The 70,992-nt window shown below is 49.8% G+C and overlaps 1 protein-coding gene across 2 annotated transcripts; it reads right to left on the reverse strand.

Moving 5' to 3' along the window:
- Positions 1 to 566: 566 nt before the first annotated feature.
- Positions 567 to 43,571, reverse strand: FCGBP (Fc gamma binding protein). Of its 2 annotated transcripts, XM_047711832.1 has the most exons (20): positions 43,515 to 43,571; positions 40,653 to 41,876; positions 38,096 to 38,442; positions 34,325 to 34,895; positions 31,672 to 32,276; positions 28,975 to 29,542; positions 24,192 to 24,784; positions 21,209 to 21,794; positions 20,859 to 21,058; positions 18,329 to 18,470; positions 16,005 to 16,342; positions 14,479 to 15,052; positions 13,477 to 14,093; positions 12,498 to 13,041; positions 11,082 to 11,653; positions 10,270 to 10,843; positions 9,052 to 9,251; positions 4,353 to 4,736; positions 867 to 1,134; positions 567 to 742 (listed from the first exon to the last, which is right to left on the reverse strand). In XM_047711832.1, the coding sequence occupies exons 1-19, from the start codon at positions 43,567 to 43,569 to the stop codon at positions 904 to 906; spliced, it is 8,925 nt and encodes a 2,974-aa protein (XP_047567788.1). In that variant the 5' UTR covers positions 43,570 to 43,571; the 3' UTR covers positions 567 to 742; positions 867 to 903. The 2 variants fall into 2 exon arrangements, with proteins under 2 accessions (XP_047567788.1, XP_047567789.1); XM_047711833.1 differs by lacking the exon at positions 4,353 to 4,736.
- Positions 43,572 to 70,992: the final 27,421 nt, after the last annotated feature.

Raw genomic sequence — 70,992 nt, forward strand, 5'->3', positions numbered from 1 at the left:
ATGAACCAGGGAGAGGCCTCTCGCCAGACACTGAGTTCGCTGGTGCCTTGACCTTGGACTTCCCAGTCTCTGGAAAGGTGAGAAATAAATGTTTGCTCTTTATAAGGCATCCATTCTGTGGTATTTTGTTTTAGCAGCTGCACAGACTAAGACATACGAGGAAACTGAGTGACAGAGAAATTAACTTGTTGGACTATAAATGATAAAGCTGGAATCTATTCATCCATCTTTCTATTTTTGGCTCCTTCCCTCCATCCAATTGTTCATCTTCTCATCTACTCTTTTAATTATCCATGTCCCTATCTTCCCATTTCTCCACCCACCATCTGCCCATCTATGTCTCCTTCCTCCCTCCCTCCCTTTCTCCTCCCTTCTACCCACCCATAATCCTTCCATCCCTCCATCCATCCACCCACCCATCCATCCACCCACCCATCCATCCACCCATCCATCCATCCACCCATCCATCCATCTTTTCACCCCCAAATTTATTGTGCAGGCATCTGGCAGCTGCCATACAAGAAGGAAAGTCGGGGAGGAGGAGGCATGAGACAGACACACTGGCATGCAGCTTAGCCTGAGATATTTATTCAGTGCTCTTGCAGTTGGCCTTGGTGACTCATCAAAGGGATACAACAGTGTAGGGGCACACATGGACACTGTGCACCCCCCAATTATTGCAGTCTCCAGGAAGGTCAGGTCCTGAAGTCCTCATTCCCAGTAGATGACTGACCAGCTGTCACTGTAAGAGACAGACTCTTAGCATTTCCTCTTGCAGACTGAGCACTTACCCCGACTGCCCACTTCCCATGAGGACCCAGGTACCCCTGCCCCAAGTAGCCTGGTTTCCATGCTATATCCCTCACCATGGGGAGAAGTCCTGCATTCTCCAGATGTCCGATGTCATTTTCCGGAGTCATTCTCGTCATTGGTCTGGTCCCCGTCAAAGTTTCCACAGACCCCACATAGCTTCCCAGCATGGGCTTTGCTGACCATCACAGCCAGCTTCCCTTTGAGGTCAAGCCATACCTGGACCCCTGCCTTCTGGTTAACGCTCAAGGAGCCATCGGGATTCTTATGTATGGACACAGATGCTGATAACTCAGCTGGGAGGGCCACATGGATACCATTCACCTGGTGGTGGTAGGGGAAACAAGGTGAGACTAGAGCCACAAAAGAACTGGAGGGTTACCAGGAAGGAGCCTCCAAGCAGGAAAACAAGTTCAAGGAGCAAAAACAGAAACACGGGTGCCAAAGGAGACAAAGACATGGATAGAGGCATGGTATGGACAGATGCATACATAAGCTAGCTGGAGATTTGGACAGATGGTTAAAAGGAAAGACAGTTGACAGAGAGATGGGTCAATGGATAAGTAAGGATGCAAAAAACATCTCGAGGGCACCTGGGGTGGCGAGGAGCACTTTATACCAGAGAGATAAACACACAATCCAACCCCAGCATCATCCTTTCCGGTTCTCTTTTTCAAAATAAAGTATAGGACACACTTGTATGTGTCCTGTAAGTTACTGGTTCCCTAACAAAAGCAACTTCATGCTTTATTTTCTCAATGCTGATGTCTGAAGACAAGTAATGATCTAGAAAGTATCACAATCATGTGAGAAAATTACAGTTCCTCTGTCATAAGCTGTGGACTCAGTAACCTTGGGAATTGTATGAGATTTTTCCTTTAAATAACTGTTGTTTGTTTTCATTGATGAGTTAATCCTTCTAGAGCTAGACTCCCTAGAGAAACTTCTTTGAATTAAAGTTCTTTTTAAATAAATGATTTCTGTCTGTTCCTCTGTCAGTTGATTGGAAAGATAGGTAGATATTGCCTGGATAGATGGATGGATGGATGGATTGGTAGGTGGATGGTGGTTGGTTGGATGAGTGGATGGGTGGGTGTACACACTGGTGGGTGGATGGATGATGGGTGGGTGGATGCATGGATTGATGGATGGACAGATGGATGGATGGACTTGTAGGTGGATGGATGATGGATGGATGGATGGATGAGGGGATGGATGGGTGTATGGACTGGTTGTGGGAGGCCACGGTAAGGCTTGAGACGAGAACCAAACCAGACCCTTTCTCAGTGCTACTCGACTTTATCGACCTAAGCCTTTTGTTTGGCTATTCAGCCTTTAAAGGAGGCACAAGTCAGGGCCTGATTTGGTTCTCATCTCAAGCCTTACCGTGGCCTCCCACAACTGGTAGGTGAATGGATGATAGGTGGGTGGATAGAAGGAAAGAAGGAATGGAGGGAGGGAAAAAGGAGGGAGGGAGAAAGGGGAAAAAGGAAACAGGTAGAAAAATAGATGGCTGGAAGAAGGGAAAGAAAGAGAGAGATGCAGTGAAGGATAGCTGGAGGGGTGGATGCAGAGTTTTACCAGGCTTTAAGCTTTGGTCTGAATCATCTGTCACTCAGTGCATGGTCTGTTGTAGACGGAACAGGGCTGAATGTATTCACAAAAACAACCTTTTCCTGGGAATCCTCTTGGGTGGCCAGGCCCCATTCTGGGTACTGGGGACAAAGTGATGACCAAGATGGATGGGACCACTGCCCACCTAAGGATTATATTCTAGTGATGAAGAAAGGCAAGAAACACGAACAAATAATGGGTGACTACAGAAAGCGAGAAGTGTTTTGAAGGAAATCAAAGACCCCGATAGCATGGAGACCGGGATAGAGAGGAGGAACTTTTGTACGTGGCCAGGAAAGGCCTTTCTGGAGAAGCAGTGCTGGAACTGAGATCTGGAGGATGAGAAGGTGTCAACCTAGTCTGCCTGGGTGAAGAGGTTTGCAGCAGTAGGAACAGCACATGTGAAGGTCTGAAGCGAGAACAAGCCTGATTTACTGAAAGGTCGGCCTGGGCTATCATTAGCATAGCTAACGAGGGATGGAGTTACGGGAAACAGGGTTGGAAGCCAGCAGGAGTCAGATCACACAAAACCTTGTATGTAGGCCAATGAAGGGAGGTGGCTTGAGTTTGGAATGCTGCTCTAGGAAGCCACCGTAGAGTTTTCCACCTGATCTGATTCCCATTTCTCGAACATCTGTCTGCTCTGTAGAGAACTGTTTCTCTCAGTAGAAGGGCAAGGGGGAGGTCAAGAGTAGGGGTCTGTTAACCTGAATTATGGATCAAGGAGATGGCTTGAGAAAAGGAATGACTGGCTCAGATTATCGGAAAGAGAGAATGCAAACCTCCCTGCTTCCAGCAAGGCTGAGTCTTCGCCCATCTCCAAGCGGTGGTGGGGGTTTGCAGACCATCCACCAAGGGGTGTGTGTGTGTGTGTGGAGCATTGGCTGTCTCTCTCCACTGAACCTAGAAGACCCCAGTGGATGTCTCTGCAACCAGTAAAAGGCCACAGAACTAGGGACATGCTCATCTGGGAACTTTAGTGTAGCTTGTCATCCATGTTTGGGTCTTGGGCTCTCCCGTGTGGGCCATGAATGATTGGAACGTAAGTCAGCATCAGACCTCAGTTTGGCCAGATTCTCTCTGAGAAATCTGGAACGGGGGTGGCAAGAACCATGGGGTTTGGCAAACATAAATGTACGTGAGAGGAAGTCAAGGGGCAGAAGGGAGGGGGCACCATGGCTGGAACAGACTCATGGAGGCAGACAATGACAGCCTGAGTGGGGCCCAAGAAGCAAGCTGAGGGACAGGTGAGGGAGGGATCAGTGGCCGGCATCATCAGAGTCCAGGAGAAGTTCCTATTGAATACTGCACTTGGACATGATCATGGCCCCTTGTTACCCCTAGGACATTGTTTCCACCAACATGGTGGGGAATAGAGCCCGGTGCTGGTGGGTTCAAAGCCTGGATCTCTCCCAGGCACTCTGAATGCTTGGGGCTTCTTGGGCCCTAGTTTATCCTCTGTGTACAATGGAGATAATAGTCCCTGTCCTTGTGGGGAACCACAGAGAATGAAACTGATTTGGTGAATGGCAAGTCCAAAAGATAGAGGTACAAATCCAGATAATACCACTAGGGCACCTGGATCCAGCCATGCCTGAGGCTCTACCCCTGGATTTTCTAGTTCTAGGGGCCAAGAAATTCCTTTTTGCTCAAGGCAACCTGATTCGGATTTCTGCTGCTTACAACCAGTAGAGTTTCGATTAATGCTATGATCAAAACGACTGATTGGCTTGAGTGTGTTTTTGCTCCTCAAGAAAGCAGCCAGAACAGACTAAGTTTGAAATACTGAGACAAATACCAATCCAGAGACTGAACTACAGAGATCTGGATAAAGAAAACACATGGCAGACGGGCAGCCAGGATTGTAGGCGCACGGCAGCAGGAAGGACAAAAGCCCAAGGGAGACATGCCCCTGTGCCCAGGCTTACCCACACTCCGTTCTGTGAGCTCAGAGTCACCAGCCCATCCTTGAAGAAGATGTGAACCTGATTCACAGGTTCAACTTTGCCTTGGCAGGCCTGGACCACAGCCACCACACGGAACCACGGGATGGTGTCTGGTAGCCCCGGGCAGCGGGAAGACAGCTCGTAGATGCCCTGGGAGCGGAAAGCTCTGCGGGACCCATCGAAGGTGGTGAGGCTGGTATCCAGAGAGACAGAACAGAGACCCTGGGAGGCCCAGCAGTTCCGGGCCCCAGCCTGGACCTCACAGACACGGTCTGGCTCGCAGCTGGATGCCTTGCAAGTCAGGCCGGTGCTTTGGGAGCAGGAACAGCGCTGGTGGCAGTCTGAGCTCAGCAGTGAGGAGTTCATCTGTGCATAGAGAGAGGGGCCAGGTGGCCGGGGTGCGGTGGATGGCGCCCATGGCCACAATCTCCCAGACTCTCTGCAACCATACAGGGTGACTTGGCAGCAACTTCCACTGAGCCATGGAGTTTACTTCCCCTTCCCCTAGGAATCTGGGTTCACTTTAGCGCTACACTTTGGTTGTTATAAGGCAACAGAAGTAATGCCGCCCCAGGTTCAAGGTTGGACCCCATGAGACCTCACAGCTTTCTCTCTCTCTCTCTTTCCCTTCCTTCCTCCCTTCTCTCTCTCTTTCTTGGGTCCCTGGCCATAAGAACAAGCGTGGGCTAGTTTGCTGGAGGATCAGACCCCACGGAAGAGAGACACCAATCCCAGCTGCCACCACTGTATGCCAGCCAGCCCTCAGCAGACCCACCGCTGGGCTAGAGATGTATCATGAGCTCCAGAACAGCAGAGAAAGCACCCAGCTGAGTCCAGCCTGAACAGCGGACTCCCAGAATCATGAACTCAGCAAGTAGATGTTTTAGGCCACTATGTTTTGGGGTAATTTTGTAAACCAGTAAAAGCCAAATGATAGCAGGTAAGAAGAAAGCCTGGAGTCCTGACACCCACAGCCCAGAACACAGGGCCCTGGGAACCCAACTCCAGCAAATAACTTTTTTTCTCCTATCTGACTGGCTCCTCTCTTTTTCCTGCGTTTTCAAGTTCGTCCTCACCTCCCAGATCATCTCCCCAGTCCGTAACTGTTACTTTGCTCAGTGCGCAGCCCTTAGACCTTTTCCTTCTCTCTTTGGGTTCACTACCTGGTGATCTCATCAAATCTCAACAAAACTAAAAACAGTGTCTGATCCTCCTTTAGACTCTGGCCCAGGAGGGGCGGGTAATTGTTGTAGAGGATATCACTGGGACCACTGGTAAAACTCAAACGGAGTCTTTATATAGTATTGAGTCAGTGTTCACTTCCTGATTTTGAAATTAATCACATCATAATCATGTAAATGAATTTCCTTGTTCTTAGGAAAGCCAAGCCAAAGTACTAGGGGGTAAAGGAGCACTATGTCAGCATCACTCTCAAATAGTTCAGAAAACACATTCATATACCCTTATACGGAAGGATGATAGACCAAGCATAAGGGGGTACCGGGGGGGTGCTCAGTCAGTTCAGTGTCTGCCTTTGACTCAGGTCATGATCTCAGGGTCCTGGGATTGAGCCCCACATCGGGCTCCTTGCTCAGTGGGGACTCTGCTTCTCCCCCTTCCTCTGCCCCTCCCTTTCGCTCATTTTCTCTCTCCCTCTCTCTCTCAAATAAATAAATAAAATCTTAAAAAAAAAGCAAACATGCTAAAAGGTCAACAAGAACCTAAAGGAAAGGTATACAGGAGTTCTTCATATGATTTTTGCAAGTTTCCTTAAGTTTGAATTCTTAAAAAAAAGAAGTCTGAATAGAGAACCCAGAAATGAACCCTTAGCTCTGTGGTCAACTAATCTTTGACAAAGCAGGAAAGAATGTCCAGTGGAAAAATGACAGTCTCTTCAAAAAACAGTGTTGGGAAAATTGTGCAGCATCATGCAGAAGAATGAAACTGGACCATTTCCTTATACCACACACAAAAATAGACTCAAAATGGATGAAAGACCTCAGTGTTAGACAGGAATCCATCCAAATCCTAGAGAAGAACACAGGCAGCAACCTCTTCGACCTCAGCCGCAGCAAATTCTTGCTAGACATGTCTCCAAAGCCAAGGGAAACATAGGCGAAAATGAACTATTGGGACTTAAAGATAAAAAGCTTGTGCAGAGCAAAGGAAACAGTCAACAAAACCAAAAGACAACCAACAGAATGGGAGAAGATATTTGCAAATGGCATATCAGATAAAGGGCTAGTATCCGAAATCTACAAAGAACTTATCAAACTCAACATCCAAAGAAAAATAATCCAATCAAGAAATGGGCAGAACACATGAACAGACATTTCTGCAAAGAAGACATCCAGATGGCCAACAGACACATGAAAAAGTGCTCCACAGCACTCAACATCAGGGAAATACAAATCAAAATCACAATGAGACACCACCTCACACCAGTCAGAATGGCTAAGATCAACAAGTCAGGAAACGACAGATGTCGGTGAGGATGTGGAGAAAGGGGAACCCTTCTACACTGTTGGTGGGAATGCAAGCTGGTGCAGCCACTCTGGAAAACAGTATGGAGGTTCCTCAAAAAGTATGAAAATAGAGCTACCCTACAACCCAGCAATCGCACTACTGGGTATTTACCCTAAAGATACAAATATAGTGATCCTAAGGGGCATATGCTCCTCAATGTTTATAGTGGCAATGTCCACAATAGCCAAACCATGGAAAGAGCCTAGATGTCCATCAACAGATGGATGGATAAAGAAGATGTGGTGTGTGTACACACACACACACACACACACACACACACACACACACAATGGAATACTACATGGCCATCAAAAATGAAATCTTGCCATTTGTAATGGCATGGATGAAACTAGAGAATATTATGCTAAGTGAAATAAGTCAACCAGAGAAAGACAATTATCATATGATCTCACTGATATGTGGAATTTAAGAAACAAGGCAGAAGATCATAGGGGAAGAGAGGAAAAAATGAAACAAGACAAAACCAGAGAGGGAGACAAACCATAAGAGACTCTTAATCTTAGGAAAAAACTGAGGGCTGCTGGAGGGGAGGTTGCTGGAGGCTGGGAAGATGGGGTACTTGGATGACGGACACTGGGGAGGGTGTGTGTTGTAAGAGCACTGGGTATTATTTAAGACTGATCAATCACAGACCTGTACCCCTGAAACAAATAATATGTTATATGTTAAGTATTAAAAAATAAAAATAAAAGTCTGAAAACATTAAAAGAAATGAATGAATAGAACAAAAGAGCTAAATACCATCTCTATATGGGTGGCCCGCTCATCTGTATCTCCAGCCCAGACTTACTGGTGAATGTTAGACTCATAAATCCAAGAAACCTTCTAGCACAGGCAGACTGGTCAGGGCTGGGAAAGGGGAAGCACTGCAGTAATACCTAAACCAGCCTAGGGGATCAGGGAGGGCTTCCTGTAGGTGGTGACACCCAGAGGAAGGAGAAGTTTGGCATTTCCTCCCCCAGAAGTCTTGTACTTTCTGGCCTTCTAGCCTACCTTTCTGCCATTAATAAAATGATGGGGATAAATGAGGATGGGATGTGGTCGTTCATCTTTCCTTTATTTGATAAATATGATGAGGATGTAGAATGCCTAGTTGTTCAGAGGATGGGTCCGGACTGCTGGGGTGTAAATCCCAGCATCACCACTTGCTAAGGGACGGTCCTGGGCTGACTTCTCCTTGTCGCAATAGTGCCCATCTCATAGGAGTGTTATGATCACTAAATAAAGTAACACCTATAACAAACTTGAGACATCACAAGAGCGCCGAAAACATCAAGCACAAAAATAAATCTAATTCACTTTAAACTTCCATCAGGAGACGATTGCCAACTTGCCCACCTTCTGTGCTGTTGTAAATTGTCAGTATTTTTACTGTATGATGGAGGCAGAAGGTGAGGCCCGGGGCCCAGCAGTACCCTTCAGGCGCAATGGCACCCGATTGTCAAATACCTCTGGTGCCAGGATGATGATTAACCCCAAGGAGAAAATGAGGCTCAGAGAGGGGACTAGAGGAGGCCGAATAATGGGCCCCCAAATATGTCAGGCCCCGATTCCTGGAACCTGTCCATGTTACCTTATATGGAAAAAGGGTGTTTGTGGATGTGATGAATTAAGGATTTGGAGATGGGGAGCCTGTCCTGGATTATCTGGGTGGGACTTAAATGCAATCGCATGTATCCTTAGAAGAGGGAGGCACGTGGAGATTTTACGACACACACACAGAAGAGGAAGGGAAATGCGACACAGAAGAAAAAATTGGAGGTGACCACAGTTGAGGAATGCTTCATCCATCACAACCTGGGGCGGGAGCGGGGGAGGAAGCCATTCTCCGCCAGAGCCTCTGAAGGGCGCCATCCTGCCCACACCTTGATTTTGCCCCAGTGACCCTGATTTCCAATGCTGGGCTTCAGAACTCTGGGAGAACAGATTTCTCTGGTTCGTGAAGCCACCAAGTTTAAGGTCGTTTGTCTCAGCAGCCTCAGGAAACTCATACCAGGACTTTACTGGCACTGAGTCACCGAGCTGGGAAATGGAGGTGGCTCCTCTGTCCCCAACCTTGAGGGGGTCGGCACAGAAGCCTCGAGTCTCCCTTGAGCCCTTCCACCCTCCCTGCCCGCCACCAGCCCGCCCTCACCGGCAAGTAGTGGCCATTGTGGGCGCAGCCACAGTTCTGTATGGGGACGCAGGTGCCATGTGAGAGCAGGAAGCGGTCGTCACACTCGCAGCCCTCAAAGCAGCGGCTGGTGCAGCCTGTGAAGCCGGACAGAGCTGCACAGGAGCCCTGGCAGGAGCGCATGCAGGTGGAGTAGTGACTGTGGGCAGGGCACTGCAGTGCTGTACAGGAAAGAGGCAGGGTGGGTCAGGCTTGGGGGCGGGCGAGGCCCCCTGCCCCAACCCCCACACTGACTGTGGCCTCCCCGCAAACCAGGATCTCGGTTGGCAGTGCTGGGGATGCCAGCTGCCAAGACAGCCTTGGGCCCTGCCCTGTGGAGTTCATGTCAGAGGGACCAATAGTCCAATAGCATGGTCAGGGCTGCACTGGGGAAGCAGAGGCAGAGGGGTCCAGGGCTAGGATGGGGCAAACTCAGGGAGTTGCAAGGACCCAAGGCAAGCCTCTAGGATGAGGCCCTGGGCTCTGGCTGAGCAATTGGCCGATGGCAAGGCTGCCAGGAGATGCGGACTGGGGTCAGGGAAAGGGAGGATCAGGTTTGGGGTAAAATGCTGATGTCATATGGGAACACAGCAGGTGTGAGAGACCCTAAAAACACCCAGGGGAAAGTGTCCAGGAAGCTGCTGGACCCCTAAGACTGGCAGTCAGGAGATTGGTCGGGGCTGAAGACAGACAGTGTCTACTGTCAGCACTGAATACAAATCGAGGGTTACAGGGGTGGGTAATGGCTCTGGACATGGGTGCTGTCCTGAGAAGGATGAGCGAGACACGGCCCTACCCTGGGAGTCTGAAGGAAACATACTCCTAACTAGGGGTACCTGAGAGGTACCGTCCTGGCCTGGGGATCGGAGGGCATATGGTCCCATCCCGGGGCTCTAGGTGAGCCACAGACTCAGGCTTTATCATGTGAGCTGTGGACCTGCCTGACCTCCAGGGTCCCCACAGAAAGGGCTGAGGATGAACCCTGGGGAAGAACTGTGTCTGCGATTTCAGGACTGTGGGTCCCTGAAGTCTGAGAAGGGCTTCAGGGGGAAGGAGGGAGGCCAGCAGGTGTGCTGTGGGAGAAGCTGGGGGGAGCCTTCCAGAAGGAGGGACTGCTCTTGAGACACAGGACAGGAGTAGGTCAGGGGGGTGTCCTTGAGCGCAGTCTGGAGTCCTCCGAGGGGACCCCCAGACACTCACGGCAGAAGCTGCCTGTCCTCCATGTCTTCACGGTCCCACCGACTGCCTGGCATTCCGCCGTGTAGGCCTCCAGGCTGCGGCAGAGGAAGGTGGTGTTGCCTTTGTGGAAACACAGGTCGTACACGCACTGGCGGAAGTACTCAGAGGGGTTCAGTAATGCGTGGCAGGCCGCGAAAGGGCCCTGGGGGTCCCGGATCTGACCGCAGGCCTGGTTGCTCTCATATGGTGCTGTCTCCTCGGCCAAGCACACGGGGCAGCCGCTGGGCCCACAGCCCTCACCACAGCCCTGGGAGGAGCTGGGCGCCCGCCACCCCGCTCCAAAGGCATCCACGCTGGGGGCCTTAGCACCGTTGGGCAAGACGAAGTCGTCGGTCCAGTTGCTGTTGAAGTTCCCGCAGAGGCCACAGACCCGGCCACGGAAGGGGCTGGGGATGGATATGAGGACATGGGCATTGCCATCAAAGAGAACCCGCAGTGCTTTGGTCGTCTGCAAAATCACGTTCCGGCCCTCGGCGGTCACCCGCACGCGACCCACAGCCACAGGCAGGGCCACAGCCTCTTCGTCCACGGTGACCTAGGTGGAAAGGTCAGGGAGATCAGGGACTCACAGAACCACGGGTGGAGTGGTCCCCTCAGACTCCTGGGGTGGAACCATGCCCCTCGCAGGCCCTTTGGCGTGGGACCATGTCCCCTTCAGACCCTCAGATCTCTGTCCCCCTCACTTGCCTTGGGGCAGGGTCATAGCCCCCTCAGAACCCTCAGGGTGGGCCCTGTCCTGCTCAGATCCCCAGGGTAAGGCCATGTCCATTTACCTTTGGCCCCCGAGCCAGTCTCACAACCTGGCCAGCCACAGTCACCACCAGCTGATGGACATTGCCGGTCGCATCCTTCTCGAGCACAATGCTAAAGTCCTCATCCTCAGGCTGTGGGTGGCAGACTTTGGCCAAGATGTAGGAGCAGGAGCCATGTAGGTCATAGACACGGCCATCAAGGGTAATGTAGTGGAGGCCCCCATTGACCACACAGCGTCCACAGCCTGTAGGGTAGCAGGCCTGGACACCGTCCTCTACCCGGCACTCCTCGTAGGGCCTGCAGGCCGGGCCCCCCTGGCAAGTGACTTGGCCACTCGGCCCACACTCACAGCGCCGCTCACACTCAGGGCCTGGGTAGAAGGACTCGCCCAGCGGGTAGTAGCGGCCCTCGTGGAGGCATCCACACTGGCCCACAGGCACGCAGGTGTCACCGCTGAGCACGAAGCCGGCATCACAGACGCAGCCCTCACGGCAGCTCTGCACACAGCCCTCAGGTGCGGAGAGGCTCGGGCAGCTCACGGGGCAGGAGTCGCCGCAGAGCTTGTAGTGGCTGTTGGCAGGGCACTGGAGGGCTGTGGGGAGCAAGAGGGAATGAGCCAGGCAGCAGCAAGGGAGGGGCACAGGGAAGGCGCAGAGTGGGAGGACCTGCCCAGGTGAGTCTGAGTGGGGTGTGGGGCCAAATGTGTCTTGTGTGTCTGGTGGGAATCCACCAGGGTCTACCTGGCTTGTGGATGTCTGACCCGGGGCCTCTGACAGAGTCTCTCCGACAAGGTTGGTGTCAGCATGACTCTGACCATAGGTGTCTGATTGCATGAAGCTAACGGGATACATTTGACCAAGGCAATGTGTCTGAGGAGAACTGCCCTGGATGATCCCACCAAGAACCTGTATATGTCCATCTACTTGGGGCTATGTCAGGGTCATGATTCTACCTGGGAGTCTCTGCCCAAGTGCCTCTAGGCAGGAGAGTCCCCGTCTGAGGTTATCAGACCAATTCTGTCTGACCTTGTGTCTTTCAGGGTTTGAAACAGCCTAGGTGCATGGGACCAACTCCAGGGCTCTCTCACCAGGGGTACCGGACAGCCTCTACCTGACCAGCTGTATCTTGCTATGTAGCTTCTGCGGGCCCAGCCACCCCTGTCTGTCTGACTAGGATATCAGCACCTGAATCCCTGAGAGGATCCTGGACCCGAGGTTTCTGACCAGGTATATCTGAGTCTCTCCCATTGCAGTATGACCTGGGGCATCGCAGTGTGTGTACGCCAAGATCGTTTTTCAGACAGGAGCTATCTGGCTCAGGGGAGGCAAGGAGGTGCCTAACTCCATGGTGGAGGAGAAGGCTCTTATCTTAGAGGCCTGGAAAGGGGGAGGTAGGAAGACCCCCACTATGTAGACTATGCATGCATCAGTACTCACGACAGAAGTCCGGCCGCCTCCACTCGCCGATCTGGGCCCCCGCGGCCTGGCAGACTGCCACGTAGGCTGCCACAGCCGGGCAGAGGCCTCCCGGATGGCCCTGGGCCTGGCAGGCGTCCAGCAAGCAGGCCTGGAAGTACTTCTCCGGGGGCACGAGGGCGTGGCAAGGCGCCAGTGGGCCGTCGGCGGCTGAGATCACGCCACAGGCGTCCGGGCCGCCGAAGGCTTCCTGCTGCTCCGTTGTGCATGGCGGTGGGCATGGCCCCGGCACGCACTCCCCGCAGCCAGCCTCGCCTCCCACCTGCCAGCCATCTGGGTTCCCGTCCACAGCCTTCAGGTCGTCGGCGGGGTCCTGGTTGTAGTTCCCGCACAGGCCACAGAGGGCGCCCGCGTACGGCGACGGCACGCGCAGCCGCACGAAGCTGTTCCCGTCGAAAGCCAGAGAGAGCCCAGCGGCCGCGGTCACCACCACGTCGGCGCCGCTCACATAGGCGCTCAGGCGCGAGTCCAGCTGGTAGGGCAGCGCTACGAGCTTGCCGTCCACCTGCGGGCACGGGGTAGGGGTGGGGGGAGTGAACGGTGCGGGTACGGGTTCGAATTTTGGCTCCACTACCCACGGGGTTGGGGGTATAGGGTGGAAACTTGAGCCCGGGATCTACCCTTTGTAATAATAATGATGACAGCAGTAGTAGTAATAACAGGCCTCTGCAGACAGGAGGTTGCTGCTTCTTCACACAACGCTCTGAAGCAGGTACTTTCCTTACACCCATTTTATAGCGGGATAAACTAAGGCCAAACTAAAGGAATTATCCAGTGGGGAAGCCATTGCTCCAAGCCGTCCTGCCCCAAGGCCTATACTCCGACCCCTGCATCATTCCTTGCTAACCTATGCAAGGTAATCGGGGGAACAGCAAATTCCTGACTGTCCCAGACAACCCCAGGGCTGGCATGTGCTCCTGCCTGGCTCCAGGCCCCTCACCTGGAGCTGCCGGGGCCACTGGGCACTGAGAGTCAGGCTGTGTTTGTAGATGTGCAGGGTGACGCTGCGAGTGTAGCTGACCGCCTGGCTGCCCCGGTGCTCGTTGACCACAGTGACGGTGAAGTTCTCGGCTCCCGTGGGCAGTGCCTTGCAGGGCGCGCTCAGCAGGTACTCACAGTTGCCTTGGAAGTCGAATCGGTGCCCATCCAGGGTGACGTAATGGGGGTCACCCCAGGCCTGACACTCCGCTGTGCTGACAGGCTGGCAGCCATGCTGGCCCGAGGGCAGCAGGGCACACTGTTCCCCTAGCCCACACTTGGCAGGCTTGCAGACCAGCGAGCCACCCCCAGGCCCACAGCGGCACATCTGGGAGCAGGTGGCGTCAGCCCAAAACTCGCTGCCAGCTTCGTGGTAGGTGCCGTTGGCCCAGCAGCCGCAGCCACCATCCAGGGGAACACAGCGGTCAGCACTCCACACAAAGCCTGGGTCGCACTGGCAGCCCTCAGCACAGGGGCCATCACATGGCTTTGGCGTCGTGGGGGGGTTAGGGGATGGGCAGCTGTCCGGGCAGGCAGGGCCACAGAGCTCGTAGTGGCTGTTCTCAGGGCAGGAGATCTCTGTGGGTAGACGGAAGAGTGGGAGGGAGAGAAAGGGAGGGAATGGCATCAGGGGATGGAGTTAGAGGATTGGGAGGAGACAGAGGCAGACAGAGAGGGACAGACAGAGGGACTGAGGGGAACAGCAAGAGACACCGACAGACAGTGATAGGGACACAGAGAAAGACCCAAACAGAGACAAGGAGAGAGAGAATGAGAGATGGAGAGGCAGAGAGACAATCAAAGGGAGACACAGAGAGAGATAAGCACCAAGAAACCGAGAGACAAAAACAGAGAGGGAGAGTGAGAGACAAAACGACCCAGAAAGCCGAGTGAGACCCATCCAGTCTGGCAGAGACAGGACCCCTCCCCTACCCCAGTTCCGGCTCTGCTCCCGAACACTCACCACAGCCAGCCTGTTCCCTCCAGTCCTTAATAGCAATCCCGGCAGCCTGGCAGGCGGCAGCGTAGGCAGCCAGAGCCTGGCAAAGGATGTCGTGGGCCCCACCGCCTAGGCAGACATCCAGAACGCAGCCCTTGAAGAAGCTGTCGGGGGCCACGTGGTCATGGCAGGCGGCAAAGGGGCCTCCCGTGCCAGGGGCCAGGGGTCCACAGAAGCCAGGGCCCTTGTACTCCTCCACTCGGTCCTCGGGGCATGTTGGACAGTTCCCCTGACATTCATCCCAGCACAGCGGGTCCCAGCCTGGAACACGCCAGCTGCCGCCCCAGACGGGTATCGAGGGAGCCAGGGTGCCATTGGGGAAGACTCGGTCATTGCTGTGGTCTCGGTCCATGTTCCCGCAGAGCCCAAATACCTCGTCATGGTAGCTGCTAGGCAGCGTCACCTCCACTCGCCAATTCCAGTCGTAGCTGACCTGAAGCCCGAAGTCGGTGACCAGCAGCGCTTTTGATGCGCCCTGGGTCACCGAGATCCGGCCGCCTGCCACAGACACGGGCAGTGCTGTCAGCACACCGTTCACCTGGGGAGGAGGGGAAAGGAGGCAAACAGAGCTCACTCGAGGTGTGGAGGCTCCAGCTCTGGCCCCTGCCTCCCTCCCTCATCCCGCTGCGGCTGGCAGCTGCCAAGGCCTCCCTCACAACTGACTGACAGCTGTAGGTCATCTGACAAGCACTGTGGACATCGCTGGAGTCCAGGACCTGGAGAATGAAGCCTCCCTCTGCTGTTTTTCCTGGGTCTGTCGCTCGCTCTCAATCTCCCTCCCTTCCTCTCCTCTCTCTCTCTCTCTCTGTTGTCTCTCCCTCTCTCTACATCTAGACTTATTTCTCTTTCTGGCTCTTTCTCTCTCGGGGTTTCTCTTTCTCACTCTGTATCTTTCTCTCTCTCTCTCTCTTTCTGGGTCTTTCTCTGCATCTCTCTTATTCAGTGACTCCCTCTCTCCCTCATTCCCTGTGCAACCCTCTGTGTCTGGACATCTCTTCAAGTCACTCAACATTATTTATCAGGTGCCTACCCTGTCCCACACCTCTCCCTCTCCCGCTGCCATTCATCTGCAACCCCTTTACCATGAGCAGGAAGGGTGGCTCGTCTCCTCCTGGCCCTTGTCCCTCTCCCCATCTCCCTGAATTTCTCTCCATGTTGGAGGCTCTGGGCCTCTCGTTTATTCCCTCACAAACATTCACAGGCTCTCAGCCAGATCCCCTGTCCCAGATGAGGAAATGGAGGCCCACCAAGAAAAGTCACTCGCCCAACATTATGCAGCTCACAAGGACAGTCTGGATTTAAACCCAGGTCTCTCCAAAGGCAAACGCCGCCATCCCACATCAAAGCCCTTAGCAAAGGGCTAGGGCCACTTAATCCCCACAGAGAGGTGATAATTGCTGTAACTGCTGTTGCTGTTTTGTTTCCGCCCTTGGGGCAGAGAGAGCCTTCAGCTCCTAACCAAGCCTGGCAGGCTGTGCTGCCTGACTTACCCGGACTTTGCCGATCTCCCCTTTGTGGATGGAGATGTTGAAGCCGAGGACAGACACGGTGACAAGCTTCACATAGGACACGGCCGGGTTGCCCCGGTTCTCATTCTTGGTGGTGACGGTGAAGGGGGTCAGGCCCTGGGAGCTGCCCCCCTGGGGGCCGGCTGCGGCCAGCACGTAGTCGCAGGTACCTTGGAAGTCGAAGTTCCAGCCATCGAAGGAGTGGTAGTGTGGGTCGCCCCATAGCCAGCATGTGGCCTCATAGTTGGGCACACACACAGCCTGGCCATCCTTCTCCTGGCAGGTCTCCTGTGGCCGACACGTCACACCGTGGCATGGGTCTGGAGACAAGGAGAGAGGACATTCTGGGTCTGTCTGGCCTAAGGCCGCTCACTCCCCAGCATCTGCCTTGTGCTGGGGCTACTCTATGGTGCTGAGGGCTACTGCAGATGAGGAGGGATACCAGGGGCCTCCCAGCTGAGACCCACACCTGGCAGTTTGCTGTATGAGACCTGGGCCCCGGGGACCTTGCAGCCAAGACCCACACTCTAGGGCCCTTACATTGGAACCCAGCCCCATGGGGTCCTGTTGGCTGTGATACCAGCCCTGCAGGCATCCATGGAGGGCATCCACAGCCCCAGGGCTTTCTGTGTTCCAGACCTGTCCCCCGCCCCCCATTTCTCCATGTGCCCGAGCTCCTAGCCTTCTGGGGGCCACTCCCTCTGAGACTCTGTCCTGGAGGTTTCTGTGCTAAACCAAGGTACTAGAGGAACTTTCTGGTGAGAACTTAAATCCTCGGAGGACCTAACATTTGAGACCCTGCCCTGGGGGTCCCTGTATCTCCTTAGGGCCTGGGGATCCCTCTGTGTAAGACTCTGCCTCCCTGAGTTGGCTGCCTCTGAGACCTTGGCTTTGGTGATCTCATTTCTAAAGCCCCAGCTCTGAGGGTCTCTTTGTCTAAAAATCTGTCCCTAGGGCCACTGTATCTGTGACCCTAGTTTTTGAACCCCTGTGCCTAAGACTCTAACCTTAAAACTGCCTCCTCTCTGCGCCTGTGCCCGTGTTCAGTTTATCGTCTCTCAGCTCCAAATTCACCAACAAACAGTATGGGGCTTTGTCCGGAGAGAGCACTGGAGGGTCGTGGCAGGGGGCGGGGCTTCTGGTGGGGGGACAGGTCCATGGCTCCTGGAGAATCACTTAGGCTCTGGCCAGCAGCTTCTGCGGAGTTTTGCTAGTTTTGCCGGCAACCCAGCAGAATCTTCCTGCCTGCCGGTTCCAGCCTGCTCAACCTCTAAGCCAGTGGGCTCCAGCTGCAACTTCCAATGACATCCTGGTCTCCCTCCCTTCCCTGGGTGCTCTGCTTTAACCTGGGGGTGGGAGCAGGGGGCTGTTCCCAACATCTGCTCTTCTTGTGTTCATTCATATTCTTCTTAACCCCTGGTACTTGATTACAGGTAAATTCTGTCAATTAAATTCTGCATTGAAGCTACTCTGTGATTTCCGTCTCCGGATCCAACTCTGACTGCTATATCCCCATCCCTGGGGGTCCTGTTACCCTGCCCAGCAGCACTGAGAGTCTCAGTCCGTTCTGGAGGTCCCATTCTCTTGTCTTTGGGAGTAAGAAATTATGCTCTGCGCTTCACCCTAAGAAACCAGTCCTGGGGTCAGCGCTGAGACTTAAACTTAATTGGGCGGTGGCGGGGGGCGGGGTGTTGCATTGTCTGAGACTGTGTCCCTGTAAGTCCTGATCCTCCTTTTGAGGAGTGCCTTGTATCGAACACCCCAGCCTTGGTAGGGTCCCTGCCTGAGACCCCTACCTTGAAGGGGAGATGGTGTTAGGAGCCCTGAGCCTAATCTAGTGACTTTTCACAGCCGGGTGCCTGTTTTCATAAATATCAGAGTTTCACGAGATCCTCACCTCCTCGCTTACATAGTCTATGGCTGATTTCACGCCACGATGGCAGAGTTGGGTAGTTATGACTGAGGCCCTAAGGCCTTGCAGGTTTAAATATTTACCATCTGGCCTCTTAGGGAAAAAGTTTGCCCGTCCTTGCCTTATGCAGAGGGTCTCAGACACCTGCCCTAGGAAACGCAGCCCTGGGGAGTATATTCACACAGCCTGAATTCTACCATATGAGTCCCTACCTTCCATCCTGGGGGCCCTCTGCCCCTGACCCTAGAAATCCCAGCCCAGAGGTCCCCAGGTGGAGACCTCGATACTTGGTCCTCTGTGCCTCCCACGGTAAAAATGAGGGTTTCGACCACCCTCTGCTCTGGGGTCCCTGTCCTCCATTCCCAGCCACCCAGGGTCCGATGCAGCCCAGTACCTTTGGTGATGCAGCTCAGGACGCCTCCCGAGGGCTTGCACACCTGTCCTGGCTTGCAGCTGTGGGCCTGGCACACCACACCTTGCCCAGCGTGGCACACACACTGCTGCTGGCAGTTGTCAATCAGCATCATCTGGTTCGGCTGTGGGGACAGAGGGCAGCAGCCGTCAGGGCAGGAGCTGACACCGGCATGTCCGGTGTTCTGGACCCAGAGGGTTCAGAGAACACGAAAGGGATGTCTGTGACCCTGAGGCACTGCATGGCCTTGGGGTCCAATTCATTCATTCTTTCATTCATTCACTCATCCATGATTCCACAATGCCTTCTCAATGTCTGCTGTATGTGAGGAGCTTGGTACGTACCAATTAAGAGCAAAGTCTCTATAATGAGCACTGGGTATTATACAAGACTGATGAGTCCCTGACCTCTACCTCTGAAACCGATAATACATTATGTTAATTAATTGAATTTAAATTTTTTAAAAAAGAGCAAAGACTCTGGAGCAACTGCCTGGGTCTGAAGCCTGTTTCTGCTATTTCCAAACTGCATCAGTCTGTGCAAATTACTTAACCTCGGGGCGCCTGGGTGGCTCAGTTGGTTAAGCATCTGCATTCAGCTCAAGTCATGATCCCAGGATCCTGGGATCGGTCCCGTGCCGAGCTCCCTGACCAGCAGGGAGCCTGCTTCTCCCGCTGCCTCTGCCTCTGTTCATGCACTCACATGCTCTCTCTCTCTCAAATGAATAAAATTTTTTTTTAATTTAATTTTATTTTTTTAAAGATTTTATTTATTTATTTGTCAGAGAGAGTGAGCACAGGCAGACAGAGTGGCAGGCAGAGGCAGAGGGAGAAGCAGACTCCCTGCTGAGCAAGGAGCCCGATGTGAGACTCGATCCCAGGACGCTGGGATCATGACCTGAGCCGAAGGCAGCCGCTTAACCAACTGAGCTACACAGGCGTCCCATCAAATGAATAAAATCTTAAAAAAAAATTACTTAACCTCTTGATCACTTAATTTCCTCATCTAGAAGTTGCTGATAATAATAGCACCTGCCTATGGTAGTATGACTTAGTTTATAATACATATGAAGTATAGGGGAAAAGAAAAGGGAACTTTTTAAAAAAAAGGTTTTGTTTATTTATTTAACAGACAGAGACCACAAGTAGACAGAGAGACAGGCAGAGAGAGAGGGGGAAGCAGGCTCCCCGCTGAGCAGAGAGCCCGATGCAGGACTCGATCCCAGGACCCTGGGATCATGACCTGAGCTGAAGGCAGAGGCTTAACCCACTGAGCCACCCAGACGCCCTGGAAAAGGGAGTTTTTAAAAAACTCATCCCCTCTCTGCTTACTTGTGATTTCTCTCTGTCAAATAAATAAAATCTTAAAAAAAAAAAAAAAAGGGGGGCGCCTGGGTGGCTCAGTGGGTTAAGCCGCTGCCTTCGGCTCAGGTCATGATCCCAGGTCCTGGGTTCGAGCCCCACATCGGGCTTACTGCTCGGCGGGGAGCCTGCTTCCTCCTCTCTCTCTGCCTGCCTCTCTGCTTACTTGTGATTTCTCTCTGTCAAATAAATAAAATCTTTAAAAAAAAATAAAAAAAATAAAAAACTCATCCAAGTTGAAGAGGAAACAAGATGGGGGAAATGTGGTTATCACTAAAGCTGCGTGAAGGGTCTATGGAGATTTATCACACTGTTCTCTTGACTTTTGCATGTTTGAAAATTTTCATCACTGGGACGCCTGGGTGGCTCAGTTGGTTAAGCCGCTGCCTTCAGCTCAGGTCCTGATCCCAGGGTCCTGGGATCGAGTCCCACACCGGGCTCCTTGCTCAGCGGGGAGCCTGTTTCTCTCTCTGCCTCTACCTGCCACTCTGCCTGCTTGTGTTTTCTCTCTCTCTCTCTCTCTCTGACAAATAAATAAATAAATAAACAAACAAACAAATTAAAAAAAAAAAGAAAATTTTCATAACAAAAAGTTCGTCTTTTTGTGTAACACACCGAGCCTGTGCACGTAGCACCAAATGCCGTAACTGGTGCGTGGTAAGCAGCGTCTACTTGTTTGCTTTTGTTACCACTTTCCTTTGTATGAGGGGAAGAGCAGAGAGGGTGCCTGCCCTCGCAGAGCTCGTGGTCTTTTGAGCGAGACAGACTTCAGACAAACACACAGTCAAATCAAAGAAAGAGGAGTTAAGGGGGTGAGAGGGTGGGAGAGGGAAGCAGGGGGGTTACCTGCCATGTTACAGAGACAGCCTAGACCCGGGGGGCCAGGGGAGGGTTTGAAGCTGCAAGGTCCACGGCCATATTGAGAAAGGTCTTCCTGCTGCCATGGGGGAAGGTGGCCCAAGGGAGCCAGAGTGAGGGGACAGGGGCAGCAGGTGTGAGATGACCAATGGGACCACATTGGGGCTATGGGAAGGGGAAGGACTGGGTGGGAGAGACGTTCAGGAAGCCAGTGGACAGGCTGTGGGGTGATGGGCAGTGGAACGGCGTCCCACACGAGGCCCGGGCTCTGCCCGCCATCACTGGGGTCCTACCTCATAGTAGACACCATTGTGGTAGCAGCCACATTGCTGGATGGGCACGCAGGCCTGGCCGTTGCTGAGGAAGCCGGGGTCACACTGGCAGCCCTCAGCACATGTCTCTGGGCAGTGTGGGGGGGCGCTGAGTGCCGAGCATCCCAGGGAACAGGTGTCCGCGCAGACCTCGTAGTGGCTGTTGGGGGGGCACTTCATCGCTGCAAAGAGGGAGTTCTGGTCAGAACCCCCTCCCAGGGGCTCTGTGGGAGGGGGTGCAAGGCCCCATGTCTGTCCCTTCTGTGCCTCAGTGTCCCCTCCCGCTGCTCCTCCATCTCCCCCCACCACCCCCTTCTCTTCCCCTTACTCACGACAGAATGTCTCTGTCCTCCAGGGATCAATGTTGCCTCCAGCCGCCTGGCAAGCGCTCACATAGGCGTGGATGTTGCTGCAGAGAATGCTCTCGTTCCCACCACCCAGGCAAAGATCAAAGACACAATTTTCTAAGGGACCCTGGGGATCAACCAGCTTGTGGCAGGCGGCCAGAGGCCCGGTGGGGCTGGTGAGGAGCCCACAGAACCTCTCCTGCTTGTACTTCTCCGCCAGCTCGGGTGGGCACTGGGGGGAGCAATCCTCGCCAGGCTTGCAGGTGGGCGGCGGCAGGCAGGGGGAGCCTGGCACCGGCTCCTCCCAGGAGTTACCAAACTCATTTGAGTTGCCTGCCTGTGAGCCATCCGGCTTCTGGAAGTCGTCCTTGCCGTTGCCATTGTAGTTCCCGCACAGGCCGCGCAGCTGCTTGTAGTAGTTGCCTGGGACGGTGACCCGAACGTTGTACACGAGGTCATAAGCCACACGCAGGCCGAAATCCGTGCTGATCACGACGTCCGAGCCGTGCTGGGAGGCGCGGACCCGGCCCTGGTCCAGCACCACGGGCAGCCTCATGTCCACACCATTCACCTGGGAGGCAGCAGTTTCCATGCATTAGAGGGTGCACTTTGAGAGGGCAGACCCTAATTCGAGTCCCTGCCTGACATGGAGATCCATGTGACCTCCCCTCTCTGGGCCTTAGTTTCTGTATTTGTAAAATGTAAAATCACTGGGTCTTATAGTGGGTCGAATGGTGGTTCCCAAAGGATATGTCCACCTAGAACCCCAAAATATGATTTTATTTGGAATAAGAGTGTTTGCAGATCTTCTTAGGGTCATGTTCTCAAGATCATCCTGGATTCGGGTAGGCCTTATGCCCAGTGATGAGTTTCTTTATAGAATAATGAGAGCCAGAAAAGGAGACAGAAAGAAGAAAAGAGGCTACGTGAAGACAAAGCCAGGGGGGACACCTGGGCGGGACAGTAGACTGAGCCACTGATTCTTGGTCTCAGCCCTGGTCATGAGATGGAGCCCTGTGTCTTGCTCTGCACTCAGAGTGGCGTCTGCTTAAGATTCTCTCTCCCCCTCTCCCTCTGCCCCTCCTGCTCGTGCACACTCTCTCTAAAATAAATTAAAAAAAAAAAGGCAAACCCTGGGATGGGAGTGTCGTGGCTGCGAGCCAAGGAGCACCTGGAAAACACCAGAAGCTGAAAGAGGCGAGGAAGGAGCCTTCCCCAGAGCCTTCGGAGGGAGGGTAGCTCTTGCCAACACCTTGAGCTTGGACTTCTGGCCTCCACAACGGTGAGAACACAAATTTCTCTGGTTTTAAGCCACCACACTTGTGGTAACTTGTGCCAGCAGCCCCAGGACGCTGACACAGGTCTCCAAGGAGTAAGAAGCTTCCCAGCTACCCTTCCATTACCCCTTGCGGATCAATAACACGGTGATGGACTCCGGAGCCACCTGTCTGGGTTCCAGCGCCTTCCCCTTCCTGCAACTCCACCTGTGAGGTGCCTCTCTGCATTTGTTTCCTCATCTGCGGAGTGGGGTCCTTCCGGTTACTGTCAGGATTATTTAAACTGACATTTGGGAAGTGGTGAGAAATGTGTCTGGCACGGAATGGGTGTTCTGGCATCTGCTAGGATTTTGAGCTCTGATTGGGAAGTTTTTCTTTTCACAAGTAAGTGGGTGCTAAGGTTTTTCACATTAAGCATAAAGTTTTTCACTTTAAGTGGAATGTTAGGCTGATGGGAAATGAACTTCAACCCCCTGAGCCGAGAGCCAGTGATTTCAAGTTGAAGGCTGCTGGGCACCCAGTGAAGCCTTGGAGATCGACCCCTGAGTAACACACTCGCTCGTCCTTCCTGAATGCAGACCCGATGAGCATCAGAGGAGAAGGCAGGAGAATACGCTCCTCGCTGAAGCTCCTTAAAACACAGTCACCTGCCAGACTTCCCAAGCAGGGACCTCTGTGTCTCAGTTTCCTCATCTGTAAAGTGCGGGATATTGACGTTTCCACCTCATGGAGAAGCTGGCAACTTCAGTGAGATGTGAATGACAAGAACACTGACCACTCCTGTGTTCAGAGCGAACTCTGTGTAAGGTGCTGCCTGAGGAGCGTCTGCGAGCATCTAACTAACGCATGCCCAGGGCACAGTGGGCCCTGAAAAGTCAGTCTTCATTGGCAGCCTCACCATCAATCCTGCACGAGTACAATGGCCATGGGATCCCTGCGAAGACCCCTCCACTTTCCGTAAGAGACCAAATCCTTCTCAGAAAAGCACATGGTGTACCCAGGGTCAGGTGTGCTGTCTCCTGGCATGTCATCCTGGGTTCAAGTCGTGCCCTAGCTGGGGCACTCTGGGCCAGGGATGGGACCCCCCCCACACACAGAATAAAGCAAATCCTGGTACTTCCAGCTGCAAGGATGAAATGACACTGCGGATGTGAAGTGTTCAGCGGCCAACAAGATCAGGGGTCCGCCATGTGAGAACAACCGTTAGCTGCTGTTACTGTTGTTACAGCTGGTGAGGGGTGATGGGGTCACTCCCAGATCATCCTCTGGCCTCCAACTTTTCCCATCCCTGAACTTGCCCAGCCTCTGACTGCATCCTGTTGCTGTCCGGAAGACCAGGGGGCAGCTGGGGCAAGGACCAGCTGCAGGGAAGGTGCCCCGAAAGGGAGGAGGGGTGGAAAGAGATGTTTAGAGGCGATAGGCAGGAGCAGGGAGAGGAGAGACTGAGGAGCAGACAGATGGGGAAACTAAGCCACGTGGGGGCAGGTCTCAGGTCCCCAAGGCCTCCTGACTCCTCGGCTCCCCTCTTGGGGTTCTGACCGGTACCTCTCCACCTCAGGGGGATCTCGTGCCTCCCACATCCACTTGGAGCTCAGAGCCCCTGCCCCGAGGCTGAGTGCTGTGTGTGTCCCACCCACAGATCACCCTCCATCCCAGGCCCTCTCCCCTGCGTGCTCCGCCGCTGCTCTCACCGTGACCTTCCACTGATTCTGCTCCAGCCGCAGGGTGAAGTTCGCCACCTGGACGGTGATCACCCTGGTCACACTGACTCTCCCATTGCCCCAGGCCACGTTCTCCTGCAGGACGGTGAACTGCTGCAGCCCGGGCCGGGTCTGGTGGGTCTGAGACAGCACGTACACACAGGTACCCATGAAGTCGAAGCGGCGGCCGTCGAAGGTGGTGTAATGGGGGTCTCCCGCAGCTTGGCAGGTGGCAGAGCCCACGACCACGCAGCCCAGGAGGCCACCGGATGGCCGGCAGGCCTCCTGCGGGCCACAGGCGGAGGGCTCACAGGACACCAAGCCGCCCTCCTGGCATTGGCAAAGGGAATCACACCCGGGTCCGGGGTAGAAGGTCTGGCCTGGCGGGTGGTAGACTCCTTGGTGTGTGCAGCCACAGGAGGGCAGGGGCACACAGGACTCACCACTGAGTGCGAAGCCCTCGTCGCACACACAGCCCTCGTAGCAGTCGTAGCCACAGCCCCCAGGCACCGGGAGGTCCCCACAGGACAGCGGGCAGCCATGGGAACAGGTCTCATAATGGCTGTGGGGCGGGCAGCTCAGAGCTGCAGGGAGAGCAGTGGTGAGAACGTGAGCATCAAGAATCTGGGCTCCCAGGTGACACACACACAGCCACACCATTGCCCACACACTCACACGTATGCCGTCCTGCTGCAAGGAGCCCCTCTGTTCAGTGGGGCCCGGGACCCAGATTATATCACAATTCATCTGGGCCTGATAGCGAAGATTCTGTTGCAACCTGACTGTAGTTTGTGGTTATCTATAATGTCCTTAATATCATGTCTTAAACATGTAAGAGCATATACAGTGTATGCATATTTGTGATCTATGCAGTGCATTTGTGAACCCAGAAATTTTAGCCTCTTCATTCTATAGTAATGTAGTAGTAGTAGGAGTGATTCTGTAGTAATTTGAAGTCTTTGGCCTATGTTGTGGAGAAGAGGAAAAAAAATAATTCCTGTTCCTCTCCAAACACCAGTCACTCCAGATTATAAGACAGGTGGTTTCCTTGAAACAAAACGAAACAAAGACACCTGAGACTGAGCCCAGTAAAGCCTCTATGTGTGCTGAGATAATAGCCATGTGTGGTCATTTAAAGCCAAGTTAATTAAAACTCAATAAAATAGAAGATTTAGTTCCTTGGTCAGACTAGCCCCATGGCAAGTGCTCAATATGTCACCGGTGGTGACCACACCGGACAGCTCAGGGACAGCACATTGCCATCATCACCAAAGTTTGAGCACTGTTCTAGATCTAATAGCCAGCTTACAAGAGAATCCGGGGACAGAAGAACAAGTTAAATAACACTTTAAAAAAAGCAACTAGCCAAATCCAGGGAGTAGGAAATTCTGCAGGACCAATGACTTGATTTTTTTCCCAACAAATAAATGGCCCGAACAAAATGGATAGGGGGGCAGATATGAGATAAAGTAAACATAGCAAAGTGTAGATTGAAGAATCTAGACAGTAAGTATATGGGTATTCATTGTAAAATCCCTTCCATTTTTCTATACATTTGAACATTTTCACAATAATGTGTAAGGGGAGGTGAGGAAAGGGGCTATTGCAGGATGAAAGTTATTCAAGAAAAATCAACTCAGTGCCTTGTGTGCATCTGGTCTGGATTCGGATTCAAACAAACTAGGGGGAAAAAATTCACTTCTTTTAACACAATTGGGGAAATTTGAACCTAGGTTGGGTTTAAATGATGTCAGTGTTATTTTTGTTACTGGTAAGAACAGCACTGTGTCATGTTTCTTAAAAGCTCTGTCTGGGGGCGCCTGGGTGGCTCAGTGGGTTAAGCCGCTGCCTTCGGCTCAGGTCATGCTCTCAGGATCCTGGGTTCGAGCCCCGCATCGGGCTCTCTGCTCAGCAGGGAGCCTGCTTCCCCCTCTCTCTCTGCCTGCCTCTCTGCCTGCTTGTGATCTCTGTCTGTCGAATAAATAAATAAAATCTTAAAAAAAAAAAGCTCTCTCTGTTGGAGATGTTTACTGAAGTATTTATGGGAAAACTCATATGTCTAGAATTTGCTTGAAAATATTTCAGCAAAATTGGGGCGCCTGGGTGGCTCAGTGGGTTAAGCATCTGCCTTCGGCTCAGGCCATGATCCCAGGGTCCCATTTTCCCTCTGCCCCTCCCCCCGACTTGTGTTCTCTTTTGTGCTCTCTCTCAGATAAATAAATAATAAGTAAATAAAATCTTTAAAACATAAAATATTTCAGCAAAATTTAAAAAAACAAAACAAAAACCAAAGGGGTGTTGGAGGAACTGAGAATGGCACAACGCGCACAGTCATCAGAGCTGTGGCTGGGTGCACGGGGTAAGGTCCCACCCTAGGCGCCCCCTACCTGATGTCTGCGTCCTCATGACCCAGTCTTCTAAAACCGCCCCAAGTGGTACAAGGCTCAAGAGCGGTCTTAAGGAAATAAGAGATTCTCAGTTTCCACAAAGGCCACAGAATGAAGCAATTAACGGTACAAGTTGAGGAGCCAACCTGCCTGAATGCAGGTCATGCCAGCCTGCTGTGTGACCTCAAGCAGATGATTCCGTATCTCTCTGATTCCAAATGCTCACTTTGTAAACTATGAATAGGAAAGATCCCACCTCCCAGGGTGGTGGTCAGGAGGAAATGAGAAGAAGCCTTAGAAGCCCTCAGATGGGAGCTGCGCCATGGGAAGTGTGCCGCCCGAGTGTCACGCATAGCAATAGGAACCTTTCTTAAGATGACCGGGCTGAGAAACTGCCTCAGACCGAGATGCACCTCCCTTCCCCTTGTTCCTTCGGCGAGCGTACATCTCCCACTTTATGGAGGATAACTGTGCACTCCCTACCATCCCAAATCAATACAGTATGCCCCCCAGGGGCGTGGAAACCTCTGGGGACACAAAGGGACACTTCCAAATACTGCTGTGAAGTATGGGGACCAGGCACGATGAGTCCTCCCTGATAAGGGATCGGGACCAACGTCACTCTTGACAAGAAAGAAGGAGGGTCTGATGGAGCCATCTTCTCGGAGGACAGGAAGAGTTAAGTTTTACGGCATCTCTCTGTGTGCCTGACCTCCCTACAACTCAAAAGGAGTTCGGAGTGCAGCGACATTGCTGGGCGATAAGCTACCCACTTATTAGTATCCTATATAAGAAAATCAAAACCAGGGGCGCCTGGGTAGCTCAGTGGGTTAAAGCCTCTGCCTTCGGCTCAGGTCATGATCCCAGGGTGCTGGGATTGAGCCCCGCATCGGGCTCTCTGCTCAGCAGGGAGCCTGCTTCTTCCTCTCTCTCTGCCTGCCTCTCTGCCTGCTTGTGATCTCTGTCTGTCAAATAAATAAATAAAATCTTTACAAAAAATTAAAATAAAGAAAATCAAAACCAGAATTGAGGTTGAACCTGGTCTCACTCAACAGCAGATGTGAACTCTTTGTGGGGGGAAGTTGCATCCGTCTCACTAAGAGATGCTTTTCCAGGATATTCTACTCTTCATGTTGAATATTTTTATCAGTTGTGTACTAATGATACTTGCAATGATAAGACACTCCAACCTTTTTTTTTTAAACACTTAGAGTCTGATGGTCTCAGGAATTTCTGAAGATAATGAAATGCTGTTCACAGGGGTCTTAAATTTGTGGTGAAGAAATATGATGGGGATTGGGGAAGACTGAGGACAGCCACCCCTTCTTCCGGGCTTGGCCGTGGTCCTGGCTTTGGCTCATGGGATGATAGCAAATGGGATGCCAAGCAGAGGCCCTAAGTGCGCTTGCCTACTGGGGCCTGCCCACGCACACCGCTCTTTGGAACCTTGAGACCACTATGCGAAGAAGTCTGTGCCAATTGGCTGGAAGATAAGACCGAGTCAGCAGGGACAAGCAGTCCCAGCTAAGGTGCCCCAAACCAACCAGCCTGACAAACAGCAGATGTGTAAGGTCAAGCCATTCTGGACTCTCCAGCCCTCACAGAACCACCAGCAAGCCAGCAGAGAAAAACCCCGCTGGCCTAGACTAGGCGATAAGCCAAGCAGCCCGCAGAATCATGAGAAATAATAACTACGTGTTGTTTTAATCCACTTTTCGCTTTGGGGATGTTTGTTACACAGCAAGAACTAACTGGTGCAGTGATGAGGAAAGAGACTTTCATGTCTGTCAGCATATTACGTTAGGTTAGATGCTGCTGGAACTAAAAACCACTAGAAAGTCAGTTCAGGAGAGGAAACAAATTTTTTTTTCCTGTTTTCTTCCCCATGATATCCTCAGTGCCTGGGATATAGTAGGTGTTCAATAAATATTTGTTGAATGGATGAATGAATATAAGCTGAAGGAGAGGAAGTAATGGTGTGACATGTATGTATTTATCATGTGTATTTCAATGGACAGTGATGCGTACCCGCAGGCAGGTGCTGTAAATGAGTGGAGTGGGCCAGCTGGTGACCAAAAACACTGGAGAGGGACGAGTCTTCTTCTAGAGGTAGCACTGCTACTCATCTCTGAATGACAGCTGCCATAGAGGAATTAGACCCAGGGCCACCAGATATTCTGGTCATCTTACAAATATTTCCTGCATCTGTGACTTCCCGGGCATGTAACTGAATCTTCCTAAGCCTCTGTTTCCTCGCCTGTTAAATGGGTACAAACACAGTCTCTACCTCAGAAATACTTTTCTAAGAATTACATGAATTAATGCGATTTATATGTTAATGAATATTCATGAGGCCGAGCCCCCCTGCTGTCAGTCCCGGTACTCACGGCAAAACGTCTCACTCCTCCAGGGGTGCACGGTGGCCCCGGCGGCCTGGCACGCAGCAGTGTAGGTGGCTAGTGCCTCACATAATGGCGCAGACTGGCCTGGCAGTAGGCAGCGGTCATAGACACAGTCACGCAGAGCACCCTGCGGGTCCAGCTTGCTGTGGCACTCACGGAAGGGCCCCTTGGGGTCCGCAAGGATCCCACACTCCTTCTTGCTCTGCAGCTGCTGGGCCACCAGGGAGTCCAGGTTTGGACAGTTCCCTGGCTCAGTTGCTCCGCACCCTGGCCTCGTCTCCTCCTGCCAGCTGTTCCCAAAGGCCAGGGCATTGGCAGCTTGGCCTCCACCCCGCAGAGCCAGGTCATCATTGGGGTTCCCATTGAAGTTCCCGCAGAGCCCACACAGGGCCCCAGCATAGCTGCTGGGCACCTTGGCAATCACTCGGTGGTTCCAGTCGTAGGTGACAGTCAGGCCAAAGTCTGTGCGCACAACGGCATCTTGGCCCTGGCGGAAGACCTGCACCTGCCCATCTGCTGCCTGGAAAGGCAGGTGATAAAGGACACCATCCACCTGGACAGAGATGAAGGAGGTCCAAGGGGTCAGGGTATGCACGGCTGGGTGTCCCACCCTTTACTCACTTGGCCCCAACTATTCTGAACTCCTTGTTGTTCTCTTGAGCACATGATGCTTGGCTCCACCTCAGGACCTTTGCACTTGCTCTTCCCCCTGTCTGACGCACCAGCTACCTGCCTCCAACCTCCAGCTATCAGCTTAAACCCAAATCTCTAACCCATGACCTACAGGATCTGTCTCCCCATTACCTTCCCTGACCTTACCACCTCCCACTCCCCCTTCCTCACCCAGTCTGCTCCAGCCACACCGGCTTTCTTGTTATTCTTCTACTTCTCTCAGTTTTGTCCACCTCTACGGCCTTTTCATTTTGCCAAGAATATCACTCAACACTTGCCTCCTGGCTGCTTCCCCTTCATCCTTCAGGACATGGCACAAAGCCAGGCCCCTTCCCTACAAGGTCTAGTTTCACTTTGGCTCAGTCCACCTGCCACATCACTCACTCAGCCTCCTTGCTGTCTCCCTGAGCACACAGCACACCAAGTGCACTGCCACCTCATGGCCTTTGCACGTGCCATGCCCTCCTCCTAGGACCCCATGCAGCACTCTTTAGTTGGCCAATGCTACTTCAGTTGTTGGGTGTTAGCTTTGAGCCAAACCCCTTCTGGTGGCCCTAGGTGATCTGAGCCTCACTGCTCTCCAACTTCGTTCTCCAATACTGACCATCCCCACCCCCACAACTCATCTGGGTATTCTCACCTTCTCCTGGACTCAGCGAACTCAGCCTGGTCTCAGAGCCTTCACTGTGCCTTCTGCTAGACAGTGCTACCCTCCTCCACATCCCTATTCTTCGCCTGGTTGACTCCCCATCATCCTTTGTGTCTCAGCTTAAAATAGAACCCCTCTCCCCACCAGGCTCTGCTTGTCCCCACTTTTCTGACCTCCTCTCCTACCATCCTCTCTATCCCATCCCCCCAGCCTCATTCTCAAGTATAGCTGCACTGGTTCCATGCTCTTCTATAGTCTTCAAGCTCAGCTCAGTCCACCTTTTGCACCTGCTGCTCCCTGCACCTAGGAACCACCCCTCTTCGCCTGGTAGTCTCTCCCTTGTCTTTCAGATTTTGGGTGAAATCAAGACCTCCATCATAGTCATCCCCTACATCATCCCCTCCCTCCATTCCAGCCCCAGGGGCCTCCAGGCTGTTCCTCTGCCCCTCTTGTTTGTTCCTGCCTCAGGGCCTTTGCACTCGCTGTTCCTTCTGCTTGGAATACTCTTCCATCCACTTCTGTCTCTGCCTGTTCCATCTCTCTGCGCAGAAGTGGCAGCAGGGTGTAGTGGTTAAGAAAGTATGGGCTCAGGAGCCAAACGAGCTGGCTTCAAGTCATGGTTCTATCACTCACTAGCTGTGTGACCATGAATAGATAATTTAGCCGTTGCATGCCTCAGTTTCTCACCTAACAAGATTAGCTATTTCACAGAGTTTTAGAGATTGAGTTACTCTATGTCAAGCATTTAACACGTAGAAGTAACTTAGTATGTATTGGCGATGGCTATTCCAGACTCAGTTTAAATGTCATCTCAGAGAGGTGGGAATTTAAAAATGAATCATTATGCCCTCTGTTTATCTAGAAGTTTCTCTATGCCAGACACTCAGATTTATGGGCAAAATTTCCTTTACTCCAGGGTCATTCTGAAGATTCTGACCTAAGGCTTGTAAAGGGTTTAGCCGTGGTGCTTGGCCATGGAAATTTCCTTTATTTTCCATTTCTAATCCATCCTCTTCCTCCCCAGGACATGGGCCACTGCCCCAAAAATCTCAGTAATCATTTACTAGAGCTGTGAATCTTACAACACCACCTCTCGATTTTAATATTTTTTCTTTCTTTCTTTTTTTTTTTTTTTTTACAAAGAAAAATCAGTGGTTCTTGACTTCTGCTGGGTGGTGTACCCAAAAGACAAAACGAAAGCCTGGAGAGACAGTCACACATCCAAGGAGACGCAGCACCACCCCGCTTGGGGGCCCGGGGCTTAAGCACTGACCACAAGGTCTTCTAATCCACCCAGGGTTCAGAGCGCCTCCTCTCTAAGGGAGATTTCCTGCTCCTCCACCAGCCCCCGGTTCACTCACCAGCACTTGGCCAGGGGACTCCCGGCGCACGGTCACTTTCACGCCACGGGCCTCCACACGGACCGCGCGCGTATAGCTCACGGTCTGGCTGCCCCGGTGCTCGTTTTCCACCAGCACCCGGAAGGTGGGCAGCGCGGCGGCCTGGCCGCACGAGCCGACCAGCAGGTACGTGCAGGTCCCCATGAAGTCAAAGCGCCGGCCGTCAAAGCTCACGTAGTGCGGGTCCCCGGATGCCTGGCAGCTCCCGAAGCTGTCAGGGTAGCAACCCAGGAGGCCGTTCTGGATGCCGCAGTGCTCGCCCGTGGGGCAGCCCTGAGTGTCTTTGCAGCTCACCTGCTGGGTGGCGCCATTGCAAGTGCACTGCCGCTGGCACTGATCATCCGCCCACACCTGCTGGCCGGGAGCGAGCGGGCGGCCCTCGAAGGTGCAGCCGCACGACGAGGCCTCCACGCAGGCGCCGCCGCTGGCCACGAAGCCCGGGAGGCACAGGCAGCCCTCGGCACACGGGCGCCCGGAGCAGTTGGACGGCACCGCCTGGGAGTTGCAGGTGGGGGGGCAGGCAGGGGCGCACTGCTCATAGCGGCTGTTGGCAGGGCAGGACAGGGCTGCAGGAGAGACAGGGAGGAGAGAGACGGGGAGGGGGGTCAGGCCAGCGCTCAGCAGGACTTCCCTCTCCACACCCTACTCCTCCCTGGAGCTCTGCCCAGCACTTCCATCCCTCCAGGTCCTGGGGCCCCAAATCTCAGAGACATTGTTGACTCCTTTCCTCCTTCATTTTCACCGACAACCTGTCAGTAAATCCTGTGAGTTCCACAGTCAAAATCTATCCAGAATCCACCCCCTTCTCATGTCATCGTCCTCCTCCTTGCCCCCCCCGGTCAGGTGCCCCCAAAGCAGCCTTCTGCCTGGTCTCTCCCCCATTATCCCCCATTTGACCCTCACAGGCTGTTCCTCACATGCAGCCAGAGGGGCCCTGTGAGCACCAGTGATGTCCCTCTCCTGCTCAGAGCCTTCTTGTTGTGCCATCTCAGGGGAAAAGCTGAGTCCTCTTGGTGGCCCACCAAGCTCCCCATCATCTGCACCCATCGTGTCTCTCTTCATCTCCTCTTACTCTCCCTTTGGTTCACTTTGTCCTAGCCATACAGGCTTCCTCATGGGTCCTCACACTTCCACCTCAGGGCCTTTGCACTGGCTGTTCCCAGGGTCTGTACTGGCTGTTCCTCAGAAGGCAGTGCAGCATATGGTTAAAAGAAAGCTACTGGGGCCCAGATAGCCTGGGTTCAAACACCAGTCTCCCTTTTTTGCTGTGTGATTGTGAGCAAATGACTCCAATCACACTATGCCTCAGTTTCCTCATCAGTAACATGAGATAATAATAGTACTGACCTCACAGAGTTCTGAGGAGTCAATGAGTTCACCCATGCAGAAACAGCCCATAGTATCATTACTACTTAGCTGACTCCAGTGTCATCCTGCTCTCGACTCCTTTGTCACCTCCCCAGAAATGCCATCCCCGAGCACCCTCTTCAGGAGCCTCCTGTTTGCTGTTATACATGAACTTCATTTCTTTTGCTCTTTAAAGATGTTCCATAGTTTGCTGCTTACTGTCTGTCTCCCCTGCTAGGGTATAAATTCTGTGAGGGTGGGGGTCTGGTCAGCCTCAGTCCCCCACTGAACTGCCAGCACCACGGACAGGGTCTGGCCCATGGGAGATGCTCATTCTTTCAGAAATGCATGAGTGGATGAAAGGACTCACCAGTTCCTCCTTTGCACCAGGCATTGGGGGAACTCGGGAGGGTGGGTGTTTACTGGGCAGTGAGGACAGAGGAGTGACTAAACCAAGCCCCACGTGGTCTCAGTGTCTCCCCCAGACCTACTCCCCCTCTGGAATCCCCATCTCAAGCCCTAGGCCTAGACCTGGACACCTCCTCCTCCCTGTGCACTGGACTTTCTGTCTCCTAAAATTTTGGGGGGGAGCCTCTCAAGGGCAGGGACAGGTGTGTGCTGGGCCCCCATGGTGTCCATCATCAGCAGAGGGATGGGGCCCAATAGGGGCTCGGGGAATGCTTGTGGAATGAATGAATAAATGAATGAATGAATGATTAAGTGGACGGACACCTGACTAAGGAGCTTGGACTTCATCCAGAGGGCATCGAGGAGTCCTGGAAGGGCTGTGAACCAGGGGATGCTCCCATTTCTGCTTTGGGACTTGGAAGACTACCTCTTGTGCCGGCTTTTACACACGCTCCTCGCCCAGCCTGGAACCCACGTCCTGCTCCCCGCCTCTTTCTGTCTTGTTTCAGTTCCTCTTACAGGTTTCATATTGGACATTCCTTTCTCTAAGAAACCCTCCTCGACCCCCAGGCTGAGTCGAGAAGCTCTCCTGGTTGCCCATAGCCCCTAGACTTCCCTCCTCCTGTCCCTGTCCCTTCTGCCTGTGCCTGGAGGAGCCCAGCAGGGACCACCCTCATGGTCACTGTCTAGGATGTATCTGTCCCAACCTTAGGCTCACTGTGGGTACAGTCTCGCTATCTTGGCCCTCCCTGTGTCTCCTGCACGGTCCAGCTTCAGGCTGAACCCCAAGAAGTGCTCAGATGTGGAGCAGACGCAAGGAGTTCCCTGCCTCCCACCACATGCCAAGGGCATCACTCACGACAGTGGGCCAGCGGCCTCCAGTTCCCGACAGAGATGCCAAGCTCCTGGCAGGCCTGGGCATAGGCACTGAGGCTGCGGCACAGGCTGGCCCGGTCCCCGTTGACCACGCACAGGTCGTACACGCACTCCTCCAGGAAGGGTCGGGGGGGCAGGGCGCTGTGGCAGGCCGCAAATGGGCCATTGGCCTGGGTCAGCATGCCGCAGAGAGGGTTGCCCTCGTAGTGCTGGGCCTGGCCTGGGGTGCAGGAGGGACAGTTGTTCTGGCAGCCATCATCGCACAGGTAGTCCTCATCGTCCAGCTTCCAGCTATTGGCAAACTCCACGGGGTCATCTACCAGCTCCGAGTCGTAGGTGAGGAAGTCATCATCGGGATTGTTGTTGTAGTTGCCACACAGTCCACACACCTGGTTTTGGAAGCGCTCGGGCAGGCTCAGGGCCAGCTGGCAGTCCCAGTCGTAGGTGACCACCAGCCCGAAGTTCAGCTCCACTATGGCCCGGGTCCCACTCTGGTACACGCGCAGGCGGCCCTCGGCCAGGGAGATGGGCAGGCGCGAGCGCTGGTTGTCAATCTGCAGGGGGTGGGGGTGGGGAGGATGGGCTGTCAGATCCTGCGTGGTCTGGCCCTCACCCCTCAAACCCTCCGCACTCGCCTCCCCTGCCCCGGCTGCCCTGGGATTCCTTCTTCCTGTTGCTGCCACTGACCAAGCGTTGGGGTCTTTGCCCTCACCTCCCTGTGCCCTGAAATGTTCTTCCCCTGGACGCACCCGTGGCTCATTTCCTGACCTCTGTCCTCTTACAAAAGCTTTGCTCGGTTGTCACCATGGCAGTGAGGCCACTCCTGACCACTCTATTTTATGTGGCAAACCCGTCCCTACTCCCTATGCCCTCTCCCTGGTCTATTTTGCTTTCCTGTAGCTTCTAAGTTTCTAACATATCATTTGCAAATGTCTCATGTTTATCCTCTGCCTCACTCCAGAGACCGGCAGCCCCACAAAGACAGGGATTTTTGTCTGCTCTGCTCATGGCTTCACCTCCAATGCCTAGAAAAGTGCCTGGTAGAATTGCAAGTTCTCAGTGAGTGAGCAAAAGCGCTGATGTCTTAGATAAACATTCACCCGGCATTCCCTCTTGGCCTGGTCCTGGCTGGGCGACTCCAGGAGTGATGACCGAGACAACCCAGACCCTGCTCTCCTGGGGCTCCCAGTCCATTGAGGGAAACAGACCGCTCACTAGATCAGAGGGACAGGTCAGAAGGATCAGGACTGGGATGGAGGAAGCACAGGAGGGTCTGGGAGTCTGCGAGAAGAGTCAGACTCGATGTAGCAGATCAGGGGCGGCTTCCTGGAGGCAGGGACAGCTGTGCTGAGCTGCACTGTAAGGGATCAGTGAGGGAGAGCCACGAAAAACAAGGCAAAGGGTATTCCTTCGAGGATCTCCTGAGTGGAAGGAGAGTCTGGCTGGGAGATGAGGGGCGTGTCTCTCTGTCCCTTGGGCCCAGTTCCTTCTTTCTCAGCATTTCTTCTGAATTCTTTCTTCACATATGCTTGTTTTAGCCAAGAGGATGGGGTATGAGAAAAGGAATAATAGGCAGAGGGGACCATATGAACAAGGTCCAAAGGTAAGATAGATCTTCCTCTGGTCAGTGAGTCAGGAATGCCTCCGAGAGCCCTCCTGCGGTCCAGGCCTGTGCTGAGCAGTGCTGTGGGTACAGGGACCGAGATGCCTACAGGCTCCCAGCCCAGGGACGCTGTTCATCTCCATGTTTAAATGACACAAGTAATATTTGTTCATTGCAGAAAACTTATAAAATGTTCTTGAGCAAAAATGAGGAGAGAGAAATCACCCGTATTGTGGTGGACACACATGCACGCACACCACAGACACACCACACACACACACACACACACGTGCACGCACACAGGCAGGTACATTTATAAACTCTGCCAGGGCTTTTCCCACCTTTTAATTTATATATATTTTTCTTTTTAAATAGTGAGACCATGCTGAAGTCCCCACTTCATGAATCCCTCTTTTCTCCTAACAACAGTCCTGGGGACGGCCTATCATGATTCTCTCAGGAGCTCTAAACCCCTGTCAAGTGACTGACCTCTGTAAGGATCTGACAAAAGTAACCGTACCCGGCTCTCTCACAGCAGGGGCAAAATTCCGCACGTAATTTTGGGGGATTTGAAGTCCCTCTGAACTGGTGCTCAGTCCCTCTAGATTTCTAGAACACTTACTTTAATCCACTTGCTTATGAATCTCACAGATCCACCTGCACCCCCGCACGGCCAGGGGGTATAAGAACGCTCAGTGCTGTGCTATCATATCTGCCATTGCGAACAAAGCATCCATCCGTGGGAGATCGGAGCTCACTGAATGATGGGGCATCCATCCAACGCAGAGCCAGGCAGATATAAGGAACAACAAGAAAGCAAGCAGAGGCTCCCTTTATGTTGCTATGGAAACGGCTCCAGAAGCTACCATACAGAGTAAAAAGCAAAGTGCAGGACAGAGCAGATAGTATAGTACTCTTTGCTAAGAAAGGGGAGAGGGAAGAATGTAGGTTTCCCTTGCTTGTATTGGCATAAAGAAACCCTAGGTGGAACCTGAAGAAATCAGGAAAACTGGGGAGTGGGGGAGGAGTCGGGAAGGGAGAGAAAGCTGGTGAAGACAGGAGTGACAGCCAGACCTTTCCACGACATGCCCTGTTTGTTTTGAGCTCTGCTGATGCTTTACCTCTTAAAAAAAAAAAAAAAAAAAAAAAAAAAGAATTGCAGCAACATGGAAGAAATGAACAAGGACTGTGGAGAGCAAAGAATCTTCCTGCAAATGGCTTCTTCCACTGTGTGATTCCATTAACACGAAGTTCTTAAACAGGCAACACTAATCCATGGTGGAAAAAAATTAGAACTATGGTTGCCTCTAGGAGCAGGCTGGGATCGTCTGGGAAGGGGCATGAGAGAATGTTCTGAAATAACGAATAGATTCTTATCTTAATTGCATATTTGTCAAAACTCCATGACCTTAAGATTTATGGGTTTTATTATGTGTACATTTGATATCCAAAATAAACAAAAGAGTGTAAATATATGATATGAGACAGGATGGCAAAGAGGTTAAGAATAGTGACTCAGGAGTCAGCCTGCCTGTGTTCCCAGCTACACCTCTTACTAGCTCAGAGCCCTTGGTAAGTCGCTCATCTCTCTGGACCTCAGTCTCCTCACCTGAAAGTGTTAATAATAATAACGTCTCCCCCTGTAGATTGCTGTGAGCATTCCATGCATTACTACATGGAAAGCACTAAGAAACAAATCTAGCACATAGGAAGTGTTCCCTAAATTTAGTGTTTGGTCACTGAAGACATTCCCCATTGTTGGACAGTTTGTTTCCTTTATTATTTTTTTTTTCCTTTTGCTATCACAAACCACGTTGGCATAAGCTTTTCTTCCCATAACCATATCTCTGAGTATCCCTAAAATTTCTAGAAGTGGAATTGCTGGACGAAAGGGATGGCAGGCTCTGCCACCGATTTTCAAATTCCCCCTCTCAAGTCCCCACTCCCGTGGCCACAGCCCCTCCTTTGTACCCCTCACTCCATAGCCGAGGGCTTGGGTTTGGGGCCCGAACCCCAGGCCTTGCCTCCTCCTTCTGACTAGAGACTCATAGGTATTAAGTCCGAGCCCTGTGGACACTTACCCCAGCGAAGCCAACTTCCCCTCGGACCAGAGACTCATAGGTATTAAATCCGAACCCTGTGGACACTTACCCGAGCGAAGCCAACTTCCCCTCGGACCAGAGAGACTGTGTGGCTGTAGGCACGCACGTTGACCAAGCCCACATAGGAGACCCTGCGGCTGCCGCGATGCTCGTTCTTGGCTTCCACGCTGAAAGCAGGCAGGGTCTGGTCGTTGCTGCACAGCTCCGCCATCAAGTAAAGGCACGTGCCCATCATGTCGTAGCGCCGGCCATCAAAGGTGGTGTAATGGGGGTCACCTTGGGCGCGGCAGGTGGCCACGGGGACCGCCACGCACTTGGCCTGTTGATCCACCACCTGGCATTTCTGCTGGGGACTGCACTGCAGGTCTTGACAGGAGGGTTTCTGGGACAACACGGCTGCAGAGTGGAGGGAGGGGCGGCAACGGAGAAAGAGTCAGGGGTATCCTCACAGGTGGAAATCTTGGAGCTCTCCTGCTGTGCGGAGCTGGGGCAGTGGGCTCACAACTACCTAGTGGAGAAGTGGGAAAACTGAGGTCTGGAGGTCCCCCTGAGGAGATGGCTGCCCAGGCGTGACCCAACCCCAGGTGTTCTAATTCCCTGGTTTGACATGGCCCAGCCCAGAAGAACTGGAAGGTAGTGAAGAAAGCCGGGCAGGGATCACTATGGAAATGCTGATCTGTGGTTTTTCTCTCCCCGTATCCCCTTCCCATGCATTCCCACTTGGGTCAGAAGGCTAAGGTATCTTTTTTAAGGACAGAAAATGGAACTCTTGGAACTCTCTGCCTTCCTGGATCAGGCCACCTAGGTTAGAATCCTGGCTCTGCCGGTCCACTGGGCGGCACTGGACAAGTGATTTTAAACCTTCTATGCCTCAGTTTCCCCGTTTGCAACAAGGGGGTGATAACAGTACATTCTTCACGGGGATATTTGGGAGGAGGGCATTGTCAGACTTAACGAAGTTAAAATATAAGTAGGGTTTGGCCCAGGTGGTGAGTGTTACCTGCTATAATGAATCTCCTACCCCTTCTCCTGTTCTACTATTCAAGCCCGAAGTGGCTCTTGGAGGGTAGGTGGCTTGCATGCTCGTGGTTGGAGGGAGCATTTTTTGCCAGTGCTGGGGACTCTAATGTCTAGGGGACCCCTTGAAGCAAGGGGTCCATGTAGGAAGAAATAGCTCTTCCTCCCCTGCCTCCCAGTGTTTAAAACCTCTTTCTTGGGGTGCCTGGGTGGCTCAGTTGGTTAAGCGACTGCCTTCAGTTCAGGTCATGATCCTGGAGCCCGGGATGGAGTCCCACATCCAGATCCCTGCTCAGCAGGGGGTCTGCTTCTCCCTCTGCCCCTCCCCCTGCTCATGCTCTCTCTCTCTCTCTCTCTCAAATAAATAAAATCTTTTAAAAAATAAATAAAACCTCTTGCTTTCTGCCCGCTCATAATAACTTGCCAGATACCTCCTAAGGGCTTTACAAAACTTATTACTCCCTCACTCCAGTCCTGTGAAGGGATACAGTTATTATCCCTATTTTATAGACAGGGAAACGGAGGCCCACATAGGCAAGGTCACATGGCCAAGGTCACACAAAGCAGAGGTGAGATTTGAACCTGGGAAGTCTGGCTTTAGCATCTGTGTCCTCAAACACCACATTACACAGCCTGGAGGCAATTCCTCAGATGCACTGAGCCTAAGGTTACACACAGGGCAAGGTCCTAGAGACTATGTTAACACACACACACAACTAGAATGGTCTCTTGTATATTGAGAAAATCCCCGCCCCCACACGGCAGCCATTATTAGTTATCATACTTTTAGACCTCCTGTGTTGGTACATAAACATTCCTACAGGATGTGGGGGAGTGGTAGTTCGCCACTTGTATGGTTGCTAAAATAGCAACATATTTCAAAAAAACAAATAAAATATCAAAATACTTCCAAACTGTTTGCTAAGAATCTGCTGACCTGAGCCCACTCCTCCCCACAAAGATCCCTTCCTCTAGGCACCTTGGCTCTTTCCTAGGACTCTATCTCTAACTCTCCTCTCCCTGCAAAAAAACAACAGACAGAGGGTCACCTGGGTGGCTCAGTGGGTTAAAGCCTCTGCCTTTGGCTCAGGTCATGATCCCAGGATCCTGGGATAGAGCCCCAGATCGGGCCCTCTGCTCAGAGGGGAGCCTGCTTCCCCCCCCACCCCACCCCCGCCTCTTGGCCTACTTGTGATCTCTGTTTTTCTGCCAAATAAATAAATAAATAAATAAAATCTTAAAAAAACAAAACAAAAAAGAGACAGAGGGCTGAGGCCAGACACCTGTCAGACACTGTGGGGGCTTCTACATAGGACCCTGCTGCCGTGCTCTGGCGGGCATTGTTTCTGACTGCTGCAGACCTTGGATCACACTGGTTGCTAAATATTTAGTGGTTCCTGGAGGGGGTTGGGTAGGGAGGAGCCGGGAAGCCTTAGGGAGGGGGAGGATGCCAGAGAGGATGGAGGTGAGGTGGGGACAGCCACAGGGGAGCAGTTGGTGGGAAAAAGGAGAGGGTGAGAGAGCCAGCCAAAGGGTCATGGGTTAGACAGGGCTGGTCGGGGGGGAGGGGGGTCATTCCCATCACTCACTTCGGCCACAGGCACCTGCCGTCCCATAGCTTGCGGCCTGGAGCAGCCCAAAGGCGAGCAGCCCGAAGTTAGTAGTGGCCTCAATCATGTGGATCTCATCAGTGTGGCCAAGGTCCACCTCGGCATAGGAGAACTCACTGCCCGGCACAGATGTCCAGGAGAGCTTGGCCCCCATCTTCTGCCCTTCCAGGGTCAGCTCGTTAACCGCCTTTGTCTGTGTTACCACCAGAGCCACGCCCTCAGTGCCTGGCAAGTTCTTCACCACATAGGCTGGGCAGTAGGCTGCCACGTCTGGGACCAAGGCCAGGTAGGGGTCATAGGTTATTCTGTCCCTTGTGGCCCCTGTGCCAAACTGCAGGACCTGGATACCCACGTCTGCGGACAGGTAGAGCGGCCTCGATTGCCCAGTCTCAAACTCGGTCACGTCACCCGCCTGGAGCCCACGGGAGCCAGTGGTGCCTCCCTGATTGTAGCTCAGCTTCGTGGTCTTGCTGGCTACGACATAGACCAGATCGTAGCGGGCCTGGGAGGACAGCGAGGCCACCACGTAGCGGGTGCCCCAGGCAGACGTGGGGAGCAGCTGCTCCACCACGTGGTTGCAGTTCGTGTGTTTCTGGGCACAGCTGTGGCCGGAGAACACAGCCACGGGGCTGTTGGCTGTGATCCTCGACCCCGAGAGCTCAGATGTGCTCTGTATCTGGGCCACCTGGTACGGCTGCAGGGTCAAGGTTACGATACTGCCCGCTGGGTAGAACTTGTTCTGGAATGTTGTGGACCCCTTCAGCTTCATAGTGACCGAGGCCCCCGCTGCCCCCACCACCACGGCGAACTCCTTGACATTCTTGGATGAAACGCCAGGAGGTGTGACTGCAAAGTACTCAGTGCCCAGAACCCGGACAGGCCACAATCGGGTCAGCTCTGCTGTGTTGGGCTTTGTGTTTATGGCCTGCGCAGAGATCTCGCGGTCAGAGTGGATGGTCACCGCATGTTGGAAGACCTTACTGCCGACCATCTCAGCCTTGGAACTGACGCTGACCAGGACTGACTGTCCCGGGTTCACTGTGACATTCTGCTCGGTGCCATCTGCGTGGCAGTGAATGGAGACCGAGGCAGAGTGGTCCGACAGACTGGAGAGTTGGAGCTGGAGGGAGGCCCGGTGGTAGCCAGGCAGGTAGTTCTGCAGGAAGGCCGCAAGGAAGTCCACTGAGGTCCCTTGGGTCAACCCTGGGAGTGGGGCGGAGGGGGAGAGAACACAGTTGCAGGTCTGCTCACCTAGTCCTCTCCAGCAGAGAAGGAAGGCCTTGCACTGAGCCTAGATACCACATTGAAATACTGACTCGAGCTTTTTCTCCTCTTGCTTTCCTTTCTTCGTATTCGCCTACCAGCCCTTCTGGCTTTTGTGTTCTAAAAGCCTGAGCAGGGAGCGCCTGGGAGGCTCAGGTCATGATTTCAGAGTCGTGGGAGCGAGTCCCGCATTGGGCTCCCTGCTTAGTGGAGAGTCTGCTTCTCCCTCTCCCTCTTCTCTGTGCACTCTCTCTCTCTAAATAAATAAGTAAGTAGGTAAGTAAGTAAGTAAATAAAACAAAAGCCTGAACACTTCGGACCTGATGGGCCAGGCAAGTAATAAGAATGTGGGAAACCGTCTGGGTGGCCAGTGTGCAAACTAGAGTGTTCATATGCCAAGGAAAGCGGGTAGGGTTAGTCTGTTATTATGATGCTTTGTGGGCTCTTCCCCTCCCTTTTTTTATGCCAGATCTTAACCATTTTTCAGGAGAAATTGGCTATTTGAATTTCCATGTGAAATCTCCAACCCCAAATTGTTTTAAGTGCTATGGGGCTCCAATGGGCTGGATTCAGGTGCTGGTTTATAACTTTTGTCTTAATAAAAACATGGGGATGTAAAGGGGGTTAAAGGAAGAAGGAGGGTATGGGAGTGTGGACAATATGTCTCCCAGAAAGAGAGGACTGGGTGCTTTTCAACACCCCCAACTAGGAAGAGATTCTCCAGGGCTGGGAAGAGAAGGAGGGAGAGAGGGGGAGTTGGGGAAAGAGAGAGGGCAGGGGAGGTGATCTACAGGGTCTTGGAGAGAGTATGGGGTTATAGAAGGACTGTCTGCTGAATTAGGGAGCCTGGAAGGATGTCCCAGTGTCCTATGGGGCCAGAGCATCAGGAACAATGAAGGTTTCAAAAGGGATGAAGCAGGGGCGCCTGGGTGGCTCAGTGGGTTAAGCCGCTGCCTTCGGCTCAGGTCATGATCTCAGGGTCCTGGGATCGAGCCCCGCATCGGGCTCTCTGCTCATCAGGGAGCCTGCTTCCTCCTCTCTCTCTGCCTGCCTCTCTGCCTGCTTATGATCTCTGTCTGTCAAATAAATAAATAAATAAAATTTAAAAAAAAAAAAAAAGGGATGAAGCAAATGCTGATTGACGACTAGAAGGCTCTGAGGCCCCAACCTTCCCGGGGACCCTGGCTTCACCTGAGACTGCAGTCTGGGGCATAACCCTGGGGATTCAGGCACCAAGCTCCTCAAGAATAACTTGAGTGAAATTTTCCATCATCTCAGCAGGAGACTCAGAGTCAGAACTTCAGCTGAGTTACAGAAAATCGAGAAAGTGGTACTTCTTGAAGACTTAAATTGGGGGACTGTGGATTTTATCTGCTTCCTTCTAGGACAGAGAGAGAATGGGAGGATCCCACCACACTTCTCTGCAGACCCTAAGGGGCCTCACTCCCATCTTAGCTAGCCCAGGGTGGCACTGGGAGCTGGGGTTGTGGAGGGCATACAGACAGAGGGTGCTGACCACAGCAGGCAGAGTCCCCCAGACGAGAGCAAGGACGAGGACGGGGTCTCAGTCCAACTTACCACACAGGAGAGTTGCTCCTGTCCAGAGTGTCCACCAGCTCCACAGGGAACCCATATCTGCTGTGGGGAGAGAGAAAGGGTCATAGAAGGTTAGTCTGTCCCTCTGGCTGGGCACTGTTCCAGAGAGGACGGGGGCTACCTGGGCACCAAGGGAGGTGGGCTGGATCCAAGAGCCAGTGTGCGTGTGTATCGGGGAGTTACATGTCCAGGGGGTCTGGTGAGGGGCAGGGAGGGCAGGACAAGGCAAGGATGGGAAGTTAGGTGTCCAGTGGGTCCAGTGGGTTTGGAGTGGGGAAGCCTAGAGCCAGGGGCTAGAGCAGGGGACCTCATGTCCCACTTCTATAGGGGACCCCGGCCTCTCTCACCTGCAGGTCCCTGGAGCTGCAGGGCTAGCCCCTGGGCTGGGCTATATAGTGGAGTTTCATGGCTCCTCAGGCCACACCCCAGGCCACCTGCTAAGAAGATGGTGCCAACTTCCTGGAGGAGGCTGGTGATCCCAGGGCAGGTGGAATGGGGACCTTGAATGCCTGGGAAGGGTGGAGGGCAAGCCTGGACACCTAAGTCCTTAGAGGGGTGTGAGAACAGCTGGTGGCTGTGGCCTGGGAGCCTGCTAGAAACTTCAGAACTGGAAGGGTGGTGTCCCTGAGGGGGACAGCTGGGAAGCGGGTGCTGGGAGCCTGGGTACCCAGAGGGTGGGGTGTGGTGTAGGGGTGGAGTGTGGTATTTGGTCTTGCTTGCTGGTTCGATGGTTGGATGTCTTCCTTTGCCTCCTGCCAGGAACAATAGCAAAAGACCCATATCCGGGTCCTGGCTGCTCCCTAGTCCCCACAAGCTGATTCTTCCTGCTCCCCAGCCATCCACATCCTGTGTCCGGGCCCCACTGTGGTGTCTGGGGTGGGCAGCATCTGAGCCGCTGACCTAGGCCAGTGGGACACAATATGTCCACCTCAGTTCAGCAGGACCTGCTGGGAACCTTGTCTGAAAAACATGAACATCAAAATTAGCCTTACTGGGGACTGGAGGTGGGAGGCAGGCTTTTCTGGTGGGGACCTTCTGGTTGTGCCCCCATGGAGAGCAGGGCAGGAACTGGGGGCTGGAACAGAGTGTGAAGAAGGATGGAGGCCTCTGTTTCCTGGTTCCACGCAGACACTGGGTTCTACTTCCTGGAGGATTATTTGTTTTCTGGGAGGTCTTTTTGACCCAAGAAGGGACTGGCTCGGAGCACCGGGGGAGTTGTCATTTAAGCACCTGACTTCAGCTCAGGTCATGATCTCAGGGTCCTGGGATCAAGCCCCAGGGCTCCCTGCTCAATGGGGAGTCTGCTTCTCCCTCTCCTTCTACCCTTCTCCCCTGCTCATGCTGATTTTCTCTCTTCTCTCAAATAAATAAATAAAAATCAAAAAAGAAAGAAAAGAAAAGAAGATTAAAAGGTAAAAAAAAAAAAAAAAGTAAAGAAGGGACTGGATGAACAGGCTTTGGGGAACTCTGGGCCTCCCATCACCCCAGAATCTGGGGGGATGGGAGTCTAGGTGTCACATGGGGAGCCAAGGACGAGACTGCCTCGAGGTGGTGTGGCTCTGGGATCTTCCTGCAGAGGAGCTGGCCTGACCCATGCCCCCGTCTCCTCGCACCCAGTATTAGGACTCATTGTTTGTTGGGGAGTTTCCCTAGCAGCTGCAAGGCCTGGGCACCCTCTCGGACAACACCCCAGCAGCTGCTGCCCCCAGCACTCCCTCTCTTATCACCAAGGCCTGTGGGTGGCCAGGGTGGGTAGGGGCTCTGGCATCCCCCACTCAGGGAAGGTTTCCAGAGGGAGAGATAAAGTCTCAGAGTTGAATGGGACCCAAAGTCAACCAGGAAAATGAAGTGAGCAAATAGGAGGTGGGATGAAAGCCAGGGATGTCAAGAAGCAGGTATAGGGTGAGGGGTGGCTTACAGGAGTAGGAGCTTTGCGGGGAGCCGTGCCTGGCTCTCTGAGGAAACCAAGGACCAGGGTGAAGGGCTGCTGGGAGTCCTAGGAAGGAAGCAGCTATGGCAGACCAACGTGGCAAAATTTTCTAAACTGGATACCCCACTGTGGTCTGAGACAGAGAAATGAGGGGCAAGGGGGCAGAGAATTAGGGGGAACCTCAGGGGTGATCGTGCCCCTTCAATCTCTTCTAAGCCTTGAGGTGTCCCCTTGGCTGACCCCAGAGAAAAGTCTTTGCCTCCTCAAAATCCACTGTTGTCCTCTGCAGTCAGAGACCCTAGATATGGGGTGGTTGTGGGAAATCTCATATTTTGGATTAATATTTTGGATTTGACACTGCGTGGGACCTTCTTCTCACTCCTTTCAGGGCCCATGTGTGTGTGTGTGTATGTGTGTGTGTGTGTGTGTGTTGACACATGCTGTGGCTTACTCTATCACATCAACTCTGAGGACACCCTTATCTATTCTTGGAAATCCCACAGGAGAGAACATGCATGGACACTTCCTTATGGTCAGAAAAACACATCCATCCCACCCCTCAAATCCTCACTCAGAGTTCAAACAGGGGTCTTTTTGAACCTGAGCCTTCTGGCCTCTCCCTGCAGCGGAGTTGGCAGGGGGCAGCTCTGCACTCGTCATTCGTCTGGAGAGCCCTGGGACCCTCAGGCTTCTCTGGGCTTTACAAACCAAGGGCGCTGCTGGAGAGAAGTTACTCTCTGCAACTAAATGTAGATTAAAAAAAAAAAGATTTTATGTGTATATTAGAAAGACAGAACAAAAGCAGGGGAGAGGCAGGCAGTAGGAGAGGGAGAGGCAGGCTCCTTGGTGAGCAGGGACCCGAAGCTGGGGCTTGATTCCGGGACCTGGGGATCCTGACCTGAGCTGAAGGCAGCCCCTTAACCAACTGAGCCACCCAGGCGCCCTGATCAATGCAGATTTGCTGGCAATTTCTAACATCATTCCTTCAAACCTGGGTCCCACAAGGATTCCTGCCCCCGCAGGAATTCTTCCATCTCCCGTAAACTGCCACTGATCTCCCTTGATCTCATTCCTCCTCTGCTCAATACCCTTCCATGCTTCCCTGTCCTTGTGAACTCAAGCCCACACTCCTGGCGGAATTATCTCCATGCCCTGCACCTGCCACTTGGCCACCACCTGTGCCTTTCTTCCTCCTCGGAGCCCCCTCCTTGATACTTTGCTTGCTGACTCTGTGTCTGGAGTCCAGACCTCACTTTATTTCCCAAGAACCCAACGTAAGGCTAATTGACACTGACTGCTTGCTCCCTTGCTTAATGGAGATCCCCCCACCCTTTTCTCCACTCTTGAAATTCAGACTCTTACCTCATCCACAGTTCCCTGCCTCCCCACCAATCTCTCTTCCACCTGCCATACTCCGACCTCCGTTCTCACCAAAACTGTTCCTGCTGAGCCCTCTTATTTGCCACTTGGTTCCTGCTCCTTCTGTTACATTTGACACATTTTTCCTGGACAACGTCTAAGGCCTGGGCACCTGGCTGGCTCAGTTGATGGAGAATGTGACTCTTGACCTCGGGCTTGTGGGTTCAAGTCCCACATTAGGGGACTTAAAAATAAAATCTTTAGTGGGGTGCCTGGGCGGCTCAGTCAGTCAAGCATCTGCCTTCAGCTCAGGTTACCATCCCAGGGTCCTGGGATGGAGTCTGGCATCTGGCTCCCTGCTCAGCGGGGAGCCTGCTTCCTCCTCTCTCTCTGCCTGCCTGTCTGCCTGCTTGTGATCTCTGTCTGTCAAATAAATAAATAAATAAATCTTTAAAAAAAATTTAGTTCACACTCTAAACAAAAGGTCCATGGCTGAACTCTCAATTTCCAAGGGGAACACTTTATTTATTTATTTTTATTTTATTTTTTTAAAAGACTGTTTATTAATTTGACAGAGATCACAAGTAGCAGAGACACAGGCAGAGAGAGAGAGAGAGAGAGAGCAGGGAAGCAGGCTCTCTGCTGAGCAGAGAGCCCGATGCGGGGCTCGATCCCAGGACCCTGAGATCATGACCTGAGCCGAAGGCAGAGGCTTAACCCACTGAGCTACCCAGGCATACTGAACACTTTATTAATATTGTAAAAAATCTAACAGAAACAGAAAGAAGGGAAATCTGTGTATAGGTGGGGGCTATTGTAAGCATTAAAGGAGAATAAGACAGTTTCATCAACTCAGGTACTTAAAACATCCAACCTCATTAGCTAGGGCAGCCCCGGGGAGATGGCCAGGTTGGCATCCTGATGGAGAAGCTTGGGCAGATCACCCTTCCCTCATGTGAGACTTCCAACTGACCATCCCCATTAGGGCTGTATTTATAGGGCAAATGATGGGGTCTAAAGTTAAACATTTGTTTATCTACTTAAACATTCGTTTGCCTAAGTGCAGTTTGAAGTCAGCTGCATTTCTGTGTAATCATGTCTTTACATATTCAAGGAGCTGGGCTAGGTGTGTTTGCCTCCCCTCCCGGATTCCATTCTTGGGGGTCCAGCCCAGCCTGGAGCCAGAGGGGATTCAGGGCACAATTTATAGCTCTAGGTGTCCAGGCCAGAAGGGTCACTTCTGCCCTGGAGGCCAGCTAATGTCAACAAATCAGGCTCTCAAGGTCACTTACACAGCAGGAGTCCTGTACTTGTGGGCCAGAGTGGTGGGTTATGCAGGAAAAATCATGGAAACCTCCAGCCATACACTACAGTGCACGAATCATAAATGTATACAATTCATTGAATTATCTCAGAATGAATACACCCTCATAACCTTCACCCAGGTCAAGAAAGAGAACACTCCTAGTATCCCAGAGACTCTCTTCGTGGTTTTCCCTAATTACCACCCATTCCTTCCTTCCCACAGAGAGCCACTATTTTGGCTTCTAACATAACCGATTATTTAGTTTGCTTTAAAATCTTACCTAAATGGAGGGATGCCTGGGTGGTTCTGTCAGTTAGGTGTCTGTCTTTGGCTCAGGTCATGATCCTGGGGTCCAGGGCTCGAGCCCCACATCGGCTCCTTGATTAGCGGGGAGTCTGATTCTCCCTCTGTTTGTTCTCGCCCCCCTGCTTGTGCGCGCACTCTCTCTCCGTCAGATAAATAAGATACTTAAAAAAAAATATAAAATTTTACCTAAATAGAACCATATGTGTTTCTTTGTGACTCACTTCCTCCACTGCGTGCTAACCTTGAGCACAAAACCATAGTTCATTTTCACTGCCATATGGAACTCGTATAAAGATCCCCACATACTTACCCCATTCTACGGTTGATGGGCATTCGGACTGTTTCCTGCTTGGGCTTATAGATCCTATCTTTCAGTGCGCATGTGCACATCATTTCTGTTGGGGTATGCTGTGGGGTTTCTAAGGGTAGAATGGCTAGATCACTGGGCTCGGCTTTAGTAGATGTTCCCAAATGTGCTGCAATTTCAATTCCCATGGTCATGACCATGGTGCTGGCTCCACTGCAATACTTGATCTTGTGAGAGTAACAAAGTCGTGTTAGCCATGCTAGAAGTGTTGTGGTGTCGACTTGTGGTTTTATTTTGCATTTCCTGGATTATCAAGGAGGCTGAGTGCTTTTTGATAGATTTATTGGCCACTTGGATCTCTTGTTTTGATTTGTGATTTCAGTCATGTGCTTATTCAAGTCGCTTGCCAGTTTTTCTTTTGGTTTGTGTGAGGTTTTTTTGTATATTCTGGATACAAATCATTCCTTGGTTACCAGTTTTGTGGTTTCTGCAGAATTGATCCATTTCGTGTAAACTGTGAAATTTGTGACTGTAGAATTGTTCATATTACACTTGCATCCTTTTAATGGTTGTAGGGTTTGTGTTGATATATATCATCTTTCATTCTTGATATTAGTAATTTGGGGCTTCTCTGTTATGTTTGTCAACCTTGCTAGGTGTTTATTAATTTTATTGATCTTCTCAAATAACCAGATTTTTGTTTCATTGACTTTCTCTTATGATCCTCTTCTCAATTTTATTAATTTTTATTCTTTATTGTTTCTCTCCTTCTGATTGATTTGTGTTTATTTTGGTCTTTGGTTTTTTGGGTAGGAGCTTAGATTATTGGTCTGAGACATTCTTATTTTTCTTTTTTTTTTTTTAAATATTTTAGGGTGCCTGGGTGGCTCAGTGGGTTAAAGCCTCTGCCTTTGGCTCAGATCATGATCCCAGGGTCCTGGGATTGAGCCCCATGTAGGGCTCTCTGCTCAGCAGGGAGCCTCCTTCCTCCTCTCTCTCTGCCTGTCTCTCTACCTACTGTGATCTCTGTGTGTCAAAAGAATAAATAAAATATTTTTAAAAGATTTTATTTATTCATTTGACACAGAGAGAGAGAGAGAGAGAGAGAGAGAGAGAGCGCGTGCGTGCACAAGCAGGGGGAGGGGCAGAGAGAGAGGAAGAAGCAGACTCCCCACTGAGCAGGGAACAAGACACCAGCTGGATCTAGGATCCTGAGATCATGACCTGAGCTGAAGGCAGAGGGTTACCCCACTGAGCCACCCAGGCACCCCAACTTTCCTATTTTTCTGAGGTAAGTATTTTAGTGCTATAAATATGCTCTCCATCACTGCTTTAGCTGCATCCCATGAGTTGATATGTTCAAGAAAAATTTTTTTTTCTTGAGACTTCCTATTTGACCATGGGTTATTTAGAAGTAAGCTGTTTAATATCCATGCGACTGCAGGTTTTTCTCTTCTTTTTCTGTTGTTGATTTCTAGCTGATTCTGTTATGGTCAGAGAATATACTCTTGTATAATTTCAATTCTTTTCATTTTGTCCTGGTTTGTACTATTACCCAATAATGCAAATACTTTGCATTATTACCCAATCTATGTTTTCTTTTGGTAAATGTTCCATGGGTTCTTGGAAAGAATGTGCATACTGCTATGTTGGGTGGAGTGGTCTATAAGTGGCAATCAGATCCCATTGATTTGTGGTGTTATTCAGTTCTTCTGTATATTTGCTTATATTCTCTATAGTAGTTCTATGAATTAACAAGAGTAAGGTTTTGAATTCCCTAACTATAATTGCAGATTTGTTTATTTTGCCTTTCAAGTCTTTTCTTTTAATGATTTTATTTATTTATTTATTTATTTATAGCCCTCCAAGGTGGGGAGAGAGAGAGAGCGAGAATTTCGGGCAGACTCCTCACTGAACTTGGAGCCCCCATGTGGGGCTCATGTTCACAACCTTGAGATCATGACCTGAGTGGAAATTAATAGTTGGACGTTTAACTGACTGAGCCACCCAGGTGTCCCTGGCCTTTCTGTTCTATTAGGTTTTGTTTTGTGTATTTTGAATCCTATTGTTTGGTGAATATGGATTTAGGATTGCAATGTCCCTCTGATAGAAAGATGCTTTTATCATCATGTAATGTCTTGCCTTGTTCTTAGTAATTTTTCTTTGCTCTGAAGTCTACTTAATTTGATATTAATGTAGTAACTTTTGGCTTCTTTTTTTTTAAAGATTTTATTTATTTATTTGACACAGAGAGAGAGATCACAAGTAGGCAGAGAGGCAGGCAGAGAGAGAGGGGGAAGCAAGCTCCCTATTGATCAGAGAGCCCAATGTGGGGCTCAATCCCAGGACCCTGAGATCATGACCTAAGCTGAAGGCAGAGGCTTTAAACCACTGAGCCACTAAGGCACCCCTTTTTGGCTTCTTAAAGTTAATATTTTCACAACATGTCTTTTCCCATCCTTTTACCTTTATTCTGCCAATATTGTTGTATTTCAAGTGAGTTTTGGAAACAGTTTATACTTGAATTATGTTTTTTAAATTCCCTCCACCAGTCTTTGTTTTTGATTATGTGTATTTGATAATTTACCTCTAAACTGATTATTGATGCTTGGTCTCAAGTTTGACATTTTATTATTCATTTTCCATTTGTTCCTTCTGCTTCTCATTCCTCTATCTTTTTGTTTTTACATTTCTGTGGGTTACATGAGCATTATTTAGAGTTCTATTTTGATTTATATTCCTTTTGATGGTATTCTTTTGGATAATTATCTTACCATTTGATCTAGGTATTACAATACGAATATGCAACATGTCAATCTAACATCAATATTTTACCACTTTGAAGTGCTGAAGCTTTACTTCTATGTACGTCCATTTACTTCCCTCACTTAAAAAAATACAATTGTTTTAAGTATTTCTTCCATCTACATCGAGCATCACATCAGACCATGCCATAACTGTTTTGTTGTACTTAGAGATGGGTATGGAGAAATGAGTCTCTACCATCTTGTCTGGAACCAGAGTTGACCACTTCTTATTCTAGTAATTTATTTGTAGGTCCTTTTGGATTCTTTACATACATAACCACATTATTTACAGAGAATGAGTTTAACTCCTTCCTTTCTCATCTCTATGTCTTTTCTTTGGGCTTTCCAATACATGGAATAAAAGACATGATGGGGGGCATCCTGGTCTTACTCCTGAACACAAAGCAAAAGCTTTCAACATTTTGCTATTAAGGTATGATGCTTGCATAGGATTTTAGTAAGTACACATTATTGTCTTAAAGACGTTTTCTTCAATTTTTAGCTTCAACACAAATGGATGTATAGCTTTTTTTAAATGATTTTATTTATTTGACAGAGACACACACAGCAAGCGAGGGAACAGAAGCAGGGGGAGTGGGAGAGGGAGAAGCAGGCTTCCCACCAAGTAGGGAACCCAATATGGGGCTTGATCCCAGGATCCTGGGATCATGACCTGAGCCGAAGGCAGATGCTTAGCAACTGAGCCACCCAGGCACCCTGATGTATAGCTTTATTAAATGATTCTTCTGCATCTAGCTTAGTGATGTTAATATCCATTGTTGATCATTAACTAATCATTATCTAATTACTGATCATCCCGTTACATCGGAATTTCAGATAAATTAAGTTAATTTCCAGTGTAAGTATGTTCCATACAATCTGTTATAAATTTGTATGCCACATGCAATTTATTTGCTAACTCTGGCAAACTGCCTACAGCCATTATTTCATTAGGGGCTTTGCAAAAACAGGAATTTCTAATTTATTGTCTTTTCTTCATTAATTAGCTACTACCAGAGGAACATCTGTATACTTCTGTACTATGCAGAGAAACATTCCCACATTAATTCTTTGGGTACCCTGAGTGGCAGTTAATACAGAAAAAGCAACTTAAATGCTTCCATTTTCAGATTTAGATGGTTCTCTCTGAAGATAAACAAACATGGTGTGTATGTGTTTGATATTATGAATACATAGATTTTGAACATATTTGGTGTTTCAACCCATCGATCTTCCACCATCATGGCATGACAAGATTTTCCAGGCTCATCTTTGTACATTTCCTGACCAGATCCAGAATCAGCCATTTCTCAAAGAGCCTGGATCCCTACTGATGTGATGTGGGCCAGGGCGAACAGTCAAGAAAGATTCTTAAGATGTTTTCAGGGCAAAAGTTGCTTTTATTAAAGCAAGGGAACATGGCCCGTGGGAAGGAAGAGCTACACTAGGGTTGTGAGGAGTGACCGATTATATACTTTTAAGTTGGGAGGGTAGAAATAAAGGAAGTTTCCAAAAGAATAGTTATATGTTATAGAAGATTTACTTACAGGGGTGCCTGGTGGCTCAGTAGATTAAGCCTCTGCCTTCAGCTCAGGTCAGGATCTCAGGGTCCTTGGATCGAGCCCCACATTGGGCTCTCTGCTCAGCAGGGAGCCTGCTTTCCCCTCTCTCTCTGCCTGTCTCTTGCCTCCTTGTGATCTCTGTCTGTCAAATAAATAAATAAAAATCTTAAAAAAGAAAGAAGATTTACAGCATCCTGGAGGTCTTTCTATTGTCAAGCTAAGGCTCCTTTTTGTCTCTAGCAAAGCATCAACATTAACACAGTTGTGAACTCCTTGAAGATTGTCATACACTGCCTGTCTCAAGCACCAATTTGAGTGTTCATGTCAATTAGAAGCCCAGAAATAGTTCTGCGGTAATCCGGAATGCATACACAGTGTTGATTTTATGACAGCATAGGATCTACCTTGTGCATACCATTCTATTTTATAAAACTGTCTTACACAATTGTGTTACTTCAGTATTTAATAGGGAAATGCTATTTCAAGATTTACAGCTCTGTGAACTTAGTAAGACCTTCCATGTACCGAGCGATATCCCCCAGTCCTAAAGAGGGAGGAAAGATGGAAGCTAAGTGGTCATACCAATGAAACACAGAACATATCCATGGTTGTTTTAAACGTGGAAGGTTGGCTGGGTCGGTAATGGTTTTAATAATGCGTCTGTGCATCCAAGTAATATCCAGAGTACAGCAGGCTATCCAGCATGGGGGAAGCCATGGCCCCAGGGTAGAGCTGCACAGCCATTGGGCCCCGTTAGGAACCAGCCATCTAACTCTAGGCCTCCTTTCCAGTCAGTAGCAAACCAAATGGCGGCTTGAAGAACAATGATTTGTGAGCATATTTTTGATGGCAGCCATCATAACTGTAGTGTGCTATTCATGGCCATGTGTTGTTCTAACCTATCATGAAATATAGCAGTATGGGTCTGTAAGGGCCTGCCCCTCCCAGAGGAACTAGCTTGTGGACCCCGGAAGTAGGGGTGGGGCAGGCCGGGTGGAGACGTCCAATCAGTGGGGTGTAGGTATATCCACTGGGTAAATTGGGATTCAATTGGCTACCTGTGTAGGGGCGGGGCTCAACCACCCCCGTAAAGGTTGGTCTGCGAGGCTGGCAAGAGGGGAGAAGAAGGAGAGCTGTCAGAGGAAGAAGGAGCAGAAGAAGGAGCAGAAGAAGGAGCAGAAGAAGAAGAGTCGGCGGGAGCAGAAGAAGGAGAGTCGGCAGGAGCAGAAGAAAGAGAGCTGTAACATTGGGGGCTCGTCTGGGATCAAACAACCAGAACTGAACCAGCATCGGAATTTTTAGGAAAAGCCTCCGGAGGTATTGGGATCTTGGGTATTGGGATCCTATCTGTCTGTCTGGTTGGAACTCCAGTGTATAGCCAACCAGGGAGAAGCTGGACGCAGCCATGCTCCCCAGGGCTGGAGTGGATGCAGGGATGCCCCATCCCTCTGCTGATAGATCGATAGGGAGTTTGAGTCCCCCTGGGCGGTCGGGGCGTTCGAGTCCCCCTAGGCAGTTGGGAGATAAAGAAAGCCCCCACCAGTGGCAGGTTCTGGGTAAGAATCACTGGGTCTGCTGTTGTCTTTGCCTGGTTCTTTTGTTGTCTATTGTGTGGTTTGTTGTGTTTGTAGGGGACCAAGAAAGTCCCCACCAGCAGCAGGCTCTGGATGAGAATTGCTGGGTCTGTGGTTGTCTTTGCCTTGTTTTTTTGATGACTGTTGTGCTGTTTGTTGTATTTGGAAAAATGAGACAAACGGGGAGTAAGGGGCCTGTTGTGACACCCCTAGGTCTTGTTCTTGAGCATTTCAAGGATTTTCGAGGTAAAGCCATCCAGTCAGGTGACAAGGTTTATCCAGGAAAACTAAAAACACTCTGCCAATTAGAGTGGCCCACTTTCTCCACAGGGTGGCCGCCAGAAGGAACGTTTGCCTTGACTCAGATTTATTCCACACTGGGTGAGGTCTTTGATCTACATCAAGACCAAATACCGTATATTGTGGCCTGGCGATATCTGATAGAAGAGCCGCCATCATGGCTCCAAGTCCCACCTTCCCCCTGCTAATGAAACCATTTCTCTCCCTCTAAGGCAGGTCAGAGCACCAAAACCAGAACAGATAGATGAGGGGGATCCAGGGAAGAAGACCATTCTACCTCCATCGGATATAGAGGATGCAGAATTTCCCCCCTTTTATTTGTCCTCTAAATCTGACTCTCAGTCCCAAAATGCCTTTACCAGTCCACCTCATACACGGTCAGGGTTCACCTATGGGACCACCAAGTGGAGAGACAGTCCTGATCCTTCCCCTTTCCTCTATCCCCCTCAGCCTTCCTTTACCCCACTGGTACTATCCGTGCCAATGCTGCCTCTTCGTGAGGTTGCTCTACCAGATGGAAGAGGGTGGCCCTACCTAAGCTATATCCCTTTCTCCTCTTCTGATATCTATAACTGGAAGACCCAACACAAATCCTTTTCTGACCACCCTCAGGATTTAATTAGCCTCTTGGAGACTGTCTTTCTTACTCATCAACCTACCTGGGTAGATGTTCAACAGCTTCTTATGGCTCTCTTTAACGGGGAAGAACGGGATCGCATCATGCGAGAAACCCATAAGGTGATAAGCGAGAGACTTGGCAGGGACCTTGATCTCTGCCGAATGGAGGACTATTGCCTGAGGGAGCCCCCTGACTGGGATCCAAACTCTGATGAAGGTAAGGAGAGCTTACGTTTCTACCACCAGGCTCTACTGGGAGGCCTCCATGCAGCTGCAAGGAGACCCATAAATTTATCCAAAATTAGTATGGTGACTCAAGGTAAGAATGAGTCTCCAGGAGCTTTCCTAGAAAGGCTAATTGAAGCCTATAAAATGTATAGCCCAATCAATCCTGAGGTACCCGAAAATCAGAGGGCAATTAATCTTGCTTTTGCCAGTCAGTCAGCCCCAGGTATAAGGAGGAAACTTCAAAAAATCGAAGGATTTGAAGGGAAGAATCTGACTGAGTTTGTGGGAATAGCAGAAAAGGTGTTTAACAACAGGGATGCACAAGAGGATGAAAAACAGACAAAAAAACTGGTTAAGGTTTTGGCATTACATGAGGTGGAGAGGAGACAAATAGGGGATAGTAAATGGAAGGAAAAGCCTAAGCACAGAGAAGACAGGCAGGAAGACTTAGATTCAGATCAGTGTGCTTACTGTAAGGAAAAAGGACATTGGGCCAGGAAGTGCCCTAAAAAGAAGATAGCAATGCTTGCCACTAGAGACTGAAGGGGCCATGGTTTGGAGCCCCTCCCCGAACCTCGGGTAAAAATTAAAGTGGAGGGGAAATCAGTTGATTTTTTGGTGGACACAGGAGCCCAATTTTCATCATTACTTAAACCTATGGGAAAACTATCTGGAGAGGAAGTTTGGGTACAAGGAGCAAATGGCAAAGAGAGACATAAATGGACAACAGAAAGGACTTTAAATTTGGCCTCGGGAGTAGTTAAACATCGATTTTTGGTCCTCCCTAATGCCCCATATAACTTGATGGGAAGAGATCTCCTCCACAAGTTCAGAGCCGGCATTCAGTTCTCAGAAGGAGACATGATTGTAACCTTGAGACAACCTACTGTACAAGTGCTTATGGCAGCAGTAGGTGAATACCTCCTTTACGAGCCAGTCTCAAAACCAGAGGAGACAAAGGGGGGGAGCCTTCTCCAAATCCTACAGGACGAGTTTCCCGAGGTCTGGGCAGAAGGGAAGCCCCCTGGCTTGGCCAAAGAACAACCTCCAGTGGTGGTACAATTAAAGGCGACAGCTACGGCTATTCACATTTGGCAGTACCCCCTTTCCCAGGAAGCAAAGGAAGGGATCAGAAAACACATTAACTGCCTCCAAGGAGACGGGATCCTAGTTCCTTGCAAATCTCCATGGAACACACCTTTGCTGCCCGTCAAAAAGGCCGAGACTGGGGAGTACTGACCCGTTCAGGACTTGCAGGAAGTTAACAAATGGGTTGAAGATATCCACCCGACGGTGCCTAACCCCTATACCCTACTCTCCCTCCTGGGCCCCAAAAGAACTATATATACTGACTTAGATCTCAAGGATGCATTTTTCTGTATACCTTTAGCAAGGGAATCTCAGCCACTTATCTAGGCTTTGATCTCCACAAGGGAGTGCGTTCACTGTCTGAGTCCAGGAAACAGGTGGTCACCCGATACCCCCGCCCCACCACGTCCTGACAAGTGAGGGAGGCTGTGGATACCGTGGTTTGCAGAGGTTGCCCGGCCTCTCTATGAACTGACAAAAGGAGGGCTCACTATGATAGAGTGGACAGCTGAGGCAGAAGGAGCATTTCGGGAATTACCAACAGCCCTACTGAGTGCCCCATCATTGGCCATCCCAGGTGTTACCAAGCCCTTCCAATTGTATGTGGATGAAAAAGCAGGGGTGGCCAAAGGAGTTTTAACTCAGACTCTGGGACCTTGGTGAAGGCCAGTGGCCTATCTTATCAAGAAACTAGATCCAGTAGCAGCTGGGTTCCCCCCTTGCCTCTGCATAATTGCTGCAATGGCCCTCCTGGTCAAGGATGCGAGTAAATTGACTTTGGGTCAAAATCTTATCGTAACCACTACACACGCTATTGAGGGCCTCCTCCGGACTCCACCAGACTGATGGATGACGAATGCCCGAGTAATGGGGTATCAGGCCCTTCTCCTCAATGCACCAAAAATGACCTTCCGACCCTCAGTGGTGCTAAATCCAGCCACGCTGCTGCCAGAGGAGCTAGTTGACCATCCACACGACTGTGGGGAGGTCCTAACCCAAGTCACAGGAATAAGGCCGGATCTCAGAGACATTCCCTTCCCCGATGCCGAGATGACTCTGTTCACAGATGGGAGTAGCTACATGGCCAATGGAAAGAGGTATGCAGGGGCTACGGTGGTTTCTCCTGAGCAGGAACTCTGTCTGGACAGCAGCCCTGCCACATGGAACTTTGGTACAAAGAGCGTAACTGATTGCACTCACTAAGGCACTGCAGATGGCCAAAGGTAAAACTGCCAACATCTATACGTACAGCAGGTATGCCTTTGCTACTCTCCATATACATGGGGCTATTTATAAAGAAAGGGGCCTATTAACAGCAGAAGGAAAAGGAATTAAAAACAGAGGAGAAATATTGGCTCTCCTCCAGGCTATTTGGGACCCAAAAGAGGTGGCTGTTATGCATTGCCCGGGACACCAAAAGGGGACTGATCTGATTTCAAAAGGAAACCACTTAGCAGATCAAGCCGCAAAGCAAGCAGCTCGAGAAACAGTGCAAGAACTGGTTACACTCCCGGCTCCAGCCCTACCAGAAAAACCAAACTATTCAGAAGAAGATTTAAAGTGTTTGCAGAAATGGGTTAAATTGGACTATGAAGGGGACTGGGCTAAGACTAAAACAGGAAAAATAATTCTTCCTCAAAGACTAGGCAAGCAGTTCCAGGTTTCTAAATTCAGGCGTATGGTTCAGGATGTAGTTGATAGATGTGCTCAATGCCAGGCAGTTAATGTGGGAAGAACTAAGATGGGAAGAGGGAAAAGAGAAAGAGGTAAGGAACCAGGAATTTATTGGGAAATAGATTTTACGGAAATGAAACCCGGAAAATATGGGCACAAGTATATGTTGGTTTTTGTGGATACCTTTTCAGGCTGGGTGGAGGCTTTTCTTGCCAAACATGAGACAGCAGGAGTGGTAGCCAAAAAGATATTAGAAGAGATAATTCCTAGGTTTGGGCTGCCTCTTGCGATTGGGTCAGACAATGGCCCTGCATTTGTGGGTTCAGTCTCACAGGCATTGGCCAAGGCCGTGGGCATAAATTGGAAACTACATTGTGCCTATTGGCCCCAGAGTTCTGGGCAAGTAAAGAGAGAGAACCGGAATCTTAAAGAGACTATGACAAAACTAATTCTGGAGACTGGTGGTGGATGGGTAGATCTCCTTCCTTTTGCCCTCCTCAGGGCCCGACGTACACCCTATTTAAACAAGGTGACCCCCTTTGAAATAATGTTTGGGAGCCCCCCCCACTCTGTCCTCAGCTACAGGAGGTTGTCCTAGCAGAAATGACTGACCAGTCTGTACTTCAGTCACTGCAGGCATTACAGTCTGTCTTAAAAAAAGCCCACGCAGGGATCCGAACTGCCCACATTGGGACGGAGACGGTGGTGGAACCACATCCTTACCAACCCGGGGACTTGGTTTGGATATGTTGCTATCAAGTGGGGAACTTGGAGCCTTGATGGAAGGGACCATTTACTGTTATCCTAACGACCCCCACAGCAGTAAAAGTAGAAGGCATTAGGGCCTGGGTTCATGCGGGTCACGTTAAACAAGCCGAGAGTAGGGAAGCCCCCCAGAGATGGAAGCTGCAGCCAACAGACCCCACTGACCATGGACTAAAACTAAGACTAAAAAAACTGTAAGTTTATTGTTGCTGTACTAAAGAAAATTGGAGCGATAAAATGTTAGAACTAGCTGAAAAGTCAAGGATTTGACTAATCTCCAAAGAAAAGGGGGGAATGTAAGGGCCTGCCCCTCCCAGAGGAACTAGCTTGTGGACCCCGGAAGTAGGGGCAGGGCAGGCCGGTTGGAGACGTCCAATCAGTGGGGCATGGGTATATCCACTGGGTAAATTGAGATTCAATTGGCTACTTGTGTAGGGGCGGGGCTCAACCACCCCCATAAAGGTTGGTCTGTGAGGCTGGCGAGAGGGGAGAAGAAGGAGAGCTGTCAGAGGAAGAAGGAGCAGAGGAAGGAGCAGAAGAAGGAGAGTCGGCGGGAGCAGAAGAAAGAGAGCTGTAACAGCTCTTGTAAGAGCTGTGGGAGTTGTAACAGCTCTTGTCAGAGCTAGAAGAGCCACCAGCAGACCCGAGCCGTCAGCGGTCCCAAGCCGCCGGCGGCCCCAACGCCAGCAGCCCTGTCCACACACCGTGGCCTTGGCAGTGGCGCCGCGGGGAGCAGTGGAGCCACCAGCAGCCGAGCCGCCAGCAGACCCGAGCCGCCAGCGGTCCTGACGCCAGCAGTCCCGACGCCAGCGGTCCCAGCACGCCAGCGGTCCCGAGCCACCAGTGGTCCCGACGCCAGAGGTCCCAACACCAGTGGTCCCGATGCCAGCGGTCCCAGCATGTCAGCGGTCCCAGCATGCCAGCAGCCCCAAACCGCCAGCAGTCCCAGCACGCCAGCGGCCCCAGCACACCAGTGGCCCCAGCACGCCAGCGGTCCCGAGCCACCAGCGGTCCCGACGCCAGCGGTCCCAACACCAGTGGTCCCGATGCCAGCGGTCCCAGCATGTCAGCAGTCCCAGCACGCCAGCAGCCCCAAACCGCCAGTGGTCCCAGCACGCCAGCGGCCCCGACACCAGCAGCCCTGCCCACACACTGCGGTCCTCGGCTGTGGATATGGGGAACGGCCTAGACGCCAGCAACCTCTCCGCGAACGGCCTCGCCTCCAGGAGCGGCCTTGACACTCTGAGCCGCAGCCTCGCCGGAGCTGCGCCATTCCGGGGAGTGGCTTCGTCTGGGAAGAGGCTTCCTCGGTGAGCAGCCCTGCGAGAGGCAGCATCGTCGGGGAAGAGGCTTCCTCCAGAGTGGCCTCTTTTTGTGAGCAGCCTTGTCCGGGGAACAGCCCTGTCTGAGGAGCAACCTCATCAGCGACGGCCTCGTCCTGGGAGTGGCCTTGTCCGGAGTGGCCTCATCTGCAGAAAGGCCTCGCCGGAGCAGCCCCTGTCCTTGGAGCAGCCATTCTGGGGAGCAGCCCTCTCTGAGGAGCGACCTCATCAGCTGTGGCCTCGTCCTGGGAGTGGCCTTGTCCAGAGTGGCCTCATCTGCAGAAAGGCCTCGTCCAGAGCAGCCACGTTGGGAGCGGACTTGCCAGGGTCATCGTCGTCACCTTTTCGTAAGAGACAGCCCTGACCGGTCAGTTTGATTTTTGATGCTTGGCGTGAAATAAAGCTTTGTTTGATTTTCACTTTATATCAGTCTCATTCCTTTAATCACGGACCCTAACAGGGTCATGGATCATACCTAAGACATAGTTATAGAAGCAATGCCAGTTTGTGCCCTGAAATGGGGAGACCCACCAAGGCAGACCCGATGTGCTTGATATAGGCAGAATTCCACATCTCTAGCAAGCTGTTCGAGTTTGAAGTTCAGCATAATGCTGTGTCCATTTGTAAGAAGGAGTTGTCAGGGGAAAAGAGAATGAAAAGAAGGTACAGCTTTCATTGTGGTTTGAAGAGAAGTTTAGGTCTGCTGCAGGAGTGAGAAGGTGTATTAGCTGGCACAGTGGATTCCTGTGGGGAAGGTACAGGCTTAATTCTTGATAATGATGTGGGAAACAAAGGCAGAAGGAAATGCAGATAAAATTAAATTTCCTTATAACCTGCAGCTCGTTGACAAACACTAGAGGCAGGCAGTGTGTAATGTTCCTCCAGGAAGCTCCCACCTGTGTTAATGTTAATGCCTTGGTAGAGGGAAAACCAACCTGGGTTTGACAATAGCAGGACCTTCAGGGTACTTCTCTTACCTTTACTTATATATCCCGAAGTATCTAATCAGTTGCCCCTCACAATCCTGGGGCAGCAGATAGCAACAGGCAACAGCTTGTTCTGTCCACAGGTCCTGTCCCTGTGCTTTAATAAAATCACCTTTTTACACTAAAGAAATGTCAAGAATTCTTTCTTGGTCATTGGATCCCAACCTCACCAACATTCCAAAACTATAACAATAGGAGTCCAGGAGGAATGTCCTTCAAATTTTATGGTCACAGGAATACATGATAACCCAGTAGGGGCCCTTCTATTTTGTAGTTAAATCCCCTGCTGTGTGAGACTTCCAATCCTTTAAACAAACCATGTCTCCTTGGCTTATATGGGGTGGGTTGCTAATGACTGTCAGGTCAGGTTCAGGGAGGATACTGATGTGGAAATGTTGGGGTTCAGAGCCCATGGCCAAGAAAGAATCCTTGAGACTTTTTGGTGCAAAAAGGTAGTTTTATTATAGCAAGGGGACAGGACCCACGGGCATAAAAGGGCTGCATTAGGGTTGTGAGGAATGGCTGATTATATACTTTGGAGTTAGGGGAGGTAAAGACAAAGGGGAGTTTTCAAAAAGACTTCCATACAATAAAGAAGACTCAGAGGATCCTGGAGACCTGGTTATTGTGCAGCTAAGGTTGTTTTTCCTTCTAGCAAAGCATTAATCTTTTTTTTTTTTCCAAAGCATTAATCTTAAGGCAGGTGGGAGTTTCCTGGAGGAATATTACACTCTGCCTCAAGTATTTGTCAATGAGCTGCAGGGTATAAGGAAATTTCATTTTATCTACATTTCCTTCTGCCTTTGTTCTCCACATCAATATGGTCTGTGTATTTGTTTAGAGATTTATTAATTAACTCAGCCTCAAGTGAATAATTTAACAGACTATTATAGTCTCCATCTATTGATAAGTCTACAGTGAGGAAAGGTTTTCTAAATAGTAACTCAGTGGGACTTAATCTTGTTGGTTTCAGGACAATTCTCATTTTGAGACATGCTACCAGGAAAAGAAACCAGTTTTCTTGAGTCTCAATGCTTAAAATCTAATATCTACAAAGATGTGTTATTGAAACATATTTTCTCTATAATCGCCCTCATTTTTATCAAAGGTAGCCAAGCCAACAGTAATTTATTTGAAAAACAAGTTCAATTTTAACAAACTTGATGTAATTATTTATATAAGCTCAGCAAGAATAGCGATCGATCATATAGATCTTTAAAAATCTGCTTTGTCAGAACTTTTTATAAGGAATCTCTAGATTGAACTTTTAGTAGCCCCAAGGTAAGAAGCCAAGCCAAATATTTGCCATCAGACATGCCTTCAATACATGCAGATTTATGTGAGTTCCTCTTCTCAAGGTCCCCAAAATATCCTGAGTTTCCTGCACCTTCCAGAAATGACATTCCTTACTCACCTGGTACAGCTGCTGGGAACTCTGTAAGCAAGATGTCAGGCCAACATTTCCAAGGGGCTTTGTGGCTCCATGTTTCATAAAGTCAACTTTAGTTCCTTAAAGCTGTTTGGTCATATCTGAGTCTATGCATGTCTTTCTCAAATAAGACATTGCAGTCGAAGCCTTAGTAAAATAACCAATGTTTCCAATGGTGTCCTGTCAAGAGAAGAACAGATTCTTATTGAACTCATGCAAATGACTGTGATTGCCATAGAAGAAAAAATACCTACAGAGACCTTTTGAATTTCAGAGGGTTCAGGTAGAGAGAAAAGTTAAAGACTTCAATTTGTTCACAAAAGACTATTTTATCATATTTCTGTAAGTCAGAGATATCTTAAGAGAAAGTTTCCTTAATCTGGAAGAGCAAACGTTAGAGAACCAGCAATGTTTCAAACAAAAGAGTCACAAAAGTTATAATCATCTTCCTCAGTTCATTTAGCCCCATTTACTAATTCTTGTTCAGTTTGAAAGCAGCTTTTTGAAGTTAGTTTTGGAAATTTTTACCCACTTTAGTTTTATGATTTTAAAGGTATCAGATTGTTGAGGAAGCAGAAGGCTAGCTAAAGACAAAGACTAAGCTGGCATCCTACAACCTCCCCCACCTGCTCCTGGCTGCATTATGTGTGACTTTCTTCCAGAAAGCTCCAACTGTCTTAATGAGGGAAATGGGAAATGAATGAGGGAGAATCCCCCCTACAAGAGGGGGACCAACTGGGAAGAGGAACAGTAAGAATTAGTGTCTCCCTTTGTCAGGGATGGCCTGTGTTTCCTCCAGCAACCTGCATCTATTAGGAGGAGACCTACTTGGATAATCATCATGCAATATGGTGGGAGGGGGTCTATTAGCCTGGTTAGTGGCCAAACATTCTGCCAGAGGCCCTTAGGTCAAGTCCTGGTTTCAGTCCCCCCCCCCCCCCCCCGAAATCTTACAGTCTGAATTGTTTTCAGTGGCTTAAAAGGCATTCCAAGGGATAGTCCTTGGGAACTGAAGAAGATCTCATGTTCCTAGAAAAGTAGAGAAGATGCATTACTAAGAACCACCACCCCCCAATCCCACGTGGCATCCCATGGAGATGTCCCTCAAATGGAATCGGAGGCATCCCTCAAATGGAATCACTATGATTACCACCATGCTCTGCCGTGTAGGAGGGATGCCAGTGTCCCCTCCCACCCTGACTTCCCCATTGCATCCTAGGCTACAAATGAATGCTAGTGAATGAACAAAAATATCATGCCATGCCTTGAAGGCTGTGAAGAACCTGGCATTTGTAATCCATGGAAAACACTAGAAAAGTTTTATAAGGGGAAATCACCCAATTTTGTAATTTAAGTAGTTAGTAGAGGACATTACTAACTAGTAGATGGAAAACAGTAAAGATAGAAATTCATCATGATCTAAGTGACAAGCCCACACATGTAATCCTTACACCTGACTTCCCTAGGAAACCGTCCAGGTTGAGGTTTTAATTCAGTTGGGTAGTTTTGGCTAGCTCCAAGCAGAGGTCTACCTGGCCAGAAGCAGCTAGACCTGAGATATGGAGGGGATCACATTAGGCCAATGAGGAGGAAACCTCACACAGGAGTCTTAAAGTTAGCAGCTATCCTAATGACTTAGGTGGCTATCCCATGCCCAAGACAGACAACTTTGTGTAAGAATAGGAATAAAGAGAGGGCATCAAATTTCTGGATCTTTTTACCATTAGAGCCAGAGTACTAACTTCCAGCCAAAAGGCAGGCTTTCTCCTCCCCATTGAGTAGTTATGGGCTGGAGGATTGTAGCCTGAACAATCAACATCAAAGTATTTTTTTTTAAAGATTTTATTTATTTATCTGACAGAGAGAGAGATCACAAGTAGTCAGAGAGGCAGAGAGAGAGGGAAGCAGACTCCCCGCTGAGCAGAGAGCCTGATGCAGGACTCAATCCCAATCTAATCCCTGAGATCATGACCCGAGCCAAAGGCAGTGGCCCAACCCACTGAGCCACCCAGGCGCCCCACAACATCAAAGTATTTTAATAAGACCGCACTCTTTGAAAAGCCCTTGAAATGAAAGTAAAAGAAGAGAAGCGCAAGTACTCACCAAATTTATACCAAGTTTCTACGTCTGGACTCAGGCCCCATGTTGGGCGCCAAAATGATGTGAGGGGGCTGGAAGCAACAGTCAAGGAAGAATTCTTGAGATGTCGTCAAGTGCAAGAAGGTTTTTTTTTTTTTTTTTTTTTTTTAAATTAAAACACAGGGATAGGACCCATGGGTAGGAAGACCTGAGCTGGGGTTGTGAGGAGCGATTGATTTATACTTTTAAGTTGGGGGTGGGTTAGAAATAAGGAAGTTTCCAAAAGGATTTTCATCTGTTAAAGAAGACTTAGAGGAACTTGGAGGTCTGGCTATTACCAATCTAAGGTTGCTTCTTTTCCTAGCAAAGCATCAACATTAAGGCAGTTGTGAACTCCTTGAGGATTGTCATATTCTGCCTGTCTCAGTATCTGTCAGTGGGCTGCAAGTTGTAAGGAAATTTTGGGGTGCCTGCATGGCTAAGTCATTAAGCATCTGCCTTTGGCTCAGGTCATGATCTCAGGCTCTTGGGATCGAGCCCTGCATCAGGCTCCCTGCTTGGCAGGAAGCCTGCTTCTCCCTCTCCTACTCCCCCTGCTTGTGTTCCCTCTCTCCTGTCTCTCCCTCTGTCAAATAAATAAATACAATCTTTAAAAAAAGTAAGGAAATTTAATTTTATCTACATTTCTTTTGCTTTTGTTCTCCTCATCCAGATGTGTCAAGCTTTTCTTGTGCTACTTCTACATTTTGAATCAGAGTTAGCACCATTTTGCCTGCTTCAAGGTTATAAAGGAATTAATCATGTTTCTCTTAGTAATTGTACAGTTTTCACTTTAAAAAATTTAGATCTCACTAAAAATTTATCCTGATGTGTGTTGTGAGGAACAGATCTAATTTGAACTTTCCCCACATAGTTACCCACTCACTCTAGTACCACTTATTCAAAAAATCCTTTTCTCCAAAGGTTTGAGATGCAACCTTCAACATGTACTAAATTTCTATACACATTTGGATCGCTTCCTGGATTTTCTATCCTGCTCTTTTGGTGTATCCACGCATATGCTGATACCACATTGTTGTAATTACAGGGGTTTTATCATATGTTTTAATATCTGGTAGGGTCAATCCTGCCCTCCTACCACAGTCTATCTCAGAGATTTCCTGGCTGTCCTTGTCTGTTTATTCTTTCAAATAAGTTTTGTCATCAACCTTTTTCTAGTTCCTGATAAAAGCTTGATGGCACTTTGGGGGAAGATTGTACTACATTTGTAAATTAACTTTGAAAGAATTGATGCCTCTATTCTGGGAGTCTTCTGTCCAAAAATGTTGCCCTTCCATTTGTTCATGTTTACTTTTGTGTCTTTCAGGAGTATTTATAGTTTTCCTCTTATCCATTTTGCAGATTTCTTGTCAAGCATATGCCTAGGTATTCTATTGTTATTCTTTTTGCTCTTAGGAACAAGGTCTGCCTTTCTGTTTTTTCTTCTAACTGAACACAGTTGAAGGCCGTTGATTTCTGTATATTCATTTTATGTCATGCTACTTAACTAAATTCTCTTATTTGTAGTTGCTTTTCCATTGATTATTGAATATATTCTCATCAAATAGAGATAGTTTCCAATTCTCATGTCTCTAACTGGTGTTGGCTCATGGCTCCAACACAAAGTGAAAGAGACTGAAGATGGGGGCATCCCCCATCAGAATACTGTTCTTCTCAGTACAGTCCCTTCCTTCCGCTTTCTTTCCATATCCTTCCCCCACTGTAGTCTAGCTTCTACCCCACCACTGGTCTGAGTTGAAGTGAACCAAGGCTGCCAATAACCCCTTGTAATTAAGACCTGAGAACATTTCCTGGTCTCAGAGAATAAACACTTCTTTTTTAATGTTCTCCTTCCATTGGCTTTTCTGGCATCACATACTGACGTCCACACCACACACACACACACACACACACACACACACACACACACACACACGAATGCACCCACCCCCTCACACCCCTGGTCTCCCACCAACACCTCCAGTTGCAACTTTCAAGCTCCTTATCCTCTGTCACTTCTCATTTTCAAGCCTCTTCTGACATTCTACAGTCTTTCTAAGCCTTCTCAAACCCTTTCTTGGCTTCAGATACCACTGACTCATGGTGACTCATGCCCCATGTTGGTTCTAAGTGACCTTCTGTCTTTGTTATATTGCTTTTTTTAAAAAAAGTTTTATTTATTTATTTGAGATAGAGAGAGTGCACACATGAGTAGGGTGAGGAGCAGAGGGAGAAGCAAACTTCCTGCTGAGTGGGGATCCCAATGTGGAGCTTGATTCCAGGATTCCAGGATCATATGCTGAGCTGAAGGCAGATGTCCAGCCAACTGAGCCACTCAGATGCCCCTGCCTTTGTTATATTGTAAACAAGACATCCCGCCACCCCATGCACACAAGCAGAAGTTACCAAAATTCATTATTTACCATCATGTTATGGTTGAGATGAAAGGATTAAGTTGGCCCGTGCCAGGCCAATGTAAACACCAGTGATAGGGAACATGAAATAGTGACTCTTGATAACTCATGTAGAAGTTCAGAAGAAAAGCATGATTCTTTTTTTTTTAAGATTTTATTTATTTGACAGAGAGAGAGAGAGAGAACAAGCAGGAGGAGCAGCAAGCAGAGGGAGGGGGAGAAGCAGGCTCCCTATGGGAGCCTGATGTGGGGCTTGATCCTAGGACCCTGAGATCATGACCTGAGCCAAAGGCAGACACTTAACTGACTGAGCCACCCAACCAAGTGAGGAATTTGGAAATTTTAAGAACAGACACAGCTCTTCTTTTGAGTTCCAGACAGTGTGTCTCACTGCCTACTTGATACCTACTGAATGTCTCAAAGTCTACCTCAAACTCAGTATATCCCAAATCTCATTGTCTCCCACCACCTACCTCAGCTCCTTTCCTTGTTCTGAATCTCAGAAAATGATGCCGCCATTGGCACTACTTCTGCAAGCCAGAGAGTCATTTGCCTATTTTATTTTTAAAATCAACACACAGTACAATTGATGTGTGGATTTATGTTACCACTACCATAATCAGGGTGCAGAATTGTTCCATCATCCTAAACCCTCCCTAGTGCTATCTTTTCTGTCACACCTTCCCTCTCCCCCTAGCCCCTGGCAACCACCAATCTATCTGTTCTACATTCCTATAGTTTTGTCTTTTTCAAGTATGTCTTATAAATGGAATCTGACAGTCCCATATACCCATCTGACTATGGGATATTTCCACTGGTATGTCTCACAGGCATCTTTACTCAACATCATGTCTTCTCAGGGAATATGCCATCACCAGCAGCCCAAGCTAGGAGTGTTATACTTGGTTCTTCTCTGTTCCTTTCATTCCCACTTCTATTTAGTCACTTAATCTTATTACATATACTTCCTTTATATCTCTCCAATTAATCTATTTATTTCCAAATCCACTGTCATTTTACTTATGGATTTAGGCAGCTATCTCTCACTTGGATTAATGCAACAGCTTTCTGGGATTTTTTTGCTCAAAGGTCTTATTGCCTTTGAGTCCATATCGTCACTGCAGTAGGAGTGATCTTCCTAACAAACACAAAATCTTGTCAAGTCATTTTCCTGCTTAAGACCCTTTAGTGGTTGTCCTTTACCCTTAGGATCAATTTTAAACTCCTTAGATGATATTCCATACTTCCCATAATATGACTCCAACTCTATCTCAACCTCACTCTTGGTCTCAGCCTACATCTCTCCCACACATATATTCTCACTTGTCCTGCCTCTTCTTTTAGTCTGGAGTGCCCTTCTGCTTCCCTAATCCAACTAATTCCTACTGTTCTTCATATCTCTTTGGCTACAGTTTCCTGGCTGGTCTAAGTGCCATTATTTTTATTTTCATAGGAGAACCCTGTACACTTCCTTAATACTTAACCCTAGTAGAGTAGTCCTCTCAGATCCCTTCATGTCCCTGAGCTTTTTAGAGAGTCCCTGAGGTCAAAATTATTTTCATAATATAACTAAGATGTTATTCAGAATTTTCATTGTGTTGAAATTTGCACTGATGGTGCAAAAACAATGGTGGATAAAACTGCTGGCCCTTGTCTCAAATCGAGGTGGTGGCACCAAATGTTTAGAAGTTGTTGTATTCTCCACAACCACTCATTCACAGCAAAAAAACACAAAACAAAAGAAACAAAAAACCCAAAACAACAAAAACCAGTTTCACCTAACAATATCCTTGATGGGGGCACCTGGGTGGCTCAGTTGGTTGAGTGAAGGCCTTCAGCTCAGGTCATGATCCTGGAGCCCCAGGATTGAATCCTGCATTGGGCTCTCTACTCAGTGGGGGATCTGCTTCTCCCTCTGACCTTCCCCCTCTCCTGCTTGCCCTCTTTTACTCTCTTTCTCAAGTAAATAAATAAAATCTTTCAAAAAAAACCACAATGTCCTTGATGAAACAGTAAAAATTATTAATTTAATTAAATCTCTATCCTTGAGTACCAAGTCGTCTTAATATTCTCTGTAACAAAATGCAAGGTATATGTTTAAAGCTGCACATTGATATATGATGAATTGTCTCAAAAAAAGTATTTGATCATTTGAATTATGAACTGTACTAGTAGCTTTTATCATATAAATTTTTTTAACAGAAAAAAAAACCCTATAGCTATAGAGATTTGAGTATCTGGCTGATATTTTCTAAAACATGAACAGAACCTGTCCATTTAAGGAAAATAACTGATGAATTTGTTACACATGATAAAATCTGAGTCTTTCAAGGGAAAAAAAAACACATATCTGAGCTTAATAGTGTTCCAAACACAGTTTTTCTGGTGAAATCAGTATGGATATTATGTCAACATATGGAAAGCTGAATAACTCAGTAAGCCAGTATTTTCCAAATGCCTGATGCATGTTGTTATAAAAGTATGAAGAGGTCAAAAATCCATTCCAAGTTCAAGATAGACTGATGGATTTTTAAGTTTGTTGATCGAGTTTCAGGCTCTACATTGCAATGAATTTTTAGGAAAAACCAATTGTAGTTTTGGTGTAGTGTTAAAGAAGATTCACATTTATCTGAAAAGATTATTAAATACACTTCTAAATCAAAATTATTTCTGTGTGTGTGAAGCCAGATTTTCTTCATGTACTTCCATCAGAACAACATATTACAATATATTGAATGCAGAAACTGATATCAGAATCTAGTTGTTTTCTATTCAGCTGGACATTAACAAGATTTGCAAAAACTCAAAACAATGTCACTCTTATCAAAAGACTTTTGTGCATATGTACTTATGCTTCTCATTAAGGTTGATTAAGCCTACTATATGTAATCTCTCATTGATTACAACTAAAAGCTCTTGCCAGAATACATAAAGCAACAACCTGAGGACACTAAAAAGTAATTGAGAGTAGGTAGGTAAAACTTGAAAAATTTCAATTTTCAATGAATTCAATGAAAATTTTCAAAAATTTCAATGAAGTCAAAATTTGAAAAATGACTGATATGGTGGTGAGGTCTGTGGGTATTTTTCTCCTCTGGTACCTCCCTACTTTAACCACTGGGTGATCCAAATACCAGACCTGGGCAGCAGATACAGACAGAAAAATTCTGAGAAATACTCTCTTTCTGGCCAGAGAACTGGGGAGGGATCACATGTAAACAGAAAGTATTTGGGGACAAAGTAGGGAGCCATGAAAAAATTAAATGAAAAAAATTTCAAATCCTAAAGAAGGCAGAAAGGATAAAGAGAGAAAAAAACACAGAGAGAACAAGCAAAACAATAAAATTATAGGCCTAAATATAATTT

The sequence above is a fragment of the Lutra lutra genome, chromosome 17, assembly GCF_902655055.1.
Source record: "Lutra lutra chromosome 17, mLutLut1.2, whole genome shotgun sequence".
Taxonomy (NCBI): Eukaryota; Metazoa; Chordata; class Mammalia; order Carnivora; family Mustelidae; genus Lutra; species Lutra lutra.

What these genes read in the sequence shown, in the direction of transcription:
- FCGBP (XM_047711832.1), bottom strand. Translation starts at nt 43,569, where the DNA reads ATGGGTTCCCTGTGGAGCTGGTGGACACTCTGGACAGGAGCAACTCTC. An exon ending in GGGAAGTTGGCTTCGCTCGG is followed by an intron (nt 34,896 to 38,095) that starts GTAAGTGTCCAC and finishes CACCCCCTGCAG; the next exon opens with ATTGACAACCAGCGCTCGCG. An exon ending in AGTCCCCTGGCCAAGTGCTG is followed by an intron (nt 29,543 to 31,671) that starts GTGAGTGAACCG and finishes ATCTCTGTCCAG; the next exon opens with GTGGATGGTGTCCTTTATCA.